We start from the raw sequence: 71,681 nt of genomic DNA, 5'->3' as shown, positions 1-71,681 counted from the left end.
CTCTCAGAGATAACAGGTGCTGCTTTCCTCCCCGAGTGGGTCTATGACCCTTTCCAGCAGAGGGGCCCAGGAGATGTGGCTGGGAACAGCAGCTCTCTTCCATCTTCTAACATCCTGCAGTACATATTTCACCTCCTGCAGCATCCCTTAGGGGCTACTAGGGATGCCACCTGTGCCCAGCTTGGCTGTCCCTTCCCTGAACACGGAGGAAAGCCTAGAAGTTGTGGGGCCAGGTTTCCAAACAATAAATAAAGAGGTCAAGGGATGATAAGGGAGGGGATAAAATACAGCCTAAGCACACTAAAATGAATCCTATAGGAGCCAAAGCTGAACTGGGACTGGCTGTTCTGTGTGCTGGTGTCAGAAAAACCAGTGTGGGGTGTGACTTTCCATGTAGCCCAAAAACTATGCAGAAAGTGGTTCTGTCCCAGCAGAAAATCTGCTGGGGCTTGTAACATGAAGAAAACTCCTTTGGGTAAGCACAGCTTGATCAAAATCTCTGCTTCAGACATGCCAGCTACTCTCTAAACATGGAGTGTAATGTCTTTTGTACTTGTAGATTTCTCCTTCCCAGTTTGGATTGGGATCACATGTTGCAGCACCCAAAATTAGAGCTGGAATGGGGAGCCTTACATATTCATTTCTTGCTGAAATCAGTTTCCATTGAGGCTCCTTAGCATTTTACTGATAACTCTCCTTTGCCAGCAGAACTAGGCATGGAGCCTAATCATGCCCTTACTAAACTCACTGGAAGTTTTGATGTGGATTTCAATGGCACCAGCACTTTCTCCCAAAGGGACATTGAATTTTTTTCTTTCTTTTTTTTTTTTTTTCCCCCCTCTATGACTCAGTCCTGCAACTGGTTTCTGATGGGTTTTGCTGTTTTCCTTCACAGGACCAGTAGCCCTAGCAATGGGCAAATAAACAGAAATGGTTCCCAGAAATGGACCCAGACAAAGGGTCATTTCACTTAGAAATTAGAAATTTAGCTAAAAATTTACTTAGAAATTCCCACATCTGGAATTCCTTTTACAGTAAAATGACTCAGATCAGGAAGTGTTAGATCCCACAAATTCCAGTTTGATTGCTAGCAGGTGCAAATGCAAATGAGGAAAGCATCATACCTGCACTTTGGCTCTGGATTTTGCCTTCCCAAGTCTTCCAACAAAAACTCTTCATTAGAATTTTTTATCCCATAGAAGAAAACTAGAAAATTACTGACTTTCAAGTTGGTTTCCTTGCTTCCTTTCACAATGAAAGCATCACTTGGAAACATGTGTGCCTGCAAGTCTGCTTGGAAGCAGGGCTGCCCCCTCTAACCCAGCTCATTTTTTTAATTCCTTGAAGGTGCCGAAAGACCCCCCAAGAGCTTTTGATCTTTGAAGCTGTTTTATTACTACCCAAAAAATTATAAGCACAAGAAAAAAATATTTATTTAAAGACAGGAAAACAGTGAACTCCTGGGTGAGACAGATAAATTAAAAGCTGGAAAATTAATCTCCAACTTGGCCTGTGAGTTCTGGCAAGCTGAATGTCCTCATCCTGCTGGTCACTGTGTGCATCCAGACAAACCCACCCTGTCCCAAAATGTCTTTTTTACCCAAACTTCCCTAGGTTTGGAGCTGGGCAAGCAAGGAGGCTCTGAATGCTTTTGGTGGATCCAGTCTGGCTGATTAAAAGGGTAAGATCTGTCAGAAATTGGCACTGAAACTGGGAAATCTTGGGAATGGGGTGTGATGGAGATCTGAAGCAGGGTGTGGAGTACAGCTCTGCAACAACCTCCTTAAAGCCCATCAGTGTCCAGGAGGATGTTAGGAGGGTGCAAAACCTCAAGGAAGTATTTCAAAAGGATCAAAAAGGAATCTTGCTGCATCCTGTAACTGTACAGGCCAAAGGCTTTTAAAGGGTTTGAAGCAGATAGACACATTTATGGGAAGTAGATAGACACATCTGTGGGTGACAGACCACCTGTGGCCATCAGGTACAAACAGGGATTTGGGAGATGGCCACCTGCTCAGCAGCAGACTGATCTACAGTGCTACACCCTGGGAAAGGGCCTTTGTCCATCCCTCATTTCTTACATGCTTCCCCAACACGTTCTCACTTCCCGTGGGATCCCTTATCCTCCCTCCACGGGGACAAATAAGCATCTCTGTGAGTTTGTCCTCCTGCCCTAATTCGATGTCACTCTTTGAAGCATCGCCAGTGACAGAACTCCTCCTGAACCCTCTCTATGTCATTGCACAAAAAAGCCCCCTCTTTGCCAAGGGAGGCCCATGGTATTTCATCTCGCTCGAGGCAACAGATGAGAGAGTTTCCTCTTTTATGGGTTAGCTCAGATGTAGAGCCCACAGTGCTCCCTGGCAGATTATTAAAGCATTAACCATGCTCATTTAATGGCATTGAGATGCAGATAAGATGTAATGTATCATGTATTGTATTCCCCTCTCAGTGTGGCTGAGCGTGCTTTTTAATGTCAAGGGCAGGTGTTTTTGTGTGATACCTACTTAGTGGTATTTATGGTGATACTTGTTCCAGGGCTGCAGTTAATACCGTGTCCTCTGTTTCGTTACACTCTGAGGTTAAACTGCACGTCTGGCACATCGTTTATTCAATTATTAAAACATCTTAATGAAGGTTAACAGCACAGTGCAGCATGGCAGCGCAGAGCCGACACGCATAAATCTGCCAGGCGTGGTGTTGGAAAAGGCAGCTGAACGGCATCTCCCCAAGTGCAGATGGGGCAGATTAAAAGTGCATGTAGAGCACTGCCACAAACAGCTCTGAACACAGTCCTTCTGGGAACCAGAGCTGGGGACATGAAAAAAGAGCTATAATGGGTCTCCCTGCCTTCAGCTGCCAGGAGTGCTGAGAGGTAAATGTGACATTTTGGCTTTCTCTCTCTCTTGCTGATCTTGGGTGAACCCTTCTGAGCTTTTAAAGACCAGTTCCAGTGCAGTATTTCTCTGAACATGCCTGGTTAGGGTTCTCCAGGGCTTTAGGGGGATGCTGGGGCTCTGCTTTGCCACGGGGAACCCTTTTAGTGACCATGCAGATGGAGAAGTTTCTGCTGTGGAGCCTCCGAGGTGGAGAGCTGGCATGGGCTGACCCCAGCATGGACCATGTCATGGCACTGGGCTAGTGCTAACCACCAGCACAGGTATCCTGCATGGCCCATGGAGGATCTCAGAGCTACAGAAATGGTGTCCTAGTATCTTATTCACCCTGGGAAAAGGCTCCCTAAAATCCAGGAAAGCCTTGGGCTGCAGCCTTGCACCAGCAGCTGCTGGGATAGTGTTCAGATTTTTTTGTTCCTTTAGCAAACATGAGTTGAAGCCTAGGAAAATGCTAGAGGGCTTTGTTGTCATTTTACACAGTATTATTAAGGAATAAGTTAAATTTCCAAATAAGTCTGGAGTCAGGAAAATTCTGTAGCTGTCTCTGAATTATCTACAGCTGATCTGCCACCTAAACCTAATCTCAGGCTAAAGGGCTTGATGGATCAGCTCTACTTCATCAAAAAAAGGATGGTACTTGTGTTTCACACCAAATATCCATGGGCATCCCAAAATGCTTAAATGACACTTTATTCCCCTCATCCTTGGATGAGAGACATTGGATTCACGTGTTGTGCAGGAAGCAAAGGGATGTGCATTTTGCTCAGCAATTTGTTGATATGTTCACCAATTGCAGCTACATTTGTTGCCCAGTGGTACAAGGCTTAATTGAATTGTTGCCTTGTTAATTTTTTAATCAACTCATTATAATCTTTTAATGACTTTGGAGCAGTAGAGGTTTTCCAGATCAGGATATGCTGATAACCTGGGGCTTGGGAGCCAGTTTGAACGATCTTCAGTAAATCAAGTCATTCTACTGTACACTGTAGTTCGCACAGGGATGGTTGTTTTACAGATTTTACAGATGTCTTAGACATGGAAGCCAAAATCAGCAGCAAAGGTATTTCCTGTCTTCTTCTAGAGTTGTTCCTGTGCCCTTTGCTCATTCCATCATGTTTAATTATTTCATTCATTTCTCTTGAGATGAAATTATTTGTCCCAGAGTTCAAGTGCTCATAATGCGCTCCTGCAGTTCAATAGCCATTCACTGATACACTTCATGACCCTGCAAGCATTACCTGCCAGTCCACTGGTGGCCCTGCTGACATCACCACCCCCCTCCCCAGAGGTAATTAATCACTCACTGCCTCATTCTCCCCACTTCATTCACACCCTGCAGTGGCTGAGCCCAAAAAATGGTCACGTGAAAACACTCCCGAGCATGATGCTGGTATGGTTGGAGGACACTGTTGTGTTTCTTCCTTCACTGCACATCTGCAGGTCAGTGGCTTTCCAATGAATATGTCACAGCTCAGACTGAGGGAGAGGAAGACTGAGTCCTTCACCAGAATTCACTCATCTTTCACTCTGCTCAGTCAGGTTTGGGAAACCATAAAATAGACCTTTCAAGCCTATAAAGATCACCAGGGTAGAACATTTACCCGGATTTAATGGGGAAGTAACATGAGTGTCATTGATGCAAAGGAAAGCTCTCCATCACTCCAGTTTAAGTCCCAAATGTGATACTCTGTGACACTTCAAACATATAAACAGTGTAGTGAGAATAAATATAATATATGGGCTTTGCCAATGCAAATGAAAAGCAATTATCCCAAATCGCAGTCTTAATTTATAAGCAGTCAGTATAATTTGAGAAACTGAAATCTGATGTTGCTAAATCAAATTCCTGTAATTCCACTGGGCATTAAGCACATAATAAGATTACACTGTGCACTGAGCATGTCCTTGTTAAATCTGCTGGCTACTACATTTTTATTGCTCTCCTGGGGGTTTATTGAGTTTACACTTCAAGTAAAAGGTAATGTTTTCACTGTGTCTTTGGTGTGTTGGCCACACAAGTCTGTCTGCAGCAGGCAGAATTGTTAAGCCATATAATTTGCTTACATCCCTTAGCGGTTCAGTTGGAAAAAGAAAAGGCAATTAAAAGACACCATGCAGTTGTATATAACCAAATTTAAAATAATAATGAATCTGCTGTACTGTAATCAGTAAGGAAAGGAAGCCATGCATAATGGTGAAGGTCTAGCCGTGAGACAGCTGAATTGATGAGCTCTCCTGTTTAGACTTGGTTCTGAATGCCTGAAGAGTGGTGCTAATACAATATCTGCAATTTATATACAAAAGTGACCTTGAGGCTAGCTGCTCTCCAAGCAATCAGGAAGAATAGGATTTCCTTGCAACAGGCTGTCTGTAGTCTTGGGAAATGGAGGAGAAGGCAGGGGATGAAGGGAGGACACCAGGTAACTTGGCTGCTGGCCAGTGAGAGTCCCTGTGAGCCGCATGATATTTCCTGAGAGGCACAGAGATGAAATGTGCCGTTTTAGAAGGAGGCAAAAAGCTAAGAAGAAACAAATCCCCTCCCAACAAACTGGTGCAAGACAAAATGAATGCAACAGAGACACCGAAGGGAATCACACCTGTGAACTGTTAGCATGGACAGCCTTGCAGGACCATCTCAGTGTCCACCTGCAGATGCATTCTCCTGGTGCTCGATTCCCTCCTGCTCTCTTATAAGAGTTGGTTAAAACTTTCAGGTGTAAAAGTCTTCTTGAACATGCTGATCGTTAATCAGGATAATGCTGGATAAGCTTGATAGATGCATTAATCTACATTTTAAATCTTTGCTGTTGTGTCTGGGACAATTCCAGTGTAAAACTGTGGGCTCAGATCTCTCCTAAGAAGTGACACTTTAATTCACTCGGAGCTTACAGGGTTGTGTAATTATCCTGTAATATTTAAATCTCAGTGCTTTTGTAGGGTCATCCTTTGTTCCCCTAGTTAGCTCACTTTCCAGAACACTTTTACAGTCAAGGTTCCAAGAACACCTTGCTTCTACAGCTGAATTTTGTCAGAAAAGAACAGACCAAGTGTGCATTCCTCTCTGGGAATAAAGATAATTCTGCTCAGCAGGATTTGTGATGGCAGCATGAGAACAGTGCACCCCGTGACCACTTAGAGAGCCTCAAACTTCTACTTAGGACCAGGTCTGAATTAGAAAGACAGACCATAGGATCACAGAATCATGGAATGGTTTGGTTTGGAAGGGATTTTCAGGACTATCTCTTTCCAACCCTCCTACCCTGGGCAGGGACAACTTCCACTAGATCAGGTTGCTCCAAGCTCCATCCAACCTGGCCTGGAACACTTCCATGTCAGACATTTCTCTGGCATGCTCTTGCAGTTTCCAGCAGCTGACCCTTGGGAAAAAAAAGAGCTAATTATTTATATATGGTTCCTGATGTGTATAGAAAGCTTCCTGGACTGACTTTTTCCTTCATCACTCCTTGTTTTCTGCAGATACAGCATTACAGAGCCAAGCACATGTGAGGTCAGAGTCTCACTTCTGGGGTGTCCTGCTGCTCACGCCAGCTTGTGTGGAAAAAGTGATGGAGGGTCACTCATCATGCAGGGAGTGCTGCAACTCTCTGCAGGGACTCATTTTGCTCTGGGTTTAATGATTTGCAGCCTGGAGGGATTTCATGTGTCTAAAACCTCATGTCCTCTAGCCAGTCACCAGCTATTCCTGAAATTTTACTGTCAAGGCCAAGGTTTGTGTCAAACCTGCCCGGGCAACTCTGGAGGTTTCTGTTTGAAATGCTTTCTCAGGGGTAGATACACCAAGACTTTGACTGAATTCTTCCATTATTTGAGATTTATTGCTGGCAATGGACAAGTTCCTTTGGGAAAGCCTTAACATGAGCTGACAGTAATTCACCAGAAGTTTGGCATGGTTTTACCCAAGGGAACTCTAAGCCAGCAAGCCTTCCCATGACATAAATATCACAGAGGTCACAGAGCAATTAGGATTAGGGTTACAAATGTGTTTATCAGTGTCAGGACAATTATGTCTTCTAGCTTTGTTAGATGAGCATCTTGAGACACCTACTTTGGAAAACTTACTGGGAAAAGGAAGAGATTGAATCATAAACCTCATGAGTGCTGTGTGTGCCATGCAGGCTGCCCCTTAAGTGTCAAAAACATATTGGCGGTGTCAGAAAGGGCTGGAACTGGATTTTCACCCATTTTTTTTCCACCAGAAAGACCAGGAGGAAGTGAGTAAAAACTCAGCACACACAAAAGGAGTGCACCTTCCCATGTAAGGCTGGTGCTTGTGGGACAACCACAGTTCCTTGATCCGCTGTGGGTACAGGTGTTAAAAAATTTAAGAGGGCTCCAGCAAACACTAAAGAAGTTCATGCAAGAGAGATGCACAAAAGCCACATCTGTCTTGGGAAAACCTTGTGCTGAAAGGGGCTGGAAGATGGAGAAATAACAGTAACTGCTTCCCTGAGCTTAGATTCTTCCACAGTCATCTTCTCCTGAGTTAGGCTGATTTGTGTTCCGAAGGCTGTGGCTGTGTTGGTGTGTTGTGCTACAACCTTCCACATTTGGACTTTGGGGGCATAAAATAGCCCTTGTTGTGCCCTCCCTTCCTCACCTTCCCCCTGACATGCTGCATCTGATGTGTGGGATTAGACCCACGCAATCCTGTGGCCTTGTGCATGGCACATCTCACATCAGAAAAGTAGGAACAAGGTGTGTGCTCAGAGGCCACTGCCAGAAAATTATCCTAGAGGGAAGGCAGTTTTTATTTATGACCTCAGTTCATCACATTAGCAATAACTCAGCTTATTCCTGCTCAGGGGTGGTGCTTTTCCTCTGAAAGGATGAGATGCAGCTTTTCATGAGGACCACACTCATGTCTCTTTTCCAGAGAGGAAATATGAGGATTTTGTATGTTTTCCATGCTGTAATCAATTTATTGCTTTATGGGATTCAGAGCTCCCCAGGAAAGTGTCATGGATTGTGTCATGGTGCACACTACTTGCATGGAGACCTTTGATTCAGCTGGCAGACATTAAAAGAAGACAAAATAAGTTTAGCCAAAATGCTCAGTAATGACTGCATGTGTGCAGCTGCAAGAAGAGCAGTGGTAATTGAGACAAGAGTGGGAATTATTGGCAGCAGGGTCAGCATTCATGCGTGATTTATATATTTTTTCCTGATTTATGATTTCTTTACCAGCTGTGCAAGGTCCCTGCTATGTCCCCACCTAACTGTTGTCCACCCTGCTGCCTTCCCAGGGCTCTTCTGATCCATGGCTGAGCATGACCTGCTCTTGACATTGGCTTCCACTGCCTGAGAGTCAGGGAGGTGCTCTTGAGTTTGCTCCAGGCATAAACATTTGGGGTGATGTAGTGGAGTAAGAACTTCCCCTGTATACCTTACCCCAGGTCTGGAGGAGCTGGAAACAGACTGGGAGCTCAGGAACTGGGGCTGAAGCCAGAAAAACCAAAGCCATCAAGGGAAAGCTGTTTCAAGCTTCAATCCAGCTTGTACAACCCAGACAGTAAATCTCCACCTCAAGGCTTGACAAAATTGTCCTAACAAGACAGATTTTGTCCTCAGTGTATGTTTTCTTCCTCCTCTCATCATCAGTGGGGCTGAGAGCCTATTGATAGCACTAGTGCCCATCGCATGCTGGTTTAACACCTCCCTCACCTTCTCCTGCTGGATGCAGGGTGCAGGCTGCTGTTTGTGCTCAGGGCAGCTGGCAAGGAAAAGGTTAAAGCTGTTGAGGAAACGGTCCTTTGCAGCTTAAGTCATTTTTACAAAACCCTCAAGAGCCAACTGGTGGGCAGAGACAAAGAAACATTCATAAATACGTCCCTGGGTTAAGGGGTGCTGCAGTATCCTCTCTACTTGCTGTGGGTACCTTGATGTAATTCCAGGAGCAAACTGAGCTGAAGAAGCAGATTCTTGAGGATTCCTAGTCTTAAAGTGGGTTTTTCCTGTGTTTCTATAAGCAACTTAATGACCAAGGTAATGTTCAGCTCCAGCCAGGACTGACAGCCCATGCTTGGACCCATATTTTGGATGTCCAGTGGGTACACCAATCAGGAATATTGCCATAGGATGGAGACAGACCAAGAGTCCCAGCAGTGCTGGTAGCTGCTCCCATGGGCTTGCAGAGTCTCCATTTGTAGGATAAAAGGGAGAAAAAGAAGGATGCTTTCTCTGGCTTGTTAAAACACAGGGTTTCTGCTGGGCAAAGAAGATGTCAAAACTCCTGGCCTTACAGCAGTGAGGAGGCCAACAGAGCACAGCAAACTGGAAGTTTGAGACAAAGTACCTGCTTGTAATGGGCTGTTTTTCCAAAGAGTTGTTCTGCAGACTGGCTGGAGTCTGCACACAAACCTCCCCCCATCCCAGCACAGGCCACAAATCTCTGCTGGGGCTGCTTTAGCTCAGAGTTCAGAAGTTAAACAGAGTTATGTCCTTGGAGAGATGAAATCCTGGTCCTGTTGGCCCTGAAGCCAAAGCTCCTTTTTCACATTTCATGGAATTATAGTATCATTGAGGTAGGAAAAGACCTTTAAAATCATAGAATCCAACCATTAACCCAGCTCTGCCAGGTACACCACTAAACCATGTCCCCAGGTACCACATCTACATGTCTTTTAAGCACCTCCAGGGATGACGATTCCACCACTTTCCTGGGTAACCTGTTTCAATGCCTGACCACCATTTCCATTAAGAAAATCTTCCCAATATCCAATCTAAACTTCCCCTGACACAGCTTGAAGCTCTTTCCTCTTGTCCTGTCTCTTGTTACTTGGGAGAAGAGACCGACCCCCACCTGGCTACCACCTCCTTTCAGGGAGTTGTAGACCTCTGGTCCATGCTCACAGGGACAGGGACAAGAGATGGTGCCCAGGATAGTTTAATTTGCTGCTGGGGACTGCTGAGGAGGCAGGACCCCCTCTACAGATGTGTGATTTGGGGAGCTTGGGAACATCAAGGCCTCAGTCAGGTGCTGCCACTGGAAAGGATGGCTTTTCCTTCAGAGGCAAAACCTCAGCAGGGACTTACAGGGCTCCTAAAAAGCCCTGGGGTAATTCCTGAGCTTTGCTGGCCTGGCAGCTCTGAGTGCAGCCGGCTTTGCGTTGCAGTGACCCATCCCACTGCGGGGCTGGGGCAGCGAGATGCCCATCAATCCCAGCCCATGCCCTGGATCGAGTTTCCCGAAGAGGCAGAGGGTGGGTTGAGGGGCGGCTCAGAAGCCTAAGCCGCACCCCCTGGGCAGTGCCCGGGTCCAAGCCACCTTCCCTTGTTCAGGAAAATTCCCGGTTCCTCGGTTGTTCACTGGTTCTCTGTTATAGCTCCCGCCTCTCGGTTCCCCCAGTGGTTCTTGTTGAATTGTATCCTCCCCCTGGCTTGTAACTCATTGGTTGTTTTCCCCTTTCACCGGGGTTTTCAAACTCCCTATAAAACTGAGGACAAGCCTCGGGGGACCATCCCATCACTTCCCGTCACAATCCCATCGCATTCCATCCCTTCCGAGCTTGTTCAGGTTGCGAAACTTCTAACAATAAAACCTGTTAGGAGTCGGACCAGGACAGCCTCTCTCTTCCTTTGTCTCCGAGCTAACGTGAGCCGATTCCATCGTCTCCTGCCGTGTTTCCTCTGCAAAGCAGCCAGCCAGCCAGCCCAGCCAGCAGCTCTTTTCCTGATGCTGAAGTCGCTCCAGCGACGCACAGAAGAACCCAGCTGGACTCTCTCTGACCTGGGGCACGGCAGAGCTCGTGCCTCGAGCAAGAACTGCGTTAGTCTTGGGCTGGGCTTTGCTGGGAGATGGCACAGCAGAAGCCACACCATCTTTTCAGAGTTTTCCGCTTCCGTCTCTGCTCCTGCAAACAGCAGAACTGCCTCTCACACCAAGCTCTGGTGTTTAGGAAGGTGTGATTACTGTGGAAGTTGTGAATTTTTGTTTTAAGAATTCCCTTTCTTCTCTCTCTTGTGATTGCGGAGAGATTCTTGCAAATATAGCACAGGTTTATTTTAAAGGTTGGAACAGCAAAGTGCAAGAGTGTGTTGTACAAAAAAATGAGAAACAGATCCCAGCTGTACTATTCATTTGTAAAAAGACATGAGGCTTTTTACACTATTTTGAAAAATTCTTGTGGGTCTGCTTTTGCCTTACAAGTTATAAAATCAGGAGCCTGCTGTTGCTAGATTAGGTCTGAGTTAGAGGCAGAGAGGGGATGCTGCTTTTACAGTCATCCCAGGAGTCCTGTGCACCCCCGCTTCAGTACCAGGAACACATGGGGTGAAATCTCCCACAGAGGGATGTATCTCCTGAAAACCTCATGCATAGTTCTTTCTGGATACTTTCCTTATCCTCTTCAGAGGTGTCGGGTTTTTTTCCTCCCCCTGGGGAAGTTCTACCCCAGCAGGAATACAGCCTTTGGAGCCATTGCCTTTAAACCCTGGCAGACGGTTTTCAGGCAAACGCATCCTGTTTGCATTTGAGGTTTTGTCCAGGCTCTCCTGTGTTCCACAGCCAGAAAGTGTGAGTAGAAGGAGGATAAGGTCTGGTATACCAATTACCAGTGCTCTAAATCCCTGCTAGGGGAAGGATGTGCCCTCAGCATCAGGTGTCTCTTGCTTGGGCCCAGCTGTATCCCAGTGCTTCTCTTTGAGGCAGTTTTTCAAAACATGGGGGAAGTTTCTCCCTTTGTTTGCAGGGCTCTTGAATTTGCACAGGAATGCTCCTGAGCCCAACACCTGCCATTTTGGTTCCTGGCCTGGAGATAGGACCTGGCAGAGAATCCGGAAGCTGCCCCACTTCTTTCCAGCCCTAAAACTCAGAGTGAGATGTGTAAAGAGCTCCATACACAGGAAGCAGGGTGCATAGAATCAACAAGGCTGGAAAAGACTTCTAAGATCATCAATTCAAATCATTAACACAGTGCATGTGCAACATCCTTCAGAGGGAAGGATGCACCTTAGGAGCCATGGGCTACCTCGAATATTAATAATCCTTTCTGTTGTAGAGGAATTACTTGGATTCTGGTATGATTTCATTCAATCTCAGGTCTTCTGTTCCTTCCATTTCCCATTTTGCCCTTCATTTCTCTATGGCAGGCTTGTGGCAGGGCCTGTGCATTGTCCCAGGGAGCTCCAGGTGCCTCCAGGCTGGTGTAAAGGCTTGTGGGGAGCAGAACAGCTGGGGATGGGGCACTTCCAGTCACTCACACTCCCCCTCCTTCCACCTCTATGTCTCTTTCACTGGTGCCTGCCCAGGTTTGGTGCCCTCCAGTCCATTTGCACCATCAAAGAGAGCAAGCTGCCATCTCCTGGGGGCAAGGTCTCAAGGTGAGAACATGGGGAAAACCTGGCAGCCATCAGAAGTCACATTACTTCCACGGTGTTCCCAAAGCAACCTGACGTGCTTAGCAATAATTGCTACTGATACAGGAGGTGCCAGGTTTCAGCAAGCTGCTCTCTGTCTGAGCTGTGCTCTTTCCTGATGAAAATAAGGCTGGTGCCACAGGGAACGAGGCAAAAGAGCACACAGAGAGATGAAACTGGTGGGAAAGGGAAAAGTGTAGCTTAAAAGAGAACCTGTTGTGGTGTAGATTTCTTTAGTGGTTCCATGGCCTCATTTGTGTTTTGCTGTGATTAATGTGATTAATGGGATTAACGTATCCTCCTGCTTGGCACTGACTGTGGTTCCTGAGTAATTTGGGGTCTCTTGGGACTGATCATAGAATCCTACAACATTTTGGGCTGGAAGGGATCTTAAAGACCATCTAGATCCCATCCCCCTTTCCACTAAACCAGGTTGTTCAGAGCCCCTTCCAACCTGGCCTTGAATACTTCCAGGAACTCACATCCACAGCTTCTCTGGATGACTTGTGCCTCACCATCCTTCCAGTAAAAAAACCTTCTTCCTTATATCTAATCTAAATTGACCCTCTCTTAGTTTAAAACCATTACCCCTTGTTGTACTGCAACAGGATGTTGCTGACTGAGTTGGATACTGCACTGGGGACACCAGAGGTACCAAATACTTTCTCCAGTTTCTCTGCTAGGAATAGCGGCCAAATTTATCCTCTGCTCTTTCTCACTCTTTGCAAGACGTACACCTCCAGTTGCCATTGCTTTCAAAGACTTGGGATCGCTCATTCCAGGTGGGATATACTTCTTTTTTTTTTTTGAACCACATGAGGGCATAAGTACTTCTGCAAAGTTGAACTGGAATTTCATGCAGGCTTGGCCATGTACCCTCAAGACCCAGCCTCCCCGTGCCATAGGGGACTGATCCATAGGATCCAACATGGGTTGAATCAAAGTGCTAGAGCTGAGGAAGAACTTGTAAGGGGGACAGTGAGACACCTGTATGTTGCATGTAGAAATCCCTGTAGATGGCAGTTTGGAAGAACAGGTCTCTGCTGGGAAGGGATGAACCAGAGGTGCATCACGGATAAGGGACAGTGAGGACCGGCGAGATATGATGCTCCTTGCAGTCTCCCAGGTGTGTGACCAGCTCCCCATATCCCTAAAGACCAATTGCTTCCCACTTGCCATGCATCAACCCCCCAGAATGTCATGGTCTGCAGAGGAATTAACCACCACACGTGTACAAAACGCTCCTCTTTTCTCAGCAGGATGATCCACTGGTTCCTGGCTGGGATCTAACACCAGAGCTGCTGCTGTGCTCTTCGACCAGCTGCTATTGATTTTTATTTCATGCACATTGATAGAGATGGTGCAGGTGGGAAATTGTGAAAGGAGACGTAAATAACAAACCAAGAAAAGCTGTAGCGGTGGGGTGAGCAAAAAGCAGTCTGGCATTTACTGGAAAGCAGCGTTTAGCAGGTAATTTTTCTGCACAAAGACAGTTTTGCTACAGAAAATGTTGGGCCTGCTTTAGCTGTTAGTTATGCAAGGGGAATTTGGAATCAGTCCTGGGCCAGTGCAGAGAGTGGGGACAGAGTCAGCACCACTGCTTTCCCTGTGTCTTTTCCCATGTGGCAGTGACAGCAGGAGTCAGGAATGGTCTGCTGCCACTGCCAAGTACCTGGGCTAACAGTGGCTCTGCTGATCAATTAGCAACTCCAATCAACTTGGCAAGTAGAGTTTTTTAATCAAGATTTTTCTTTTGGGGAATGAACTAAATTGTCTTTCCTGCTCACCGTTCAGGTAGATTTACTGAGTGTGGGATACTTTGAAGGGAAAGGAGGCCCAAGTGAGGGCTTGCTAAACCCAGTATGAGTTTTTAATATAAGGTGAAAGACTTGCCAGCTGTCCTGGACCAAAATTATAAGCTCCTTCTCTCCTGTTAAGCAGCTTTTATTCAGGAGATACTGCACAATGCTGTGTAAGAATTAAGTAATGACCCAGAACATAGGCAGGAAAAAGGGATAGGTCATTTCTGAGACGGGTGAATCCAGCATGTCCCTCGGTGCACAGTCTGGGTCTTGTTTCTGGTGTTCACCAGAGCTGCAAGTCCTGTCCTGGGACCCAGAAGAAGAGCCACAAGCTGTAGGTGAGACTCTTGATTTCCTCAAGAGAAACAGAGCATGCCCCAGGTGTGCTTACAGCTGTGTCATGCTGGTAACAAATAACCCACAATTTCCAGTTATCTGCTGATAACCTTCACTTTGGTGAGGAACGGAAAAGGACGAGTTATGTCTAGAGCTAAGCAAGCTGTGGACAGTGAGGAAAGGACCTGCAAACCACTTGGAGAAGAGCAGTAGAAAACCCAGAGTGAACAGGAGGAGGACTGGGACAGAAAAACCCAGATCCTCTCCCTTCTGGTGTCTTTGGAGCAGGTTGTTTTACCCACCAGCTCGGTTTCACCCAGCGCCCTGTGCACACCCGATGGCCTCTCCCCACTGGCACAGAGGGTGCAGCTCTGGGACAGGCTGCCTGCATTTCCTGCCCTCACAAAGCTGCCCACAGCACGAGGAACCTCCCATCGCTCCCGAATTGTTTCTCCAGCAAGGAGCATTTATCAGTCAATTTGCCCATGGTGCAGATGTCTGTCTGGAACTGTAATGACATTTGCTAAAGGGGAGTAGAAATTATCACTGGGGGACTACAAATAATGAAGCCAATGCCTTTTATTGACACACGTGGAAGCTGTTTAATTTGGGATGTTGGCTGTCAGAAAATAGAGCTCTTTTGTGGCAGCAAGGCAATATTGTGCTTAATTTCAAGGTTCGTGCTCACATTTAGGAGGGAGCTATTTTCAGCTTTTAGGTTTGGAGTTTCTTCACAGCAATAACCTATCAATTCAACACACATCTAAGTGTCTGATCTGCCTCTGCCTGAAAACTTTGATGATTTCTGCCAAGGATTTCTTGCTAAGAAATTTTTTTGATTTTTCCCCTTCCAAACGCAGCTGCAATCCAAGCCCTCAAACCTGGGCCCTTGGGTGCCTTTCAGCCCCCAGCTTCTGATTTAGATATTCTGCTTCCCATTTATGATAGGAAACTTGGATTTCTTGGTATTTTTTATGTGTTTAAAAGAGGCATGCTCTTTGCCACCTTGTTGTAGAGTCAGCCAAGAGGACCAAGACCTCTCAAAGTGGTACCTAAAGCTGAGCATCGTAGGTTTAAAGACCAGGAAAACAGCTCCTGTTAGGAGAGGATCCAGGTGCAGACCTCCTAAAGTAATCTGGCTCTGTTCATCTCACACAAGAGACTGTGGGGTGCCCAGCACCTCAAAAACTGGGTGATGAACTTGGATGGTGCAACAGCAAAGGCTTGCACAGCTCAGCTTTGCTCCCAGCTGCAGCTCCCGCCAGGGCTGAGGTGCTACATGCACACATATCTTCCCATTGAAAAATAACTGGAAAAAAACCCAGGTTATTCTTGCACATGTAATATAGAGGGGAGGGAGGACAGGAGTATACTGATTTTTTTGGAAGGGGGATCTTTGCTGTATGGGCTGCTCACAGCCCCGGCAGAGTCACCTCTGGGATTAAAGCCCTCGCAAGAGGCTCCAATAGCAATCTCCTCTCCCAAAGGTATGTATGCATTAGGGCTTATCTCACTGCTTCATTAAGGAATAGGACCAGGGCAACCTCAGGGGTCACCAAATCCTGTCTCCTGCCATTGCAGGTAGGCATGCTGTTAATCCCTTTATTATTGTACAAGGGCAGAGGCAAACATCAGCAGGGACCTGAGTCCGTGCAGCCTGGAAATGGCACTGGGAAAGGCCCATGGTCCTTGTGCATGACATCTGCCAGGGTTACATCCATCTCAAGACACATCTGGGACAGTGGAGCCCAGGAGGAGGCAGCCTGGCTTATTAATTTTGAGTGTGCTTGAGATGTTGTAGTTTGCAAAGCTATCATGATGAAAGGGCACAGAAGCATGTAATCTGTGCTCAGCCTTACAAAGAGACCTCTGTTATGCTCAGTCTTCTCCAAAGACCAGTTATAATCTACATTATTTATGTGGAAAAGTATTATTAGCCGAGTTTCCTTTATTTTCTTTCTTTTTATTTTTTTTTTCATGGAAGGATTTTAAGGGAGTTCTTTGTAAGGAGTCCCAGAAGCTCTGGGACTTTCTCTCTGTTTCCTGGTGGGACAAGATTTTTTATTTATTTACTTTTTTTTTTACTGAATATTTGAAATACCAGGAAGGGATATAATGTTAGAGCCAAGCCAGTCAATGTGTAATTGTGGCACCAGTCTAGCCGGTGTGAAAAACGGTATTTTCTGTGTTATTACCAGAGCCTGGGAAATTTAAGAGTTTACCTTTTAACAGCCTCCATAAGAACATGGGCACACACTAATGATTGAAATAGGCAATTAAATGCAAAAATGGCTGACACCCTACCCGGCACAGGGTGGGGTTTGTAATGAATTAGACCTAGAAATAGATATTGGCAAAAAGCACCTCCGGAATCATTTAAAAAAAAAAAAAATTAAAAGGAAGAGCTTGCAGTTTGATAATGCACTGCAGAAATCTCAATCACTGTGACAGCTCTGCCTCTGCCTTGAGTTTGTGGAGCAGAGAGGTTTCAGTGAGTGTCCCCTGCTCATGTTGCCTGGGCAGAAGTCCTCCTGCCTGGTGGCCATTTGTCCAGGAAGCTGTTGCAGAAAAAAGATGGAAAATGGGACAAACTGTTGGGTTTGGGGATAATCCAGAGCAGATCCAGGGCTGATCTGCCTGGACTCAGCAACCCCTTCAAGCATGTTTTTGCACTGACACTGAATTATTGGCAAATGGTGTTCTATGGAAGCAGGACCTCAAGGAGCCAGGGTGTTCCATGGTTCAGAAAGAAACCTGCAGAAACAGAGAGAAAGTACCTATTTAGAGTTGCTCTGGACAGCACTGCACTCAATGCATAAGTGCATTAACTCATCAGTGCCTTGTTTCATCAGGCATTTGGAATAAATGCTGGTGAACAATTGGGCATTGGATTTACCAGGGGTCTAATGCAGCCCTGCAGGATGTGGTGCTTTGCATCTTGAGGTGCAACCCAGCCCTGAAATGGGCCCTGCACTGGATCCAGGCTGGCTCTGGTCAGGACTTGGACTGGAATATCCTCGTGGGTCCCTTCCAATTCAGGATATTCCGTGACTCTATGAACCAGGATGTCTCTGGGCCATTCTTTCCCATCTTGGCATATAGCACGATTTCTTTCTGCTGTGATTTTTATCCTTCATCCCCTGCAAATATTTACAGCATTGGTTCCAAATTAGCCTTTCTGCCTTTTGTAATGCATAAGAACGAGCCGCTCACTGAATATTCAGAATATTAAGCAAAAAAAAAAAAAAAAAAAAGCCGTGTCCAGTATTTGCTGCAAATATGTATAAACGCTTATTGGATCTTACCCAGTAGCACCTGTTTCTTCTGATGAGGCCTGAGATAGGGAAGAAAAATGCAAACAGGAGCCTTCTAAATGAAATGGCAAATTTAGCTGGCGTGGTGCGGGGAATACTAATGAGCACCCTCCGGAGCCGCCGCGATCGGGCACCGCCGGCACCGCGCAATGACCTTGCTCAGCCGCGCCGGGGAAAGGAGCCCTCTCACTCGGGGACGAATAGATGGCTCTGATTAAACTACAGCCACCGCACCTCTCCGGGGACCTTCAGATTAAAGAGCTGACGCTCCCGGCGAGCGCCTGAATTCAGCTCACGCTCCGCAGTGAACCTTCCCTCTGCCCGCAGCCCCCTTCCAGCCCCGCCGTCATTGTTACGGGGCGCTGGGTGATGTCTCCTATTAATAAAAATACCAGATCGGCACTCTGTTCCCTCCTGCAGCCTCAAGCCGGTCAATTATCCTGCTGTAATTACCCCCTTGAACATGTTTTTTATAGGCGTGGGCTTTGCTGTGTTTATGCCTAACGAAGTAATGAAGTGATGCAGTGATAAATTCACTCTCCTGCTTGAGGTGGGGATGGGGCATGACAAGTGAAGGGCTGTGCAGGTGGGGATTCAGAGAAGTTTAGTGCGTTGGTGCACTTCAGGGACACAGCTTTTTTTTCTTTCCCGGCGGAATGTCTTTGTCTCTCCTTTGGTTTTGCAGCAATTTTGATGTTTTAGCATAAGTTTGTCTTTTATTATGCGACTGAATATGAAAACGCTGAAAGCGTCTTTGTTCAGCAGGTTAATTTTCTCGCTGATGATTAAAAGGAGACAATCATTTAAGACAGCAGAATAAAAAATCACACTTGGGATTTTCACTAGACCAAGAAATAGAGTGGAAGGATTTTAATAAGGGGCTGTCTAATTTGGATTTCTTTCTTTCTAACCAGAACATGGAAACTGCTTTCCATAATGTAAAATCAATAATACCATTTTAAAATCCCATTTTCATATTTAATCCTTTGCTTCAGCTTGATGTTGGATCTTTCTGCCATTCCAGCACTGACCTCAAAATCCACTGCAGGGGTGTTTTCTTCAGTGGCTTTCTCTGTAAAACCAGCTATTATGTCTTCCTGCAATGATCACTCTTGCTCTGTACTGGGGAGAACAAAAAGTTGAAGAGCGGAGGAGATGTTGGCATGATGGAGGTGGGGTGTGAGTGGGCTCTGAGTCTTGTGTGGACTTTGAGCTTCTGCAAAATGACTGGTCCAGGGAGGGGATTCCCCCCCATGTGCCATCAGCAGATCCCTCTATGCAACCTCCCCAGCCCAGGAGTCACCACTGGAGCTGACACAGCTTGAGGGACTCCTGCTCGTACCCTGAGGTCCCCCTACATTGTTGCTGGTCACTTTTTAATTCTAGCCAATATTCAGGCTAGGAATATTGGTGGATATATAGAATAACTTCCAAAACCTGATTTGCTGGGGCCAAAAGATCAAATGCGTAGTGTAATTTTTTTTTTTTTTTTTTTTTCCCTCTGGCCACCTTCTCTACACTCTTGAGTGCAGCTGAATCCTGTTTCTATTGTAGTGAGTTTGTAGTTTTGTTGTTTTTTCCTCCAGAGTGTAGAGGGCCAGAAAGATTTCTCCCCTGGAAAAAGGAGACATTCACTATGATTCAAGTGGCTGAGACTTCTGCTCATGCTCATGAACAACTGTAAGAACTGACATGAAACAGGTATGGAGCATCCTGGATGGTCTTATGAGTCAGACAAAGGAAATTTTGGGGCAGGATACTGTGGAGGCCTTTCTTCTCCAGGAGCACTCATAGTTCCACAGTCCCTACTTTTCCTGGTGATGTCCTCAGCTACTGGTGGCAGCCTGGAGCCCTCCAGCTCTGATCAGCCCTGCAGCTCCTTCCATGCACAGCTGGAAACCCTCTTAGAAAACTTGTTAAATTAAGTGAAAGCCAGGCTACCCCGGAGCAAAGAGAGCTCCCTCAGAAACAACATTTGATTTGCAACCCCTCCCTCCTGTGAGCGCTGCTCAAAGCAGCCCTGTGTTACATAGGTAAGGATGTGGCTGAGCAGCTATTGAAAATATGTAAAGCTGCAGAAAATAGATGGGCTGGACCTGCAATAACTCTCAGTGCTGCCTGTGGCCTCTTGAAACAGCCATTTCATCACCGCCCGCTGCCGTGTGTCTCCTCACATTTACAGACAGAGCGCGGCTCCTCGTGGCACGCGGGGAGAGGCTGGGGAGAAAAGGGAGCCCTGGGCAGGCAGGATGTGAGATGCAGACGTCCTGGGGTGAAAGTCAAAGGCGTGGAATGGGAGGAAAAATTGTTTCTCAAACAAACTTTGCCTTACAGGCATGGGCAGGGTGTTCAAGCAAGTTATGGTAGCAGGGAGAGATGGTCCCATGCCCACTGCAGCTCTGTCCCATCCTACGTGGGGATCCTTTTGGTCCTGGTGATTTTCTCTACCTGGCTTCACAATATCACCGTCTTAAACCTCTTGCTTTCCCCACTAGGTGTTAGGAAGTTCAGATTTTTCCTTCCTGCTTTCCTCCTCCCCTCCCTTTGGCACTCTGCAGCATTTCCATACATTCATCTCCATGATCTCAGCTCAGCTTGGCCCACAGGCACAAGAGTTTCCCATCATGCGAGCTGCAGACATGCATGGTGACTCTCAAACAATGATGTTTGGAGGAAACAATCCTCCAGCCTCCGTCCTCCCTGCTCAGGGGGCTCTGGAAGGAGCAGAGGCTGAACAGGCACCAGGCTTCTGGCCAGCCTGCACTTGACCGTGTCAAGCATTGCAAGGCAAACGTCATGATAGATCATGATTCTGGCTGTGGGAAGGCACCAGTTTTTGCAGAATAATGCTGTCCCCTGCTAGAGAGTGGAAAATAATCTTGTCTGACAGAACATGTCATCCAGGTCCACCCCATTGTGGCCCATGGTGGTTATTGTTCCTACTGAGCAAGGGAAGTCAGGGCAGGCTGCAGAGCAGAAGAGACATTGCCTGGAAAACTGGAGAAGCCCACATGGCAGGACCTGAGTGGGGAACTGTGGAATAGCCATTTGTCTCCACTCTTCCACAGACACTCTAGCAATGTCCTAAACTCCTGGAGGATGTGTAGAGACAGTAGTATGAGGTGGGAAGATTTGCCTTGCTGGCTCTGTCTGGCTTAGGACAAAAGGTCCAGCTCTGGACACCTCAGTGGCCTTTCCCTGGAGGAGGAACGCTCTTACCCAAGGCCACACATAGCTGCTCATGACTTCAGAAGGATGTCTGGCATCTCCTGAAGTGGCAATACAAAGCCCATCACCTGTCCCCGCTGCTGTGCTGTCATGTACATCACAGTCTCTGTTCAGTCCCCCAGCACACCCTCTCCTCCCAGTGACACACCACCAGCCTTGCCTGCACACATCTGCATCAATTCAAACACTCACATCCTGTCAGTCATGCCTAAATCATCTGAGATCTCTCCCTGCCTGTCTTAAACATCACAAACGTGCCAGTGGTAAAACCACCTCCAATTTCCCGTGCTGCTTCCTTGCAGAAAATCCCTGCACAGGCAACAAGGCAAACCTCTGTGGCAAAAGTCTTTCCAGCTCAATGGTGATCTTCTGCAGGACAGGAAAAACTCCTTCATCAGCCGAAAAAATAAAAGTTATGGATCACATTGGGTGCAGAAAGGATCTCTTACCTGGGGAGGTGCAGGTTCCAGCTGCAGGTGTAGCAGCTGTACTGTGCTGGGTGAAAAGCACACAGAGCTGTAAAAAAGTACACTTTGATTTACCTTCAACCATAGCCAGCAGCAGATGCCTGGGGAAAAGCAGCAGGACAAAACTTGCCTAAAGTGAAAATTCTCCGATAGACTCCTCCGCTGTGCTGCAATGCAGAGAGTTCACAGGTCAAAGTTGGTATCTTTGTCAATGACCCTGAAGGTTTTTTCCTTATAAATATGGCTTAAAATTGCTTAAGCAAAGGAAACTTCCAGCCATCACTGTGCCCCAGGGTCAGGAGCACCACACTTAAACCCACAAAGTGTGATGGAGCAACTATTCTTTTTTTAAACTGGTGGCCATTTGTTGCTGCTGCTTTTATCTGCCACTGATAATTTCACAGGCTGACCCTCAGGTTTTGCAATATGTGGGCTACTGAGTAAAATCTCCTCATTCACCTCTTTTGGGTCATTTGTCATCTTCAGTTTCTCCCTTTTCTCCTTTTCTGGGGTGTCTCAGTCTCCTGGTGCTGAGCAGCTCTGTACCCCTGCAAATGGGTCGCCCTCTTCTGTGCCATATCTGGTTCATCTTGCTGAGAGGGTGAAAGGCAAAGAAACACAGTATTCAAGGTGGAGGCCAATCATAGTCTTATACATCTGTTCAGCAAGGATTTCTGGCTAATTCTCTATTCCTGATCAAATATTTCACAGTTCTTGTCAAGGGTTACCAACCTCAATGCTGATGTGTCACAGAACCATAGAATCAGAGAAAGGTTTGGGTTGCAAGGGACCTTTAAGACCATCTCATTCCAACCCCTGCCACGGGCAGGGACACCTTTCACTAGACCAGGTTGCTCCAAGCCCCATCCAACCTGTCCTTGGACACTTGCAGGCATGGGGCAGCCACAGTTTCTGTGGGAAAAGTGTCACTGTGAAGTCCCTGGAGCACTGGGTTAACTGTCTGGAAAGTCGACTGAGTGCGTTGTCCAAAGGCCTTGCAGAAAATTGGTTGAAGATGTAGACAAATGGACAATATTGTAGCTAATAGGAGGTTATGTTGGCTCCTGTAGAACTAACTGAAAATGCTGCCAGCTGGATACAAGAAAGGAAAAGTAATACTGAATAATTTATTTTTAAATAAAACACACATATGTTGCAAAGTGACTGGATTAAAGCTTCTGGGACTTGGGGAATTTTGTGGAATGCGTGTGAAATTCAAAATGTGTACTGTGCTGAGTTGAAGATTAGGCTGTTTCCAACTTTGATATTTCCTAGCTTTGCCTCACCTGCCTTCCAATGGCCCTGGGCAGTTTAAGCTGTGTTATCAGATGTGTGCTGGACATGTCTGATGAATGCCAAGATCTCACAGTTTGAGCAGACAGCTACTGCTCTGATCTGAATCGCTGCAGACTTTGAACAGGCTGTGTTTAAGCTGAAAGTGGGTGGTCTGAGTTGTCTGCAGACAGTCTAACTTGAGAGGGATCTTATTCCTGGAGCATATCTAATGCCATATATCAAAAGTTACTTTGATTCTTATCAATATTCTGGAGGCAAAACTTCAAAATATGCCATTAAAACAAAGAGGCATGGCTGATCTTTTTAAGAACTCTTGTGAATTTATTGTTCTCCTAAAGTCAAATAACCTAGGAACAGAAAATGTATTTTCTGAGCAGATATATAGGTTAAAGAAACTTCCTCTGGAAAAAAAAAGTAAAAAAACCTTTGGAAAACTATTTTTTCAGACCTTCCTGACATTACTCTGGTTGCACTAAAGAGTCTCCTTAAAGCCATTCTCACAGCACAGCTGAAAATGACCTCCAGCAAGAGACAATTCCTTCAGCAAACAGCCAGCAAACACCCTATTAAAGAAAGTATCCTCATTCCTCACATGACACACAACCTAAATAATGGGCTTGTGCCGTCCCTGTGTCTTGATGATGAACATTCTGAGCCCAAGGGGATTTTCCAGAAGGACAAGGGCATGGATGGTGAGAGGGTAGATATGCAGCTATGTAAATACACAAAGATTGCTGTTATTTTATGCTCTTTTATATTTTATGCTCATTTATATTAGCTGAAGATAATATAACTTCCTGCCCCACCTACATCAGAGATACAGGCTGTGTTTGTACTGCTCTGTTACTTGAAAATGTCTGTGATTAAGAGTGGTTTTATTATACAAGAAAGGGCAAAGAAAGGGAAAACTATTCTGAGAGTTCTGCACTCTCCTTAACTTTTTCTTTGCTCGGGTCAAACGAATGCATTATTTAAACTTGGAAATCTCTTGATGAAAATTCAAGAGTCATTAGGTTAAAGACACTATTATCTAAACTTTTTGTTTGTTTAATCTTTTTTTGGAAGGAGCAATATAATTGATGATGGTAGAGAAAATCCCTACAACCTCTTCCAGAACTCTCCACTTGTGTTTCAAAAACCCTGGGCACAGACAAGACATCCACATTCTCTTTCTGATTCAATCTTAAAATATTGGTGGGCCAAAGTCTCCCCAACTGCTTTGGAAAGCAACCAGCAGCTTCCTCGTTTCAGCTGTGTCATTTGGTGTTTCCATGTGCGTGGCAGAGGGCAAAATGTGATTTAATTCACTTTTCAACCCTGTGTGTGCTTTTAAGACACAATGTTTAAATGATTTTAGGCAGTCTTGTGTTGGAGACAGGCTTCTTATAAAAAAACTCCCAACTCTTATTGTGTAATTACTCATAACAAAGCATAATGTAATTTTACAAACAGCAAGGGCTTTGTTTTTTTCCAATTTCACATTAATTTTATTGGCCCCAAATCCAGGGCTGTGTTTTTGTATTTGGGCTTTTACCAGGAGTAGAGTATTTCCTGTCAAAGTGCTGTTAACTCGCTGGCACTGTGTTTCCTCCTCCATAGTTTTGCAGTGAAGGAGCTGGTAGATTTATATAAGCTGAACACACTTTCCTAGTGACATTTTTTTCTGGTGATCATGTTTCCTAGAGGGTGCAGGCTTGTCTCTTTGGTTTACACTGTTTTCTGCCAGTGGGGAAAGCATATACATCTGTGTCAGTCCACTTATACAAAGAACAGCTGTTTTAGCCCCTGTAGAGGTATTTTCCCCTTGAAGAGGATTGTTTGGTCTTGTCTTTACTGCTAAATTTTTTTAATTTTTTTTTTTTTTTTCTTTCCCAACCCCAGGGGAACAAGTGCTCATCCAATATCCCGAGGTAAAAGCACAAACAAGGCAGTAAAACTGAAGCACCCTGTGAGATAAATTTGCAGAGGTCAACTTCAAGTGAGATCACAGCATTGACCTTGGTGAGTTTACCCACAGTAAAACCCAAGCCCTCTGTCTTGGCTGTGTTGTTTACCTCAAGAGAGCTGCTGGCCATTAGTTATCTTCCATTAAAAAGAAATAGAACTCTTTTTCACTAGTGAAGACAAGTCTTTGGAGAGCTGACAGAAAGTTTGGTTGTATTGTCAGAATTTAAAACAAAGCGGAGATCCTGCTGCCTTTAACTCCTGAGAGCAGCTCCAGCAGGAAGGCACCTGGGACATGCTGGCTGAGCAAGCCCTCCCTGGCCAAATTTGCTGTTTTCCTGCTCACCTTCACCACACTGCCTCATGCAAATTTCTCAGGTGGACCTGGACCTGGATCTCACAGAATAACAGAACATCCTGAGTTGAAAGGGACCCACAAAGATCACTGAGTCCAACTCCTGGATGTGCACCTGACAGCTCCAAGAATCACACCATGTGCCTGAGAGTGTTGTCCAAATTCTTCTTGAACTCAGGCAGTTCAAGAGGCTGTGACCACTCAAGCTCAAGGACTTTAAGTCCACTGTCCTGCTTTTGAACTTTCCTGCATCCAGAAACATTTATCTGATAATCACAGAATCACAGAATGATTTAGGTTGAAGGTGCCTTAAAGCCCATCCAATTCCAATCCCCAGACACGGGCAGGGACACTTTCCACTAGACCAGCTTGCTCAGGGCCCCATCCAGTCAGGCCTGAAACACTTCCAGGGATAATCCTATCAAAATGAGTCAGTCTGGAGGGTGCAGTTTTGGTAGCAGGGTGAAGGTTATAGAGGAGCTAGGATAAGACATTTGGAGACCCAAAGGTGATGGTCCTTTGAGCTTTGGAAAGAGCTGTGAGACTTGGCTAGGCTTCACCTTCAAACTTACACAGCCATCTCCACAAACAAAGTGGAGAACAGACACATTCATTCTTTTTCCTGGCCTTGGAGTTGATAAAGTGGCACTGCCAGTAGTTAGCATTATTCTAAGCGGTGTCATTTTAAATCACGTGTGCACGCCGCCCCACTGCTGTCCTTTGAATCCCGTGGGATTGGACTGGGTTGGGGGACCATCACTGAGATGCTGAGGGGGCTGTTGGCACATCTGCAAGTGCTGGATGTGGTGCTTGGAGAGAGGATGGAAAGCAAGTGCCAAAGGACAGCACTTTAAACTAAAAAGCAGAGCAGAGGCAGGCCAGAAACCACACTGCAAAGGTCCTTAGAAACTGGTAATATTTCCTCTCACTGGCCAAAGAGGGCTTCCTGCTGGTCTGTGCAAACAACCCCACTGCATTAATGGGTTCCTCAGGCATCTGGGGACAGATGGGGTCTAGAAAGGAGACCTGTCCTCTGCAAATGGGGTTAAACAAGCCCCAACTGCATTTTCACATATCCCCAGTGGGGCTGCAGCCTCGGCACCACCCAGGAATTAGAAACTGGGCTGAACCCCAAGAAAACTGTCTCTGAGAAAAGGGAGACAAGCTCTTAGCCTCTCTCCTTCCTGGCTCATCACCCTGCCAGTATAAAAATCAAGAACTGCTTAGCTGTTGTGGTTTGGAAGGATAATATTTCAAGCCTGAGGAAGTGCTTGTTCCTAAAAAAAACAAAACAACATTTTCAGAAATGTACTTTTGAAATAATGAGCTTTTTCAAATTATATCATTTGCTTCCTATAAACCTGGCCTGGAAAGATTAAGTGTTTCCCAAGGGAGCAGAGTATTTGAGATGGTCCTGACCTCTCTCCATGTGTAATGTGTGTTGTCAGAAGGGCTTTCACCAGGTGTTGTTTGTTTAAACAGACTTCTGGTGACAGCCTGGCTACATATGACCTTTAGGGACCAGGTTGATAAGGATGGAGTAATTAAAACAAACCCCTGAAAGCAGATACAGAGAAAGGAAGCCAGGGATGCAGATGAAAGTACATTGGCCCCACAGCTCTGGAAAAAAAAAAAAAAACAGGGAAGAGTCCTGTGGGTTTTAGGATGGCTGGAAGAGGATAATATTTCTGGACAAAGAGATTATGAGTCAGTCTTGGGGTTACAAATGCATGTTTTCAATAAAAGTACAACTGTATCAATGTACCTGCCTGCACTGACAGGGTTGCTGTCTTAACAGAAACAAACCAAAAGACCTCAAATATGATGAGATCAGAAAGGGTTGCAGCGATTTATTCATGGTTTTGGCGTGGGGAGGCTCAACAGGTGGGAAGTTGGCAGAGGGCAGGCAACATGCATGAGGCCACTTAGGAAATCCATGTCAGAGAGACTGTTCTTGGATGTCTTAAACTCCAAACGAACATCCTAATCACCAGAACATCCTTTTGCTCTGCAAGAGGTCTCAAGTCCCCGTTCCTTCTGTACTAGGGCTGCTGCAGGAGCCAAATAGTTCAGCTTCATCCGTTCCTTATTCCATTTTATTTATTTGTTTCACATGGTTTGCTATTTCAGTATGGGGTGAATCATCCTAGAGATCCAAGTGCTTGACTCAGAACTTTCCCCTCCCAGGCACCATTCCTCACCCAGTCACAAGCTTAGGGTATTAACCCCCCCTTAGCCCTAGCCCTCCTGTGAATTTAGTATGTTTTGAGCCTGTGAAAAGATTTTGCATTAAAGCCTAGGGCATCAACTGATGAAAAATGACTCAGAAACCACTTTAGGTCATAATTCTTTTCCTCTCTGTGTCCTGGCTGGGTGGGAGATTACGGCGAGGTGATCTGCCAGCCATCCAGGTGCTAATGGGAACAGATAGACATTCCTCCTCTTTCAGGGGTGCTCGGTTGGGTTTCCCTCCTTTTTGTGCAGGTGATGAGTTTCTCTTTGTCTGTTAACGGAGAAACAAATCAGTGGGAGCGTTATCTGGGAGGCATCTACCCGTCTTTCAAATGTGGTTAAAATTGGCAAGCTGGTTCAAAAGTTCGAGGGTGGAGAGGAACCAGCAGGCTGTATCCTCATATAAACCTTGTTTCCTGAGGTAAAAATGGCTCCTACTCCTTCTGCACAAACTTCACCTTCTCTTGCTGTGTATCAGGCAGCTAATTGCTTGCGGTTAATAATGAACTCATCTGTTCTCAGCTTGCCCTGACTATGTCAAAGGGAATCCTCCTTCACTTTCCAGCTCTTCTTGCCACCACCCAAACCTGCTCTGCCTTCCAGGGTCTTGGAGGTTTGAGATCTACTTTGATCCCAAGCTCAGCTCTGTGAAGAGTAACTCTCTCCACCTGGGATGTGTCCAGCCATTGTTATCTCTGGGCCTTTGAAGCTGTCTATCTGCAGTGCACTTCCCTGCACCGCTGTTTTTACTTCTCTGAGTCCTTTTAACAGCCCCTTCACAGCTGCCCTTGCCTCCACCGCAGGCATCTGGCAGTGCAAAACCAAACAGGGAAGTGGAATCACCCATATTGTTAATTAAATATTCCCCCTCCATCCCATGGGCTGGAGACCCTGGCTCTGGGACGAGGACTTGCTGGCTGTGGTGAGGGATGCTTTCCTTTGCCCAGTGTCCCACTGGCTCTTTCCCACGAGGAGAACTGCAGGAGTCTGCCATGGCTCCAGGGCTAAGAGCAGCACAGTGGGACAAAACCAGTACAGCTGTCATGCTGATTGGAAATGAGCCCAGGGGAAAATCCCTGCTTCAAACAGCTCTGAGCTTTGCAAAGAAGTTTTAGCCCAGGACCAAGAACTGATTAGTAAGTGGGGTTTTTTCCTGAATGCATTTATCCTCTGCTCATCGCCAAAATCCCTGGGCCTCTGGCAGTGGTAAAACAAGCCAGATGTTGAGATATTCAGAATCTAGTCAGGATCCCATCCTGATCAGCTTTTGCTCCATCCAGCCTGCCCTCGAACCCCTCCAGAGATGAGACATCATAGCTTCTCTGGAAAACCTGTGCCAGTGCCTTGCCACCCTCATGGTCAAGAATTTCTTCCTAATATCCAATCTAAATCTACTCTTTCAGTAGAAGGACAATCATTATAGAGGATTACAGTTCATTTTGAGGGTTAGGTGAAATCTCAAAGTGTGTGTTGGTTAACTGGGAATAAATAAATGAATTCTTCATGCAATTTAACCTTTGCTCAGGACAAGTGGTTGAGTCTCTTCCCCCGATCTCACTTATCTTTGAAGGTGCAGGGAGTTCATTAGAGCTGTCTGTCTCTGAGCAACTAAAGATTAAGGTGTGCACACATTAGCCCAAGGAAAACACATCAGGCCAAGGAGAGAAAATAACCTGGGCTCTATGCACTACAGTTGTGTGCAGCCACACACCAGCACATACAGCCCTGGATCTCTCAAGTCTGATTCTGCACAGGAATAATTCAGGAATGAATATGGGATCTATTTGTACGTCAGCCTGTCGAACTCTGAGCGTGACTCCCGGCAGAGGTTACTTGGAACAGAGCCCACGAAGTCCCACTGAGATTCCCATTGAGATACATATAGACCATTGTGTATTGCACATTAATGCAGAGTAATTATGTCGTGCTGGAAACCTTTCAAGTCAGTATTCATCATTCAGAAGTCGTCTTAAACCAGTTTGTGCTGTTCTTGTGCTTGAAAGTGAATTGTGCGAAGTTGGCAGCCATAACCAGCACTGCAGCAGAATGTATAAAAGCCTTTTCATTGTGGAGTTGGTGCTTTTACTGTAACTTCCCTGTCTTATCAAGGAGTGCCATAATTCACTGCAAAAATCTGTAACTCCTGCAGCATCCAGAGCCTCTGGCTTGCTGAGCGTAAGTGACCCCAGCCTGATCTGTGGTGGGATCATTGCTCCCTGTCCAAGTGTGCCATCAGGAGAGAGGTTGAGCAGACACACCCATGGAAGTTGGTCCAGATTGCCCTTCCCAGGTGGTAGGGCTGTGCTGGCTGGATGGGAATAGGGCAGGAGGAGGAACGTCATCTCAGCAGCCGTTCTCAAGCTGAGCTAATAAAGAGGTAAGCAGGCATTTGCAAATATCACGCTGGGCAAATTCTCCAGGGCCTCTGTCGCAGCTGCAACATGAAAGAGATGATAATGAATATCTCGTCTGTTCCGTGGCCTTTCAGGCTCTTCCTGAGTTTGCAGCAGGAGTGTGGTATGCAAAGAGCAAGCCTCCAGCCTTGTGCACCAAATTAGGTGGTAAAAATAATTGTGAAGCAATTTGCGGCTCAGTTTCATTATGTTGTTTTTTCCTTTCCTTTAGGAGCTGCAGACACATAGGAATAGCCTCAAGACTCCTTTGGTGAAGATCTTCCAGCTCAATTATGTTTTCTGCATCATTTCAATGTCCAGCATGTAAATGAAGAACGATGCACCCAGGTTGCTGGTGGTGGGAAGGAGTGAAACTGAGTTAAAAACCCCTTTGAAGAGTACATATAAGACACTGTTCCCACTAACTTCAATGTTAAAATATCCATAGATCTCATTACAGACAGATTTTCACCAGGCTCCAATTTAAGTGGAGCTGCTCACATCCTTACAACAAGAATCTTAATAAGCTTTTGCAAACTTGAAGCCTTAACTCATGGTCCCAGCTGCTGGATGTGGGGAAGATATATTAGTCCCTCTTTTTTGCCATGTGGAAGACTGCTCTCTACATGACATTAATTGCTCTCTGCCTCGCTTAATAAGAGTCTGCTTTCAGCAGCCGAATATAACCATGTAATCAGAAGAATTTCTGTTTATTGTTAAAATGTTTTCATGCCTAGAAAATGAAGACTTCTGGAATGTGTCTGATGGCAACACGACATGGGCGTCACGAGTGAGCGCGAGCGTCTGGAGTGCTGAGCTGCGATTTGCTCCGCAGCCGCCCCACGCCCTGCTCGCCAGTGAGCTGCAGCTCAGCTGGAATTTAATTTCAGATTAAGGAGCCTAAGGCAGAAAGGGTATTTCATCATAAGAGAGGGAATAGAGCGCCAGTTTATGCTGCCCGTGTGCGTGTGCTTTGGGGGTGTGAGCACACGGGCGTCACCAGCGATCCACCGCAATCCGAAAGGATGAGCAGCTGGGACGTGTCCTGAGCACACGCACCATTCCTGGGGTGAGGGTGAGCTGTCAGATGTGTTACAGCTTCCCCACAGCAGGGATGGCATGGACACATCATTGGCAATGCCCTTCTTCCCAGGATAATCCCACGCCAGCTGTCCACACCACCCGCCACAGATAACACCACAGGAGGGAGAGGACAGTCCATCCTTTGGGGTGCCAGCTTGCACTTTAGGATGCTGTCACCTTGGGCCGTGTCCCTGGCAGTCAGCATCCCCTCTGGTTCTCCCCATCCTGGGAGGTTGTCCCATGTGTTTTCAAAGGAAGGAGAGGGCTCCAGGGTAGGGGTATGTCATTCTAGAGAGGAACTTTCTCCAGGGAACTTTTCCCGGGTGCTCTCATTTCTTGCAGGAACTGTGCTGGAGAAAATCTGGGTCAACAAAAGACATCTTCCCTCCAAAACAAAATCTCATACTGGTGCTCATGATTTTTAATCGGGCAGCACCCTCTCAGCTAAGTTAACTGGTGCTCATCTGGTTCCTCCTGCTGCACACTTCCCTACCCAAATCCCAGACTAGCATCCACCTGGATCTAATTAGAGCTGGAAGAAAATGAAGATTTTGAGAAGCTGTGTCTGAAACAGGCATTTTTCAGAGGTTCTTTTGGCTATCGGGTGTACATTGAATGGAGTCAGGGCACGCTTCCCCAGTGTCCCCTCTCTAAGCATCACAGAGAGGGGTTCCTACAGCACTCAGCTGCTGTGGCAGCAGCAACACACATGCCCCAGGCATCCCCTGCACTGACTGGCCTTGGCTTTACCTATTTATTTCTTAGTAAGTGCATCCAAGCCAGAAAAATTACTGTTTTGGCTGCTTCTCCCTTCACCCGTGAGTGATTTTTTCATCTCCAGGCAGCCACCTGTGTGCTGGGCACAAGGGACTCAGTAAGGACTGAAAAGCCCAGATTTTTTTTTTTTTTTTTTCCATTGCATCCTGCACGTTTCCAAGGGGAGCCCTTTCCCCTCTGCCAAGGTTCAATGCAGCTCTTATGCACTGGATCCACAAAAAAAAAGCAGTAAATACAGCACAGAAGCATGCTTTGTGTGCTCTCCTGCCCGAGAAAAGTGGTGTAGAGCAACTAGGGTTTCAAAGCTTCCTTCGATAGGACATTTCATTCCCTGTGGGATTTTGGGCACCATGAAGCCGAGCTAACTCAGCAAATGTGTTTACTTTTGTGAGCTGGAGAGCCACAAGGCAGGAATTCACAGCAACCCCAACTTCTTAGCACAGAACCAATAACATTATGAGCACCTCAGGGCAGCTATGAACAAGGGCTTCTTTTATAGGCAGGAAAGTGTAATACAAAGTGATTCTCAGCCACAGGAAAAGGGAAAATCGCCCAGGTAAATGTGCAGTGGGAGCTGCAAACTGGATTCTTTCTGAAAAGTTTAATAATTCTGTGTTATTCCATGAAAGCTTTCCGGTATTATGAGCCATAACCCCCTCCTCCATCCCTACATGTTAAAGTAATTAGATTGCAAAATGCAATGGCTATATAATGTATCTATGGCTTTTGTTATTTAGCAGGGATTTTTTGGTTTGTTTCTCTGCCCCCACGATGAGTTTAATTGAAGTCCAAATGAAATCAGAGGCTAAAATAAAAAGCTGGGTGCTCCCTCTGGGTCTGCGACCTCACTGACATACACATTTCTTCAAAAATGTCTAGGAAATGTAAAGCCAAATTAGAAAAGTCTCAATATGCCAAGATGTTGCAAGAGACGTTTGGCTGTTCCTCAGGAACTGGTTCTCTGGATCAGTTCTTTAAGTGTGAGGATTTTCCCATCCAGGCAGCCTAGCACAGTGGTGTTGCTAAATGAAATTACACACGGATCGCTAGGGCAAGGAAAAGAAAAATAAAATGTGTCATTCCTCAAATAAAGGGCTGCAGTGTATCACCTTGTCAGGCTGGAAGGAAACTCCAGCTTATGAGGGAAATAGCAGCGTTGGCTCTTTTCTGAAGATTAAGCAGCACTAGTGCTGCCTGGAATTTAATTAAAGATACATGTATTTGCTTTATATTCTTGCTTGCTGTTTGACCAGAGAGGAGTTTGGCTGTAAAGTCAGGTGCTTCCTAGAGAGCTAAGAGACACCAGGAAAAGTCCTGGCTTTGCTTCCATCCCTGCAGAGAGGGTAAAAGCCGAGGTCACATCCCGAAGGGACCGTGCTGGCCTGTCAGGAGAGGGAGCTCTGGCCACACCACCAGCTGGGAGCCCTCTCTGCTTGCTCCCAGATTTCTTGGCAAATCTTCGGTTCCCTCTGCTCTGTACCGGCTCGTGCATCAGCATCCAAGCTCGTCTCCCTCTGCTCTGGGTAGCTGTAGCAGAGATCTCTGCATCGCAGTGTTCCAGTCAGGCAAACGAGATCCTCCCCACGGCACTTTTGGGGCTCCCCAGGAGACAGCTGGAGGGTGGCTTTGGTGCCTGGCAGGGGCCCCTTTCCCTGTCACAGCCCAGACCAGCAGTCCCCGTGGTCCTCTCCGTGTTTATGGTGTGCTGGGGAAGCTTTCCATAAGCAGTTGTTCTTGACGGGGGCTTTTAACACTTGCAGCTGTAACGCTGAGCAAGACGTGTCATGCAGAATGCTTTCAACTAAATAAATGAACTCCAGTTATTTAAATTTATGCAAAAAGGCTGCAATAAATGGAAGAGTATTTTTTAAAATGCATGTCACACAACAATTCTACAGAAAATGCAGATACTGAGGACTAGTTATCAGCTGCTGGGATCCAGCTGATCAATATGTATCAATCCAGAGGACAGCAGAAAATGATGAATAGGGATTTCTATCATCATATTAATTCCAGTAGTACCTGTTGGCTTCCCAGTCCCCTAATTAATTTAGCCTCATGACCTCTGGAGGTACCAGGTGCTCTCTGAAGGGGAAGAAAAGCACAGACCAACACACAACTTTAGTTCCAGGCCTCAGCTCTTGGCTTAGATCATGGAATCACTGAAGGGTTTGGGTTGGAAGGGAGGGTGCCAAGAGAGGATGGATCCAGCCCTGTCCCATACCATCCCAGTCCTATGGAGACCACCATGCCCAGATGTCCCTCATTTCTTCTGCAAGATGAGATGAGGTGGATTCATCTCATTTTGAGCTTTGAATGAGCTTTGAAATGAAGTCCAACAGAGGTGGTTGTGAAAAGGCACAAAAACATGTTGCCTCTCCCTGCTCTAAAATACACTTTCAGCTGTAAAGTGTTTTGTTTCCTCAATCCCCTTCTAGACCACAACCTGGCTAGTGTTTCCCTGTGCTGGGATTTACCTTTCCAAGTGATTTGGTCATTGTTTCCACTCCAGAAACTTCCCAGATGGGGAGAGCTTTCCCTTTCTCAAGCATTCTTTCTCTCTGTGTGTAAAGTGCAGCCTCAGCCCCTTGTAAATCAGAGCTCTCACCTTGAACAACGAACAGTTCTAACCACGATTTAATAAAAACCAAAGGAGGTCACAGTGGGAGCCAAAGCAGCTGGGACCAGGAGGCTTCCTTGCATCTCCAAATGCTCTCCTAATGCTGAGGAGTGTTACAAAAGACAAATGTTCTTTTCTGGAAATCAACACCAGCATTTCTTTACTGGCTGCTGCCAAGAATGTCCCCCTCAGCACAGGATGAGGCCAGTTCCAGCCCTTTTGTGCTGCTGGAAGTGCTGGGCTTGGTGTAACAGCCTGTGACCAATGCTGGGGCTTACCTGGCTGTCCAGTAGCAGTTCACAGGGTTGCAACTTCTCCCTGGAAGATTTTTAAAATCCAGTGTAAAATATCATGAAAATACGAAGAGCCTTGTTTGGCACATAGCATCGACTTCTCTCCCCAGCTGGCTTCATGTGATAGTCTGAAATATTACTTGTAATATTATGAGATCCAGAGTGATATTCAAATTGATGATGTCCCTTTAAAATGACTTTCAAAAAATCCTTTTAAAGTAGATGACAGATTTTTAAATACCACCCGCGGAGTTCAGCATGTATCAGTGTCACTGCTCTTGCACAGCTGTAGCAAACCCTCTCCATCTGGACTTTAAAAGATTTGACTTTAAAAAGGCAAAACAGCAACCCCCCGATCATTAACCAGGACCCATTTGCCAGAGATTGATGAAATTAAAGAGCACTCGTGTTAAATTACTTCCATCCAGCATGTATGACACATTGAATTTGTTACTCTTGGGAAATCGTGATATTCCTTCTGCTATTACGAGGCAAAAATACAAAAATTCCTAATAAAAGAACACACATACACATGAAAAATCAGCTTCTTATGGCATTTCTCTTTGAAGCTGCTGTGGCTCAGTGCCAGTGAGAAGTCACAGACTCATCTGCAGCTGTGTTGCTGGACCCTGTGTGCTAACACAGACACAGAATTTAATGCCAAAATATGAATCAGTGCCCTCCTTTCTCTCATACTACTATGACCAGCACGGTGTTTTGCAGGCCCAAAAGGGATCTTCCATTTATTTTTTTTAAAAGTTCTATTTCTTGATTTTCAGAAAATGCAAACTGTTGCTGTCTTAAGTGCAACAGGTGACTGCAGGGAGAGATCTGCAGTTAGCACCAAGGGACATTGTCTGCAAGGGGAAGTCACCTTCAGGTGTCTTCTACAGCAGCATCTTATCCTCAGTGTCTGCCCTCTTTAGCTGACAGTTTGTCCTGGTTTTGATGGCCATCTGTCTTTTATCTTTTGCAGGTTATCCAAGGACACGGAGCCGGAGGACTCATCCAAAGTGCTGGTGGCATCCAAGATGCTTGGGTTATCTGAGGAGTGAGTTGTGAGCATCAGCAATGAACCATTTAAATACAACGTGCTAAACTGTTGAGAAAAAGGGCAAGCCCCTGTGAAGCCTTGCCTCCTCCTCATCCTCCCACATCCCAGCATGGGCAGACCCTGCTTCCACTGGGAAATGTACAAATAGCCAGGAACCCAGATGGTGTGAGGGAGGGGAGAGGGTGAGTCTGCGAGAACATGAAGAACAAAATGAGGAGGAGGAGTGGATTTTTCTTGATGCTTTCCACAGGCTGACCTTTGTCCTCTATGGAGAGATGGTCTTCCTTATCAGCTCCTTGCAAATTCCTTGTGAGGTGTGCACAGAGAGGATGCCCAAGACTCTGATGGATAGAGGGATGGAGATGGATGGATGTAAGGACCCATGCAGAAACACAACTTCTCCTCTCTTCTCCTGCTTCTCCAATTTTCCTACACAAATATGCATGTCCCATCACTTATCACTTCCTTCAATCCTGACAACTGATGAGAAAGTGTTTAGGACTCAAGGTCTTTATTTAGTTTTCTAATCAAGTAATTTAAATGTATGAGTTGACACAATAGGCAAAGAGCCATAAGTCCCACTGCTTGCTATTATGTGTGATTCTCCTTTGAGCAAATATATAATCACAGCCCTAAGTTATAATAATTATGTAATATTTCTTGATAGAAGCAATTGGAATCCATTGTGTAGGGAAGTAATTACAGCCTACTTTGGTTCCTTTGTTTCTGAGTGGGTGGCATTTATGGGCAAAAAAATTATGCATGCTCAAAAATCTTTATAAAATGCTGGGTTCTCAGAAAATCTTGGACCTCCTCAGACATACAGGATTTTTAAGGGATAATAAAATCTCTTTTTTTTCTGCAGTGCAAAAAAGCGTATTCAGTTAACCAAGAAACATTCTTGTTCTGAGGATGATAGAACATCAAGGCAAATGTTTTTCTTACAAAAAAAAGAGGAGAGTTTGTAAATTTACACATTCAAATAAGCTTGATGGGTGTGTGCACATGTTCCCTCTCTCACACACAGAAGGTATGAGCTGCTTTTAAGATGACACCTTAAACAGGGATTTTTATCCTGTAGCAGTTTCACGTTGGAGGGTTCTTATTTGTAATTAAATTCCTGAGAAAGCCTTCACAGTAGTGACAGAGCAAAAATTGGCTTAAAGGAATAAATTAACAGTAATAGCACAAAAGAAGAAATGTCAGGCAGACTGCTACAACACTGTCTAATTTGCTTTCCTGATCACATCAGTGAAGGTCTGGAAATAACCAGATGCATTAACATTTATCTAGGAATGATAGAAGTTGCCATCCTGCCAGATACTCAGTTGGTTTATTAATTACCAGCAGAAACCCAAGATGAGATGTGTGTTGGTTCAACTTCTTAACTGCTCACTGGAGAATGTTTTTAAAGGGATTTCCTGTAGAGAAATAAGAGATGTTTGGGAAATATTTTTGAAGCTTGAAAACAAAAATGTTAAGTTTCAGTTCCTGCCATGATCTTGGTAAATCTTTCATCAAGTGTATGGGGAACTGGTAAAGGATGCAGGAAGTGAGCTGAAGAGGAGGTAAGATCATAGGAACACAAATATTTATCCTGGAGGTATGGGGTGGCTTTTTTTTACATAGCAAGTGAAGGGGCTCTTCTAAAAACATGGTGTTCTCAATCAACCCTGCTCCCATTACTGTCATGCTGGGTGCCAAAACTGGTGTTGGAAAAGCTGTAACTGGTGTTTTCCATGCAGACTTGAGCCATCTTCAGTCCTGCCAGTGCCTTTTCTCACTAAAACTCATTGCTGGCTCTGGACATTAGATGAGACATCTCCCAGTCAGGGGCATGTCTGGTGCACTAAGCATTTCTTCACTTAATCTGCCTATTTTATCTGCCTGCTTCCCATGGAAAGTTTTGCAAGTGGCTTCCTAAGATGAAAAGAAAATGTGTTATTTTCTTCACACTGCACATAAGCCCAGATATTTTTGTTCCTTTTCACTGCTTCCCGATCAATAGGCCAATTTTAGCTAGTGACCCTTTTCAGAATGTTCTCCTGGCCACAAGAGATTCTCTAATTTTCTTAACAATTGCCCTGGCGAGAGCAGAAATGGGCAGTGTGGCCCCAGCCCTGTGCAGTGCAGATGCATGGGTTATATATATAATTCCCTGGGGTTTTGGGGTATAGACCTACATGCAGGCTCCCATTGGAAGCCTTTTCTCTGTGGCTGAGTAGCACTTAGGATGAATTTTTTTTTCATGTGTATTTTTAAGATACACTTTTTCATGCGTCAATTTTATTCTGGATGCCTGCTGCCTAAAAAAGTGATGGCATGATAGCAAAGCCCACCCTCTTCCACATATTTTGACTAATTGCCTCAAAACATCCTGTGTTAGATTCAGGCTGTTTTACACCCACATCACCACCATTTTCTCATTCATTTTTTTTTCACTGGCTTTCTGAAGCAAGGCTGCCAAAGCTGCCAAAATCCTCGGAGATAAATTAGAGGTCAGAGTTGGCTGCTCCTGAGTGGAACGGGCAAGGAGAAAGCCACAACTGTTCCCTATCCTACAGGGCAGCTCCTGTGTAGCTGTAGAAAACTTCATTTGCCAAGAGGATGAAGGAACTTCATATTGAATTTGATGGGAAACATAATTGATGGGTTTGGACAGGGTTTGGGGAGGCGGATCACTGCGGGCTGCTGCTTTTTGCATCCCTGGCTGTGGAGCCCAGTTTTCCTCCAGACCTGAGTCTCACCTGAAGGGAGACTTTCAGGAACAGCCACTTCAGGGATGTGCCAACTCCATAGCTGCTGCTTACCTTATTGATGCTTCGTATTGAGATTCAAATTCTTTCTTGAAAGATTGCAATTTACACATCAGTGTTATTGTAGCTGTGGAGATTTCTTAATGACTTCCTGTCAAGTACAAAATGCAAGCTAATTTCTGATCCTAAAGAAGTGCCGTGACAAAGACATTTTTAATGACAATGTTTGGTACAACCAAGCCACTCTGCTTCTCCAGGTCAGTATGTGCAGCTCATCCTCCTGTGACTCCTGCCCTCATGTCCTTCACCCCCTAAAAGCAGCACAGCTTGATTGGGAAAAGTCAAGACAAATTAAAAAATAATTTGTTTTCACAGGAGTCTTAGAGTGACTAATTTGTCCTACTGGTTTCAGAACATGAAAATGTGATCCCACCTCGGGTGACAGCTTTTAGGAATATGACTGGTAACTCCAGAGTGTGACTTCCCTCAGCACCCAATATTAATAAATAGCACCTCTTATTAATAAATACAACAAGAGAAAAAGACATCCCAGAAGCAAAACATCTCTTATAATTCATGAAAGAGTTAACAGGCAATCCTACACCTCACAGGGAGACCTTTGCTACACATTTTTAATGGCCTGGGCTCTTGGTAGGTGAAAGGAAAGTTCCAAGCAATAATTCAGTTTTAAAATACTGTCTCAGTGCCAAGTAATCAAACTAGTTTTAAGTGAAGCAATTATCAAGCATTAGAAAGGCAGCTATTTCCTGCTTGAAGGTGGTAAACTCTGTGTCTCTTATTATGATTTCTCTGGGGATGTGAGTAATGGGCTACAGAGTTTTTGGGGGGGTTTTGCTTGCGTGTGTCAAAATACTGACAATGTCCTAAATCCTTGCCAATTTACTAGATACAAATGACGATGAGGGTGGAACAAAGTCCTTACTCTGTTCTGGTGGTTTGAGCAATATGTGTGCCAAAATCAGTAAGGTGGTTTTCTCATTAGTTCCTTAAAAACAGGTTTTTCCTTCCTGGTTCTGCCTTACCAGATCCCCATTTCTGGGACCAGCCTGGTGCTGGAATGAGCAGATGAGGCAAAAACTGGTCATTCTGCTGCTTTTGCTAGATTTTGTTTCAGGGGTTGATGAAACACAGGTGGGGACCACAACTCCCTGAAGGAGAGCTTTCTCTTTGAAACTACTTGATTTTTTGCCAAAGGGAGCTCTCAGAGCCGCATTTCCAAGGTGAGGTGGCTCCTGATGGGTGCAGCTGCATCAACAGTCTGTTTTAATCTAAATGGGTGCTTTTGGAGCCAATCTGTCACTTGTTCTTATTTCCTACCCTTTACTTTGTGAGTAGAATTTACCTAAACTTAACCCTGCAGCACCAGAGCAGGTCTCTCCCCCACCTCCCTCAGTGCCTCTCTCCTCCACCACGGCTTTATAAACTGGCATCCACACCTAAGGCTGCTTGGATTAATGAGAAACCCCCCTGCTGGGCTTTGAAAAAGGCTGTGGGGGCTCAAAGTGAATGGACAAGCAGCCAAATAAAGGTGAGAAGCAAGGCTGACACCCTGCCAAAATGCTTGAGGGGCAGGAACGTGTCCCTGAAGTCTCAGCACCAGACAGGGCAAACCCCTGCCCAAAGGGAAACCTCTACATGAGGTCCAGAACCAGAAATTCCATGAATTTTTCATTGTAATTTATTATTTTTGTTCTCACATTGGGGAAAAACCCCCACCTTTTCCAAATGAAAATGTGAATCTTAGGGAATATTAAAACTAATTTGCTTTCTGTCATTTTTATTCCTTCCCCAGCAAACTCAGAAACAGGTTGGAAAGCCTGAAAACCAAATTCTATAACAGCATTTCAGTTTTTGGCCAGCACATGCCCTTATCTAGTACTGCTCCTGATGAAACTAGTTTTATTTTACCAAACCTGGATCATAAATGTGATCAGGTGGAATTTTTTGTAAGCACCAGCTGAAACCTGTGCTGGTAGAGTTATTGCTGAGTATAAGCAAAAAAGGAAAGCACACAAAACCCCCATGGAATCTTACCTCAGGTTAAAGAAACAATGGGAAGTTTGGCAAAAAATGGGGAATTACATACTTTTATTCAAAGACCTGAATTTGTGTAACCACAGAAAGCAGAGGGAGAAGGTCCCCCTCCCAACCCCTGGATTTTCAATCCATTTGTTCTTAACTTTTTCTCTGAACATGTAGGACAATTTGGGTTTTTCTGACAGGGTGTCTAAGTATTGAATATAACCACAACAGTGCTTAAATTATCAGATTTTGTGGCTGTGCTGGGAAAAAGAGCAGAGAAGAGGAAGAAGCAGCATCCCAAACACAGTGGACCTCAACCCAGATAGGTATTGGCAAAAGAACCTCCTGTTTTGGAAAAAGGGGAATGCCTCTTTCCCAGCTGACAAGTTGGCTGATGAGTCTATCAGCTCACTGAAAAGTCTCTTGCCTGCTCTTTATTTCTTATTATAGTGGCATCTGTGCAAAACTCGGTGATTCTCACAGCTTTGATTTTCACACTCAGGTTTTTCTGGTGGGGGCATGAATGCCTTTACAGCAATCTAAGCACCTTCCTAGCAGGCTTGAATTCACAGAGAAACAAGCCACAAGCTGGAAACTATTCACCCACAGCTGAGAGATGTGATATTTTCCATCAGAAAACGCAGCATTTGTTTTTCAAGAGCTTTGCCAGCCCAGCCTGCTTCAGATGGAAATTTTGCTGTGTGTCTTTGTTCGGGTCAGACCCCTCAGAGATGGGCACTAATTACATGCTGCTGGTGGCTTTGGTCCCCAGCTTGTGACCCCCTTCTGCCAGACACCAGGGTGAAGCTCTCATGATTTCAGACACAGCCAAAGGGCACCTGTATTGTGACCAAGTAAAGTGCTGTGGAAAAAAGCACTCTGAAAAATCCAGCTTTGTGCTTTCTCAAATTAGCAGATGCTTTTAACGGTGCTGACCTTCCTATCTCTGCAACTCCACTCCCCGTCTCCAAAAACGGGGATAATGGTATCATTTTGTGGCACAGGGCTCTGCTGAAGATACACCCATTAGTGCTGGTGAGGTTTTCAGTCTCAAAGAGAGAGCACTTCACAGGAATGCTGAACCCAGGGTTAGAAAGATGTGCAAAGGGAAGGAGGACGAGAGGCTGTGTGATGAACAGGGAGAGAAATACCCAACAACAACCCTGTCTGGGGATCTGGATCATTATGGATGGAGCAAAGCAGGGTCTGATGGAGGGCAGACAAATGGGTCTGTGATCACATCTTTCAAAACTGTGCTATAACATATGCAGAGGAGACTAAACCAAAGTGGATGGCACTGTGTGTGTGTGTGCATATATAGGCACAGGATCTAATTTTAAATTAACAGCTTGGGTAAAGCAGTCATTTTGAATGATGAGATTCACAGGCATGATGTGAAGTTGAGGGTGGCTGTGAAATGTGTATTTATCAAAATAAAATAAAATAAAATAAAATAAAATAAAATAAAATAAAATAAAACCAGAGGATTTTCTAATCCTGCTATGGAAAGATCCTCTGCTGACATCAAAATCAACAGAACAGTAAAAAAATAACCTGTGGTAGCAAAGAAATCTCAGGGCATCACATTCTGGCACAGGGCAGATACCCAGGCATTCAGGATGACAATAAGCAGGGCTGCTAAGGCTGACCTCAAAGGTTCAGGATTTCACCAGAAACCAGGATCCTTCCAGGATGTCCACCCACCTGTCTGGGCCAGGAGACCCTCCTGCACTGCTCTGTGCCTGTGTCTGGGGTCTCCACTGCTTCCTGCCTCATCTGCCCCTGCCTGATCCATCTCCTCCTGGCTGCCTTTAGCCAAGACCTCAGTGTTAAGGTGATAGTTGTTGTTCCTGAAGCTGCATTTCTTGAGAGCTGGGATTGGAAAGGCAGACAAATGGCTGTGCTGCACAGCTGGTGGGGTGGTAACCTCTGGTTAGCTGGATGGGGCAGCTGGGGCTGCGAGAGGGTTACAAACCTTTGATCTGGGGGAGTGGTCACTGCAGGAGTTGGGATGTGTAATGTGCCCCCCCCCTGAAATATCTAATTGCTTCTGCATCAGACTTTGGAAGCAGAACAGCAAGATTTGCATCTTACAGCTTACGCTTGCTAGCAACATTCTTCAAACTCTCCTCACTACCTCTCCCCCACCCCAAATACAAATGTCTTTTTATATGTATTATATTTCCAATCTGAGTGTTTAACTTCATTGCTATGCTGCTCAAGTTTCAAGATTAAATCCTCTCTATCCTCTATTCGCTCCATTTTCTTTCAGGCAGGCCTGATCACTGCTTGAAATATTCCCATTCCATCCAGCTGATGGAGATTTTTCACAATGGAGCGCAGAGCATCTCCACCTGAGCGCAGCAGTGCTGCATTATTAGCTTGGGAAGCTATGACCTTGAAGGCTTTATATTTAATTTATTTCAGCATTCCAGCCATAGAGATGTTTGCTCTGATTAGACCCAGTAAATTACCCTCCACAGATGAATTATCAGGGGATTTTCTTCTATTTTTTTCCTGACCATTCTCAAACAACTCAGAATGAGCCTGGGTGCTTAGCTCTGTGTGGCTGGAAATCTTAAACGACTTCTTTTCCACACCACAGGTCTCCAAGCAGTTTACAGTGAGTTTTTCTGAACAACTGCCCATCATTTATAGTGTCACCCACTGGCTAATGAGACTATCAAAACTTTTCAACAACTAAATAAATCACAAATTATTTGCAGTTTTGACCAATGATTAGCAAATAGGTAGCAGATCCATGGGGATATCCATATATGCACCCTTAATAAGGCTTCATCCCTGGAAGTGTTCAAAGACAGCTTGGATGGGGCTTGGAGTAACCTGGTCTAGGGAAAGGTGTCCCTGCCCATGGCAGGGGGTTGGAATGAGAAGATCTTAAAGGTTCCTTTCAACCCAAACCATTCTGTGTTTCTGTGACTCCATGATAAGTCATTCTCTTGGCATTCTGGAAAGGAGGTGATATTTCTTATCAATTTGGATAGGAGACAGAAACAATGAAAAAAAACCCAGAAGGTCTTAATGAACGTCAACAAACTGTGGCTTTCTAGAATTAAGCACCTTGATTCATATAACCTGCTATGGCAGTGACCATGCCTTCTCTAGATGAATAACATTGCTAGCAGAAATATTTGTTATTCTGGTAATAGAAAAGTGTGAATTTCTTCTTGGTGTGTGAACTTCAGACACACCGAGCAGCCAGGAGGAGAGCTGAACCAAATCCTTAACACTTTCTGCTTCCACACGAGCAAGAGGTGTGCAACATTTTCCCACCAGAGATATAGCAAGTACCTGCAAGCAGTTGAGTAATAGAAGCTTAAATCTTTATCACTTTTGCCCCAGCAAGAAGCCTTGTGGAGCCTGAGCCAAATGCAAATGTAAAGCAAAGCGCATTAACTCCAGTCACCCTGCAGGGACATTTTGTTTTGCATGTGCAGGAGCTCTAAAAGTCTGCACATGGGTAGCCCCTGTGCCTTACTTTGTTTGCAGGAACTTTTTCTGAGCTTCCCTAATTCAGTCACCTGCAGCTACATGAATATTTCCCTAGGGAAGAGAGGGTTACATCAGCATTTAGAACAGGGCTTTTCCCAGAATGACTCAGAGAGTGAAAACAAGGATAGATGCACACTTCTGGAGGTGTTTTTCTCCTCGGGGGACAGGTTTTCTCTGAGCAGGAGCTGTAGCATGTGTGGAGGCCAGGTTTAAACCAGTGTGCTCGTGATTCCCAGCAGAGCACCCAAAAAGCCTGTCAGGACAAGAGTTCACCCTGCAAGACCCAGGGCCGTGCTACCTCCCCTATCACCTGCTGAGCTTCCTGCAGGCCCCTCAGCTTCACCTCACTTGTGGAGCAGTGATGAATATTGCCTGCTCCCCAGCACCTCTCTCCTGGCATGCTTCCAGCCCTGGCCTTGGGGACTCCATCAGGAATTTATCATGTATGCAGAAACAAGCTATCATTCCAAAAAGCGTTATTTGCTAATATCTCTGCAGCTCCATGAGAACGTTTTCCCCCACAAACTCATCTTCTAGCTTAGATGAGGATGGAAATGATGGAAGGTGGTGGCTCCAGGTACCCTGACGTTTGTTTCCTAACAGTGATTTGGACAATGCTTCCCAACTCTGGGGGGAAGGAAGGCTGGATTTTTGTTTGTTTGTTTATTTGTTCTTATACCAAAGGCTAGAAATTGTGATTTAATCCTTGAACTGTGTAAATTAAATCCTAAATGCAGAGTAACTGGAAAAGGCACAGGGGTCACTTCAGCCAGGAAGTAGCCACATCAAAACTCAAAGTGTATTTTGCACTTTTCAGATCCAAAGAGAAAGTGTTGCAATAAATGAGGATACATAGTGATTCGAGGTCTAGCATAAAATACTGACATAACATTCTCTTGCACATGAGCTCTTTGGGGTTTCTTTGGGGTCTGCATAGCTACAGGCAAGCCAGAGCTTTGGCAAGTGAGGATAACATGTTTAAGCCCGGGCTCCAGTGACCTCACTAACCAAACAGATGAAGCTAAAAATAAATGTGAGATGTTGTAGACATACAGGAGCCCCTGTTCCCTGAACTGTTTGCAAAAGGAAGAGACTGATTCTCCTGCTTTCAGTTTGTTGTTGGAGATAAGAGCTCACATCAGACAAGTTTGGGTGGGGGGGAGTCCTTTGGTCTCATTTTCCCAGACAGCAAATACTGCACAGAGATCCTCCAGAAATCCCTCCTGCTCTCTGCCATTCCTATTCCCTAAATACTTCAGGCCTTTGCATTTTTATGGCTAGATAATGAGGCCAGACCAAATCTGTCATCTGATCTCTCTGCTAATGTAGCAGACACAACTTTCCAATCCCAGCTTAAGCCGATTTTACTTAACTGTGACCTCTGTAGCTGATGGAAGCTGAAACAAAACTCCTTCAGTTCAGGTCCTGGGGTTTTGACAATGTGTGATTAAAGCTCTCTACCAGTCCATTTGAAAAACCATAAAACTACCAAGTCAAGATGCTGAGTTTAGAGTAACTATAAATTATCTTAAGCAAATAATTAGCCTCAATTGCAGAAGTGGAATATTTACCAACAATTTGAGAATCAAATGGAGCTGGCACAGAAAGATTACAATAGACAACAGAGCATTTTCAGTTTTCCCATGTAACATGGACTCAAAATGATTTCAGCAAAGGTTTGATGTGCTGGACTACAGGACATGAAGGTGGACCCCCATGGGTCTTGATGAATCTGATTTTTCTGAGGCTACAAAAGCAGAATTGAGTGATGGTAGATGGTCATGAAGGTGAGAAACCTCTGTGTTGACACGGCTCTGATTGCCAGAGTAGACTTCATGTGTCTTTATCCCAAGATGAGAGTGGAAAGGACATTCCTGTGGATTAGTGGAGCACTGGGAGACTTTACATTGGCTGGGACAGGCAGAGCCAGGCCAGTGACAGCACCAGAGGTGTAACTGGGACAACCAAAGAGGCTGAATTTCCCCTAAGAAAGTCTCACACCAAACGGCCACACTGAGCCAGCTGACGCTGGCAGGGTCTCCACAGACGTGGCAATCTCTGCCCTGTAGAGGGAATAGGATGTTCCCATTGTCCCTTCCCCTCTTAATTAGGCACGGTCTTTTAATAACAAGGCTGTCAGGTGCAAAGGGACCTGGGTCCCATGGGCTGCACAGGGAGATTGGCCACCCCCCCCCCCCAGCGCCGCTCCCCACATTGAGGCAATTTCCTCCTTTTTGTATTTGGAAGGGAGTACAGGGGAACAAGGTTCTTTAGGGGATATTTGAAATTATATTTCCTGCTGGCAGAAGGGGAGAAAAGGCTTCTAGAATGAGACCTGACCTTTTGGTGTGCCGCAGCACTGATTCCCAGAGAGGCCTGTTGAATTCCTCCCTAATGAGAAAGGACTTTGTTTCTGCGCCACATCGGAGTTCACTGAGAATAGCCCCATTTTCCTGCCAATCAGCTGGAAAACTTCCTCTCTTGGGGCTGGACTGATGGCTCCTCCTGCCCCCTCCTGCATGGGGAGCCCACCACATACCCCTCAGTGGAACCTTCTGCCCAGGAGCAATATGGTGTCTTCAGCACTTCTTCCCCAGCTGATCTCAAGGTGCTCCACAGATGATCTTCAGTTTGGGGAGGTTCAGGAGCTCTGACTAAACCCCAAATGCCTGATCTGCCTCTGATCTTAAAAGAGCCGCACAGTCCCAGCTAGTCCCAATGGAGGGAGAATTTGGGATGCACAGACAGGAACGGCAGAGACACCCCCTCCAATGCTTGCTACTGCCCTGTGCCCCAATCTGTCCTTTGTGCTGTCCATTCCCTTTGCTCTCCACTGTAACAAACCTCACCTCATCCCTCCATCCCTCCTTCCTTGCCCTGGAGCATGCTACAGTGGAAGGCATAAACATAGTTTCCCTTCCTTGCTCCAGGCTGTAATGCAACTTTCCTTATTTTCCCTCTCTGGTCTCCTAGGATCATCTCTAATGGACTTTACAGGTTAACCCCAGTGTCAGCTCAGCTCTGTGCAAATTGTAATACAGGTATGTAAAGAAAACCCCAGAACATGTCCTCTTTTTTTTTTTTTTTTTTGTAAGAATAAAGAAGGAATGTGGTAGGAATGTGTCAGCTGTAGCAGCTGCAGCATGGCAAGGGGAAGCAGTTGGACCTGGGGTGAGAGTTGAGAAGAGTCTCCACCAGGGGTACCCTGGAATGCAGGAGGTGAAAAGGGAGAGAAAAGGGCTGAAAATACTTGACAAAAGGGAGATGAAAGAGGGGGTTCAGTCTTCCTTTCCTCCGTGCTGGTGGGGCTCAGCAAGGACGTGCTTGTTTGAGATTTGCACTTCGAACTCTGCTTCTTTGGCCTTGAATCCCGTTTCTGCTTTTGGCCAAATCACTGGGTCTTGCTGCATCTCATCTGCAAGGGATATTCTCTGTGTGGATTGTACACAAACTTCTGCATTCACAGCCCTGAAGGGCTTGAGCAGAACAGCACCAGTGACTGTGCACAGCCAAGGTACACCATACATCCTTTTCCTTGCGAATAGCAAGGGTTGAAGCGTGTTTCCTGTGTCACAGCACCTCTGAAGGGGCTGACACGTCTCACCAAGCAGGTACAAATAATTGCTTTACACTGCACAAAGGCAGTCGAGGGCTAGGGACTGGCTGTTAAAATGTTTGTGGTGACACTGTGCCAGGCTCTGTGATGGGAATTCACCTTCGTGTAATTAATTCTGAGGCTCTGTCACTGAATCTAGTTCTCAGATAAAGCCGGTGTTAAATAGGCTCAAAAACTTGCCGTGTCAGTCCACTTTGTACTTGAGAGGAGACATGTACCTCAGGGTAGGGGGAAGGGAGTGGAGGCAAATATGCTGATGACTGAGAGACACTGAGATATGCTGGTAATGGGGCCAGCCAAGAGGCAGAGAGAGAATAAATAAACATAATTTGGAAGTGACAGTCTGTCTGGCATTGTACTGCGGTCTGCTAAGATTTCTGTTTTTAAAGGATGCAGTAATTTAGTGAAAGCAATATGGTAAAAGGGCTCTGGTATTATCGATTAGCTTTGATCCATAAATTTCTGCTGAGCTCCTTGAAAATGCATGAGATAAGGATGCAGGATAGATGGAGGCCAGATCCAGACTGATGGTGCAGGTCTCAATGGTGCTGGCACCACAAAATGTGACCTTAAAGACAACTAAAGTGGGAATGAAGGGGCTTTTACTAGTCTGTGGCAGGTTTTGATTGGGTATAAAACTAGTGAAATCATAGTAATCATAGAAAGCACTGAATAATTTGGGTTGGAAGGGACTTTACAGATCACCCAGTTCCATCCTCCGCCAGTTCCATGGGCAGGGACACCTTCCATGACACCAGGCTGCTCCAAGCCCCATCCAGCTCTCCCAGGGATGGGGCAGCCACAGCTTCTCTGGATAATCAATGAAACTGATCTTACTGAAGCCCTTCACATCCTCCTATACTTTAGGGAGACTGTGTTGGGCTGCAGTGACAGGGAAGACTGTTTAAAGGTGTCTCAGGATACGTGTGGATCCCTGCAGAGATGGCCTGCTGAGCTGGCAGATGGAGGGGAAGCAGAAACAACCCAGACCAGTGGCTGGCAGAGCTGATGGGTCCCATCATGAACCATCATGAGTGTGGGCTATTCCAGTATCCCAATGCATCCTTTCCGTCACATGTTTGCTCTTGGTTTTAGGTGAGTGGGGTGCAACCCCTTGGGGCATTGGAAACCTCATTCCTTGTGATGCTCTCTCTACTTGAGCTTTCTTTGCAAGCTTAAGCAGGGCAGTGTTATCAGAAATGCTTATCCCCACTGGCAGACTCGAGCATCTGAGTCCTGTTTGAAGGAAATTCGACAGGTCAGGTTTCCACGGAGCCTGGAACTGGCAAGTGCATTGCAAGCTGCCAGCAAGCCTTTGCTGATTTTTCTTGGTGACCCTCCAGACAAGCACATTCTCAGATTCTGGTGATTCAACATTTTATTGCATCAGGGACCAGCTGTGGTCAGATTTGGCAAAGCCAATGGCTTCTTGCCAGCTGTCAGATCTGTGCTCAAGGCTGGAGTTTCTTCAGAGAGGTTGTGTGAGGAACAGACTATCCCCTTCTCATGGTTCAGATGTAGAAGGGGAGCAGCTTATTTCAAGTGCCTGGTCTTGCAATGATCTCCAGAGTGCTCCAAGGACAACCAGGGAAATTGTGGGCTTTTCTTTGGACCATCACTGCTTCCTCATAGGTTTTTACACTAGCTAAGCTCTCTCCCACAGTATCAGGTCCTTTTGCAGATGATGTCAGAGCTCTCTTGACTCATCCTCCCATGGAAGTCTGTACCCACCTGGCTCCAACCCAGTGACGTTTCTCATCCAAACAATGACTGTTTTTTCAGGATTAGGCCCTGCATGCTGGTCTTCCGTGGCTTGGATCCAAACCCTAGAAATGTCCATGAGGAAATTTCTGTTTGTTTCAGCTTTGGACCTAGTGCCAAGTTCTCAGCACTGTGCTGAGTACGAGCCAGGATCCTGCTGGAGGCAGTATCTGATGCAGTACTATGTCACCCCTTTGGATTCCCTGTCTTCAGCTTTTAAACCCCAGAAAACGTGTTTTACTCAGCTCCCTAATGGTTATTCAAGAACACAAGATCGGAAGATGATTCCTTGAATCATCAAGGCTAATCTCCTGTTCCCTCTGGCAACCATGCCACTCAAATCCTTGCATAAATCTCAGTTTTGACTGTAATTAATCTGTTTGACCCTTGAAACCATAGCTAGGCTCTCATGCATGTTGCATGCTTTTTCTGCCCAACATGCAAGTGTGTTGTAGAGTCTTTTCTAGCAGAACTTGGCTGCTCTCATTATCAGCTCACACCTTCTACTCCCACCCCATCTGTGCCTGGCACTATTTTCATGCATAATACATCGATCATCTGCAGCCTGGTAGGGGGGAAATCATCACTTCAAGTCACTTGTCTGAATTCAAGCCCCATATGAGCTATATCCTTTGCTGAATTCCATATCCATGGTTTGATATAAGGGAGGGAAACCAGTGAGAAGATTTCAGGCTCCTCCTGTCTGCAAGGACACCAAAGCAAATATTGTATTTAAAAGCTTTTGAGAGCCCTATGGGCCACATTTAAAGCTGGTGGAAATCCATGCAAGCCTGAAGCACTCTTGCAGCAACGCCAGCTGATACCAGGCAAAGGATAAGGGCTCTGTTGTGTTCGCTTGTCTTGGTTTTCTGCAGTGCAAAGCCTCTCCTATTTACAGGTTGTCTTGTGAATATTTACTGATTTTCAACCATGCTGCTCTTCATTGACACCAGCATGGCTGGGAAGAGCACCAGTGTTTCATTCTGGAAGACAGATCTTCAAAGAGTAACGTACACTTAACAAACTTGATTTTGAAGTCTCTCAGGATGGCTTTGAAAACAAAGGCTCACATTCCAAAGTAGAAAGACCTTGGTTCCTAGTGGTGAAAGCTTCCTACCAGAATTATTCCCAGAGGCAGTACAGACTTTACATTTTGCCTCATCTAAATGCATTAGGAGGAGTATTAAATTTCACATGTGCTGCATGTTGATGTAATTCTCCTGACATGTCTGTTTGCACCATTATGAAATAAGGGATTTCCTTTTCCTTTCTTTCCACGTTTGCCTTGCTCCCTAGGGATCTTAAGGATATGATCCATTGGCATGCAGGGATTATGCCTTTTACACAGAGGACTTAAAAAAAGCTTAGTCATTGTGCTAACAAAGGTCTCAGGACAACATCCTGCATTAGCAGTGCTTGATTCAGCTGACAACCTATGGCTGGGAGAGATCCATTAATTGTCCGTGTCATGATCCCTCCAGGCCCTGCTCAAACTTTGTGAGGATGAACACTTTTGGTGCAGGAGAACCCTGAGGGTCTCTTCATGTAAAAACAACACCTCTGTGCCCAATCTGGTGTTTCCTTCAGTAATATTTTTTTATGTGGTGTTCAGGGGGAAGGATGTGTTTAAATAAAGAGCCCCCGAATATCGCCCCAGTTATCTGCAGGTACAAAGTTATCTCGTAGGGTGCTCTGCCACACTGCACACCCCTCTGCAGACCTGGAAGGGTGACAAGCAGACAAGGTGACCCTTGGGTCCCATACGTCTGCTGTCTCAATGCTTGGCTCTGCTTGTGACTTTATTTGGCGTCACAGCTCCACACTGTGACAGGGACGATGTAAATGCCAGCTTTGAGCAGAGCTAGGGGCCTTTTCTTTCCCAATAAATTCTGAATGCACTTTGAAATCCTGTGGGCAGTAGGGAGAGGGCAGAGTTCAAGGGAAGAAGAGGGAGAGTTGGGATTTTGTAAGCCTTTTTTTTTCCTAACAGGCAAATTTAGATTGCTGAAAATCTAAAGTGCCATAAAATGAACTTAACAAGCCAAGAGAAATAGAGGAGACAACCAATTCCTTGATAAATCAACACTGACCTTACTACACAGACTTGAAGGCATGCTGCCTTCCATCTCTGGGGGATCCCACCTGTGCCTGTGCTCTCAGATCCTTTATACAGGGCTGATCACTCTGTTTCTCAGCTCATCAGCTGGATGGGACACAGGAATGTGTGCTGGAAGAGATCAATATGCATACGGTTAGAAAAGGCACTGGAGAACACACCTTGCTTTTACCTTCAGGTAAAGTTGTTGGCAAAGAGCCTGTTATTCTTAAGACCTAAAGTTATATAGATAAAGTTATATATATATATAACTTTGTGTATATATATACATATGTAAAAGTAATGAGCACCTACACACAGGGAAGCACACATGTGGTCTACATCAGCATAATGTGCATACAAAATGCTTCCATGCACAGCTATAAACTACATTCCTTGATTTTGTCTATGATTCGAGCACTTTATCCAGGTGGATTGGAAACCCTCCTGCCTGTCTGTCCCAGACAGGGGAACAGGGACTGAAGGAGAAGTCCTTCAAGTGGGGTTTTTCTGCATGGTTTGTGCTGTGCCTCTTTCTTGCTTGGATTGATGGTGACATCTGGAGGCTCTGTCGTGTGTGTGCACAGTTACTTCATAGAATCCTAGAAACGTGTACTGGTTTGGATTGGAAGGGACCTAAAAGATCATCTTGTTCCAATCCCTTGCCATGTGCAGGGACGTTCTCTAGACCAGGTTGCTCCAAGTCCTGTCCAGTTTGGCCTGGAAAAGGGCTGGGATGAGGTAGCCACAGCTCCTTTGGGCAACCTGTACCAGGGCTCACCATCCTCACAGGAAAGAATTTCTAATATCTAACCTAACCCTGCCCTCTGTCAGTTTGAAGCCCAATCCCCCTTGTCCTGTCACTCCATGTCCTTATAAAAAGTCCCTCTACAGCCACAATGCACTTATTGTCTCAGCTGATGGACACATGTCCCTCAAGGGGGTTTACCTATTGCATAGGCTGATCCCAAAAATCAGCCACTATCCCTAATCCCACAGGGGAGAGTGCTCTGCCTATCCTTCTTTATGCCCCTTCTCCTCACCTTGCTGTCACCACGTATGACAGATGGCCTTGATGGGGGAGTGACAACATTTCTCATTTCTGCAACTCACTGCTCCACTTTTTTTGCCATTTGTGAAGTAAGTGTGGGCTTTGGGGGTTTTAGCATGAGTTTGCCATTCTCTGTTTTTGTCCTTGAACCATATTCACTGAGAAAACCATGTGCCAAAGCAGGGCTCTATATGGAAATTTCCAGTCATGCTTTTAACTTCCCAGAAGAGTGGCTAGAAGGCACCCTGGCTGCCACACCAAAGCCCTTCCCACTCCGGTATGGTTTAATCCTGTTCATTACTACAAATGCCAGTATGCAAATTTCACGCACCAAAAATTGTGCTTCTCCCTTGACATTCCTAGAGGATGTTTTCCACCTTCACTGCTTGGTTTGCCAAGGCAGGCTGAGCTCCTGTAGACATCTGTGAGATGATGACTGGGAAGTGTTGTTACCAAACCCCAGCCCTAAAAATTACCTGTCTTCAAGCAAAAAGTGTGGGCAGCTTGTATTCAGGCTTTTGCCCAGAGACCTGTTGCAAGCAAGGAGTAGCCTTTTACAACCACTGCTGGAAATTCCTCTTTTTGGCTTCCTCCTGGCAATTTTTGGCCATTTGGCATCACCCAGTTGTGCTACCACTGTTGTCACTATACTCAGCCTTTAAGCACTTTGTAGACCTTGTTGCTGGGCCATGTTCTCTAGGAGCTGCCCATGCATTTCTGGTACTGTAGTGAGCTCTGCTGCATCCATTCTTCATCCCATCACCAACCTGAAGGCTGTAAGGAAGAAAGAAATAATGGAAGGAAAGGAAGAAAGGAAAAATATATTTAAAAAAAAACCATTTCAGTGGGGTCACAATTTATGTGTTGGAATTTTATACTGGCAATTGGGAGACTGGCTGAAGTTCTGCAGATATTGGCATTAAACTCTAAATTATTTATATCTACTTTGGGGCAATGTACAGGCCCTGACCCCAGCACTGATTTGCAACAGACTTGCACAACAGAGATGCTGAATAGATCCTGCATGCTTTGTGAAGACTGCTTGGATAGGGAGAATTGGCGTCCAGCAACTGGAAGGTGCCTATACTGGGCTTCTTGCATCTTTCTAATTGTCAGGCAGTGTGTATTTTATTTTGAGATTAATGCCTGGGCTTCTGAAGTTGATAATAGACTGATATCTGCTTAGGTTTCATCCTTGGTTTCCAGTAAATCTCCAAAGCCATTTTAAATTTAAGACCTTTTCTCCATGCCAAAAGATGAACAGTGATCTTTTACTTTTGAAAAGTTTCACCTCAAACCACATTTGTTCTTTAAGAACATCAGCATCTTTCTGGCTAATCCCTCTCAAGTTAGCCATGAAGTTAAACTGTAAATTGCACCTCCCTTCATTTTTCAATGACTCATGCTTGTTATTATTATTGTTCTGCTTATCAGGGTATCTCTCTTTCTGGGGATGTATTATTTCATGTTTCAGCATCTCACCACAAAGTACATATGTAGTTTCCAACCACAAATGTACGAGTAATTGAAAGAGAACTTTGGAAAGTGTTTATTCAGGAGACATGTCTCCTAAATCATGTTGAACTGGTAATCAAATGGATTCAATAATTGCCCTAATTTTAACTCAGCATAATGAGTGTTTCCAAACCCATGGTGGAGAACTACCCTAATTGAGTCCAGAACCCCTTGTGATAGTAAATGCTGATTTTCTAAACAGATTTGAGTTCACGTTCTGTGTTGAAGGTGAGACTGTCTGCAGGAATGCAAGAGCATGGACAAGGCTCTGGAGGCAGAATTTTTGCTCCCCCCAGCTTTTTAGCCTCAGAATGGCTAAATATTGACTTTACTAGTAATGTAGTGAAGTCAGTGTTGCCCCAGTGTTGCCCAGACATCCATGTGAGGGATCGCAAAGGATCCCCCTTCCTCACAGTGTGAGACCTGGTGTATAACCTATGTTCAAGATCACTTTGAATCCTGCTAGAATGGTACAAGGGACTTGGCTGGCACCAAAACCTGAGGGTTTTATTTCTTTGGATGTGATCATGAGGGATGGATTACAAACAAGCCTTTGCAGAGTGATTAGTTACGTTTGTTAAACCAGTTCTGAGCTGGATCCAGCCTTTTGGTCACGAGTCGGGTGAGAAAGCACAAGTCCAAGTGTGACAGAGTGGAAAACAGCATGTGTGTGGCCCATGCTTAGCAATGGCTGTAAAAAACATATCCCACTGGCTGTGTGATATTGTATTAGCCAAGGAAGGTGTTCCACTGCTTTGAGTCGTGTCTCTGCTTCCAGAAAAAAATAATCTCTCCAAAAGAACTGGCTATTAATTGAGGGAGACCTCAAACGATCCCTTACAGCCCTCATACTAATTAAAGACAGATCAAAGTGTAGTTTCTCCTGTTCTCTCTGGAGGCAATTAAATTTCTGAGGAGAAAAATAATTCCTCATGTCTTTTGCTTGGTTTCAAGTGCAGAAATGCACACTGTTTCCTAGCTGGCAGCAAAGATGTGGGTGATGTATGAGGAGCAGCACAGACTGAATGCAGGAACATGTTGCTGCCATTTAATCCTAGATAATATATTTCACAATCCTACTCCTGGAGTTTTTCAGCAACTGGTTTAATGTATTGGAAAGTACTTGGCTTGCCTTGGAAATGTTTCCCCTTTGAAAACAAGCTGCAGTGGGACAGCTGGCAGTTGCACAGGAGGCTGCTCCATGAAAACTGGATTTCCCCGTGTGGCGCAGTGGGAATGGGTCACAGCGAGGGCTTTGAGCAGCTCCCAGAAAAGGCTCCAGGCTGTACAGATCTGCCAGTGGAGAATCCTTCTGCTTGGTCTCCAGAGGATTTCTGTCACTCCGTCACTTGGCAGAACAGGGATTTTGGAACAGATTTATTCCTGGTTTCTGTCCCTTGGGCAAGGAGAACGTGCAGAAGAAGAGCAAAGCCTGGCTTATACTCATGAATTAAAAATCTTGGGATTATTTTATATCTCCAGATGTGGAATAGAATCTCTGCTCTAATTCTGCTTTCAATTCAAGTCTATTTTTTTTTTAACCTCAGCAACTACAGAATGAATGCCTGGGTCTAGTTTATCAGTAAGCGATACCAGGACACCCGGTCCTGGCTGAGAGAGCCAGAGGTCTGATGCATGAGTTCGGGTGATACACTGAATTTTCTCTGGGGCCCTGTTACCTGCACAGGAATCAACAGTTCCTCCTTCCAAGGGTGATGTGAGGACAAGTTCTTCTGCTGTTGTGTGATGCTCTGAGGATGATAATGCTGGAAAAGGCTGCTTGCTCCAGCCCTGGAGAGATTTGTTACTGTGCCTAAGCCCTTCTGGAGACAGATTTATCATTTAGCTTAAGAACGAGGAACAATATCACATCCAAAAAATCGTTCTCCCACCCTGGCTCACAGCTTTCCCAGGCTTTCCCCTTGCCTTTCCCAGCACAGAGGACCACACACCCTTTGGTGCTGGTTCTTCATTCCACATATCTGCACCTCTTATCTCCACTCCTCGTGCTGCATGAGGCACTGCCTGCCCTCCAGGCTGCTGCAGAGTGGGCCAGCCCCACCAGGCCCCAAAGCCTGCACCCAAACCTGCCTTTTTGCACATTTTTTCCAGACCAATCCCTTTCCCTGTGGGAGAGGGGGTGGGAATGTGTGCCTTGACCCTGCAGCAGATATTATGAATAGGAAGCTTCTGCACAGAGCACATGATGGGAGGGCACCCCACCATTGGCACCTTGCGTGCTGCCAGTGAGGATCCTTCACATGATGGTTTGCTGGCAGAAAGGCATCACATCCCCAGGTGACCTCCACAAAGCTGCCTCAGTGTGGGTATAAGGCAGGGACCTTGGCTGGACCAGTCTGAGGTGCCCATCCCCATCTCTTTCTGGAGAATGAGGCATTTTTTAGCCTTTTGCAAGCTCGTGAGAATGGGATAAAAATACAGGGAGGTGTCCTCTGGTTCCCACTGATGCCTAGGTTTTAACTTTTATATTTTTCAAATTCTGTACTCCCTAGTGTGTAACTCTGAAGTTTCTTGTAGCCTGTTAATTTCTGCCCTCTCATGCTAGGTAGATATAACAAAGCCTCTCCAGGCCTGCTCTTCAAGGACACCCAGACTGTCCTAGGGCCAAAATGTGTAAACCAACATCTTAAGAGGGGGGTGAGCTTGGGGAAATTACATCATTAGCTGAAGTTTTAATTGGAGAATTAACCCTGATATGCAAATGAACCAAACCTATAAAAGGGTGAAGAACTCATGACCTGGGGTCCACCTTGGGGTCCATCTTGGCAGTAGCCTCTGGCTCCCCAGGGGTACCTTTGAAGGCCTTTCAGATAAATCCCTGCCTTATTCCCTTACTCCTGTCCAGTCTCTGTTTCTAGGAGGCCTCTTCAGGCATCATCCCTAACAAAACTGAGCTGCACAATGGGAGGTGGAGTAAAGCTACCCAAACCTGGCAGGGAGGTGAAGGGAAAGGGTCTGCAGCACACAGCCACTGGAGGGCACAAGCAGCAAAGCTAAGACCCTTCTCCAAAAGGCCTCTGCAGGAATAAGGATTTGTGAATGGACAGCCTACTATCTCAGAGCAGTTGAGCTTCTCCCAAGACGTTTTATCTTTTTTTTTCTTCTTTTTATCCTTGTGGATGTGTTTTCTGTGTTCCCAGGCTGGCACCTACAGTTGAAAGGACTGTAGGAACCTCAGTTCCTGGTGCCTGAAGGAGGACAGCCCCACGATGGCCATTCCTGCCTAATGTTTCCTGGATCCCCTGGCCTTGGATGACTTTTTCATTCCCTCTGTGCCACATCCTTACCCAGAAGCATGGCAGGAGGAATGAGTTAAAAAGTGAATTACCTGGAAATAGCTACACAGGACAGATCGACTCCTGGAAGTGGGAAGTGCTTGGTTTTCAAGGCTCATTGCTAAACATCCACCACAGCAAAGGAAAGAGAATTTGTCTTATTTTGCTCCAAGAGCCACTGCCTGGCTCTGTGCTTGTTGTTTACAGAGTCCACAGGATATCTGTCTTGCCCTTCCTGAAATGTCTAAAAAAAGCATCCTCAGTTGCTCTGTGTTGCAATGGGACATCAGCAGCTTGTTCCAGGGCTGGGTTGTGTTATTTGGCACAACAGGGAGCAAGTGGGACAGTGAGAAGAAGTTGAAGAAACCCTCCATTAGGTCTGGGTGACATCAGACACCAGGAACTGGCATGGAAAGAATTATGAGAGGCTGTGCAAAAAGACTATTGCTCCCCAAGGCAGGACCATCCCCCCTAAATCAGCCCTGACAGTCCCTACATTAGACTGGGAGTGGGGTTAATGATCCTTCTAGGAAGGGCTGGGAAAAAAAGAGAACAGAATGATGCCTGGAAAATAATAATGTGGGTTAATGCTTGGTGAGAGGGGAAAACAGAGAGGTGAAGAGATCCCTGCCTGGGAGCATCCAGCTGCTTTCTCTGCCTGGCTCTGGTGTTGTCATGTGACAGCAACAGGATTCTGGCTTGTACAGGGACCGCTGTACCCTATGGTACCCCTGCTACCCTTCCTTGATTTCAGTCAGGTTTTGTTCCTGTTCTCATAAAGGTTTACTGACAGTGAGACATATGAGGTGAGAAGACAGCCTTGAGGGTAACACTGGAAAATAATTTGTGGAGGGAAAGAAAGTACATATTTGGTTAGGTCTACATGCCAGGTCTTGAACCAGCAGAATTGCATTGGCAAGAAGCATGGCTCTGACTGAAATAGTAATGAATCCAACTTCAAGGCTGATTGCATCTTTATGACCTGAAATTGCTTTACAGCTGTAATTTATTCTCACTTTCATGCAGGAATAACTCTGGCATGGGCTGGTCATGCTGTAACTAACACCGGGAGGGTGAGCAAAGAAGAATTATTCAGTCTGAAAAAACAGGAGCTTGAGAGGCTCACAAAAACCTGTCAAGTGACAGGTTCAGCACTGTCAGAGCGAGGGACTTGTGTACTAAAGCTATGGACTGCCATGTGGGGGTCCTGTGGGCACTGATGCAAGTTCAGCATTTGGGCAAGTTCATGGACTTTGATGTACAGAGACCCCACGTCCTCTTTGGGCAGCCTTGTGCCACCAGCTGCTGGAAGAGGGGTTGGCCCCCTGTGCTGGGGCATGGCAGAGCTGCCTGATCCTTGCACTGCTGGGGGACACATTAGGCATCGTCAGAGATGGTGTTGGATTGGACTGATTTTCGCTGTGATCACAGACACACACGGGATGTTTCACCTCTATGACTTGTCTGCCCCAGCTGCTTTGCCAGCTCTTCAGGGTTGGGTTTTCATGCACTTCTGGCACACAGAAGGCCCGTGACACAGAGATCAACTCTTTGAAGGTCAGCATCTTCACCCAGAGATGGCCTGCAAGCCAGACAGCACGTCTGAAAAACCACACCCAGATCTGACATCCTTTTTTTTAACCTTATTGAAGGTTTAGACACCACTCACACTTGGAAAGCCACAGCACCACAGAATCATTGCTAAATGGCTTTATAGTTCCTGTAGAATCCAAACACAGCAGCAAGGACATCTCCCTTCAACCTGGTCTCTGTCCTTATAAAAAGCTTATAGAATTAAATGACTATAAAAACTGAACTAAAGATATGGGTTTATGTGTTCTTTATAAACACCATCAGACAGGTTTTTCAGAGCCACAGGGATAAAAGCTGAAACTGCCTTTATTCATCTCAGTATAAAACAGGAAGTGGTAGAATCAATCATTTCTAACATGCTAACCTTTTCATAACCCTGTCCATTAGATGATTCTGGTGTCTCTGAACTGAGCTCAGGCCATGTCATTTAAACGTGTCTTTCAGACCATAACACCTTATCCAATATGATGGCTCAAGTCAGGCATCTATTAAGTTATACACCCTTATTTATTCTTCCAAAGGTGCTATGCAATGCCTCAAAAAAGCTTGTGCATGTCAGTTCCTGGAAGAGACATGGTTTCTTGCAAGCTGCAAAATCCAAATACAACCAGCAAGCTCCTCCATGCCCCTCCTCTGCATTTTTGTGAAAGCACCTTAAAAACACCTTGCAAAGCAGGTGCACTTCTCAGGCTGTTAGCACAACTGAGCTGCAAACTGAGGAGCAAATTTCTTACCATTAATATTCAGGCTTAGTGTAACTGTAAGTCTTGAGTTCTAAAAGGTCATATCTCAGCAAAAGGTAGGAGAAATTTTATTTCTATGGGGATTTCTTTAGAATAATTAACTAGCAATTCTCCAATGAAGAATTCAATTCTCACATGTTATGGCAATAGTTTTGTTATTATAAAACACTTTTTTTTCATTTTTTGTGTGTTCAGAATCTGCTGTTAACGACTCCACTTTCTGTGCATCCCCTCCAGCATGTGGTGGTAGCAGTTCTTCTTCTGGAATAAATTGAACAGGCCAGCATCTTCTTTGCTGGCTTCCTACATTGTCCTTACTCACCTTTCCAATTTGCTGGAGATCCTTGACAATTATTTTTTCAGTGTCTTCTAGTACTGTTGTCAATAAATTAAACAGCAGAGCAATCCAGGCAAGGCCAAAAAGAATCCAAATGGCCACGAGCACTCGATAGTAGGAAAAGTATTTCCTGTCAGACTGTTTACCTGAAGATAAGGGGAGAGAAAGAAGGAGAAAAATTAAAAAGTTAAAATTGCCTTGCCAGTGTAAAGTGGAACAGTCTAATGAATTCATCAATATGTTTTATAGTGAGTACTTTAAGATGACTTTTTCCATTGTAGAGGAGACTGTCAGCTCCATAGCATTAGGTTAAGGTTGGGCAACTCTCCTCCTGTCGCAATAAACTGATATATGCAATAAACATGGTACAAATATGCTGGCCTGTCAAATGACACACAGGGATTGAAGCAAATAATTCCGTGATTGAGGTGAATTATCATCAGAGAAGGATATTTTTTCCCCCTTACTGCATATCAATCCCAGGTCAACTGCTGCATGCACAGGTAAATGAAATAATGTGGGAAATAATGTTCAATTGTATTGTATTGTATTGGAATTACTCCCAAAGCAGAAAAGCAGAGCACAGTGGGCCACTGTAACCACACAACCATTAAATTATTATCTGGGTTATTGTAATTCCCTGTATTTCTATAGAGTGTGATTATAACCTAATAAATATTTCCTTTAAATTACAGGTACCTGCGATCATACAAAGAGAGTACTTGCAATTCCTACCTCGCTTTTGAATGGCTTCAGGAGCTTCCTTCATTAAAAAAACTAGTGACTGATGAGAATTCACTGACACATGCCAAGAAGAGAACTTTCTGTGCTGGAAACCAGTGGACCAAAGCTTATTTCATGCAGTCTGATCCTCTTAGCATCAGCCAGGATCTCACACCCGCTGTTCTGCATGGGTCATTTCGTTTGATCCCTCACATGTCAGGAACCCACCCCAAATGTACAGAGAGCATTTGCTCCCACTGAACTTGGCCCCACACAATGTTTTCATCATGGCACAGATGACGTGGCCCTGGCACCTGCAGGAACACTTGGTGATAATGCTTATGGATTGCTCTAAGTCACTTCCAAGGGTGACTTCACGTAATTGGTAACACAGCAAAGTGCGTGGACAGGGAGATCACCACAAACCTCGTGGTGAACCTGCCCAGAAGGAGCCCAGGTGCTGGCAACTCTTTTCAAGTCCTTCAGTGCCTTGTACTGCATAGATCAATGTGCAAGATTTTTGCTCTTTATTATCCCAGAGCTCTGGAAATGAGACAGCAGTGGGCAAGTTTGTCCTCACGGATAGGTATCCAACAGCTGCTTCTTTTTATTCTGCTGGACTTGATTGGCAAAGGGATTCTCAGCCTCAAAGCATCTCCTTGTTGTGCTCTTATCTGGAGTTCATGATGTGGGGTTAACAAAGTCACAAGTCATATCTTTGTAATGTTAACCCAAAATTGGACTTCAGCAGTTTACAATGCACAGGGGGTTTCACCCTAGAGGTATCTCCTATAGATACATGTATTCCCAGCAGTTAAACCCAGTCTGAGCCATCTTCCTAGCATGTCTCCCTATCCCAAACAGGTTCAGCTGCAAACCAGTTTTGAATTACTAAAATGCAAATCAGCTCAAACCTGTTCTGTTCCACTTGGCCAGTGCAAAACCATTTGTCATCTGTAAGCAATTCTCAGTGCATAATTCTCAGACCAGTCATTGATTCGGCTCGCTTCACTGTGAAGATGTGAAGTATTAAACTTATCCATATTTTATTACTGTTGTTAAGGCCCATTAAGCTAAATACTGGCACGGAAAAATATTTTAGCTCCAGTTAAGTCATCCTAACAAAGATGAAATCATAGAGCCATGAGGCCTATCTAATTGTTATTTTAAAATAACAATTAAAAAGTTAAAATACAATTAATTATATTTATAAAGCAATACTGCTGAAGAGGAGGAAAGTGCTATGGAAGTCATGGTTTTCAGGATGTGACTTGCTATCATTATTGTAAAACCCCTGTGATTTGGACAAGGAAAGACAATGCCACATTTTGATGCTCAGTTTTTCTCCTGCATGGCACCAGCCCCTCTCCACCTTTCTGTATTGCAGACTATTTTGAGGAATAGATTTTGAGAAATTATGGTCAGCAGTGACACATCAGTGTCTAGAAAAGTCTGAGGGCTTCCTCTGTCAAAGTCTTCAGCCTTATGTAAGAAATCCTTCCAATGCTCCAAGGCCTGTCTAGCACCTCTGCAAAGCTTGAGAGCCTGGGGTTTGTTGTGTGGTGGATGTCTGTCCCCCACAAAGGCGTGTGAGGCTTCCAGATCCTCTGTGGGGACAGCACTAGTGCTCAAATATTAGCTACAGCTTCCTTCACATATCCCCACTGAGAAGTTCAGGCTGGCAAGATGCTGGCAGGACAGGTTCTTGTAGAAAAATCTTGGATGCTCCATGGAGTCCAGGTGCTTTACTGCTTCTTGTGTGGATGCTGATTTGTCTCCTGGTGATTATTCTGCAGTTCCTCTGGAAACTTATTTCATGGAGTGTATTTTGTCCAGTGGATCCACAGAAATGTTTTGAGAAGCATTCCAGCATGCTTGAGTTCAGCTTAAAGAGTTTTTCTTTAGGGGAAATCCTAAGCTCTGGCACATGAGGATAGAAAACCTCCAGAGATACTCAGGAGACTAAAGAAGGCCACTTTTGCAGTGATGTATATATTTAAGCTCTACTTCTAATAGTGTGAGTAGATTTACCCACACATTCCCAGGATTGGGATTTCCACCTCTCAGTCTGTTGTGTAAAGTCATATATTCTGAAACGTGATCATTTATTTCTTCACTCTACACTGTGAAACATAACTCTTAGATGGCTAAAGCAGTGATATAAGCCTTGTTTTGTATGACTGTCATCAACTGTTCCCTCTTGGTAACAAAAATTCCCAGGCTCATTGAATTCTCCCCTTGCACTTTCCCTCTCCTCACCAAAATACTTGTCTTCTTTGTACCCCAAAGCACCTCATTTCCTTATATTTACATTATTTAGTGCTTTTATCAGCACATACAATCCCAGAGAAATGAGTACTTCCCCCAGAATTATACAAGGCAAAGACTAGTCAAAGACTCTGACAGATTTTTTCCTACAGTCAACCCATGGGAATTAGTCATTATCCTGGTGTTTTGACGTGCTTCCTCTCTGGAATCAACCTTACCTACTACATAATCTCCAAAGCCAATGGTGCTGAGGGTGATAAATGCAAAGTAAATTCCTTCGCTATAGGACCAGCCCTCTGTTATCTGGAAGAAGACTGATGGCAAGCACAGAAAAACCAGGATCCCCGTGGCCAGGAAGAACAAAAGGGTCAGAAATTTGATCTTCTTCTGAAAAATAAACCAGTTCAATTAGAATCATGATTTGAAGCACAAATAAGCTATATATAATAGTGGCTATTCAAAGTGGGTGGCTATCTAGGACCACAGGGACTGAAGGATTTCTACTGAGTGCTTTTCCTCTGGATATGCCTTAACCTTGCTTGGAAGCAGGGGGAAGCAGGTGTTATGCATGTTGCATGTCCACAGCAACCCTGGAAGATGTAGTCTTTTATCTGATTGTATCAATGACCATGACTGTAGGAGGAATTCCTATCTAATGACATTTACCAGAGTCAAATCATTTCCACTTATCACAAGGCAACTTCATTTTTAGTTTTCAGGTATTTAGAGTTGGCACCAAAAGAACGTTCAAATTTTCCTGGGAAAGCAGTCTTTTTTTATAAAACATAATTGCACCATTTCTGACAGTTACTGACTTTATTTCTCATTACATCAATGACACAACTTGGCTCCTACCCAGTGGATATCTTACTACAAGAAGAATTTTAACTAATGAGCTCTTGATAAAGAAGAGCCTGGACAGTGACTTTTAAGCCATTCTAATTCCCGGCAGTCATGAAGAAGCTTTGACTAGAGAAAAAGCTTGTTATATGTAAAGATTTATCATCCAGACATGCATAGCTTTTACATATAGAATTTTCTAAATCCAGATAACCTGGAAATTAATGGCAACTGTTGGATAACTTTTCATGCCTTCATACATTGTGTACATGCTTGAGTCTGTATCTGATTGAGCCCTATAGTCTATTTAAGTTTGCCAGATATGACAAGAAATTCAGCAATCTGAACAGGGCTATCTGTCGCAATCATACCTTGTCCTGAAAGAGAATTACAGTGGGAGACACAGAAAAGCTATTCTCACTTCCTCAGCAGTGCTGAGAGAAGGGGAGGAGCTGCAAATAAAATGGGGCATAAATCAGACAAGAGACATCCTGTCTGTAGCTTGTTACAGGTGTCTCCTCATCTTTCAGCAGCCGGGCTCAAATGGACAACTTCAGCCTGATGCTTCCTTTCAGTCAAAGTTAAGGGTGGAGAGGGACTGAAGGACTGGGTAGTTAGGAAGGGTAACACACTATGCATTGAGTCAATATCCATTGAAACCTCTACACCTCACCTAATTTTTACAGCTTTTCACAGCTCACCTGCTTTTTGCTGCCTCAAGGTGAGATGCTTAACCACCCTTACTGGTTTTAAAGGGATCCATGCACTTCCCCAGGGTGTTAGCTCCTAAGTGTCTCACCAAGTGGGGTGGGATGCTCACTCTCTCCACTGATTGCTGAAGGGGGCTGGGTGTCTGCCATCTAAATGGGAAGACAAAATGCATCCCTTTCTTTGAATATCTCCTCAATGGCTGACAGGTCTGCTTAGCTGAGCAAGGGAAGAATGTCTCTTTTCTTGTCCTAGCACAATGTCTAACCCAGCATGAGAACAAATGTAATTGAGGATAAGGCAGCATAAAACTTGAGAAAAACACTAGAAATGAGCACATAACTGTGCCCAAGTAAGTAAAACCAGTTACCTTTCTCATTCCTTTCTCGTACAGGAATTTCCCCAGCTTCGTACAGAGCAGTGACAGCATCTTACCGACACGGTGCAGAAAAACAATGTTCAGAGGGATTCCAAAAAGAGCAAAAAACACACAAAAGATCTGTCCCCCAGCAGTTTTAGGATGTAATGTGCCATAGCCTATAAAAAAAATGATGGGTCAGAGGAGATATTCCAAAGAACTGGAGCAATCCACAGTCACATTCTCCCCTATCCCAATCCAGCCTGCCTTTGACCCTAATAGAAGTGTCTAGTGCTTCTCAGCCCAAATGCACTCTTTTTTCCTCTGAAAAAAGCAGCAGGCAGATGAAGTGGTTCACCCTGCATGTTTGGGGGAATGCAGGGAGCACTGTGTGTTCCCAACACAGCCTTAATGGGAACAAAAATACAATCAAGAAGCAGTTATGGGAAACATGCTCTGCCCTGCGATAAATACATGGGAAGTCAGAAAATAGAAGTCTGAAGATCTGGAAGACATCAGGGCTGGAGTCCCAGGCTGCTAGAATCACAGGCAGCCATCTCCAGCTTCTTGTCAATCTGCCTGTGTGTTAGTGACCTCCCTGGCTAAATCCCAGGAAGTTGGTATGTTCAGACACTGACTCCAGTCCCAAGGCAGTGCAGTGTGCATTAGAATAGATGGTGCTAATTAGTCCAGGCCTCGCTGGTGGCTGACTTATTCATGCCAGAGAGATATTTGTCTTAAAGTCCTACTAAGAGAGGATTTATGTAAGTAGTGGGACAACTCCAAACATGTCATTTAGTCTCAAGACTCTTGGACCCCATGAGGAATATCCCTGAGTGCAAGAGTGCTGAACTTTGTGTATGTCTTTACGCTATCAGTGACCCTGGGAAAAGGCATTTCCCAAGCACAGTTCATCTAAAGGCATCCATTACTTGGAAAATGCAATGTTTTCTTTGGGGCAAAAGACAAAACAACTGAGTGATTTTTTTGGCTACTAGATCCCCAAATGCATGAGCTGTCTTGTGCTCCCTGTTGCATAAATATTCCATTTTCATTTAAAAAAAGCTGGTGAAGGGGAGTGGAAGTACTTGATGTACCTTCATAACAGACCTTTGTGATGAAGGAGCAGAGAAACAGGCAGGTTTGGACATTTCCTGGGACAGCCTGTGTTCCTGCACTGGTTTTGGCTGGGAGAGAGTTAATTTTCATCATATTAACTGGTATGGGGCTGTGACCTGAATTTGTTCTGGAAACAGCCTTGCTAATTCAGAGATGTTTCGTTGTTGCTTTGTAACCCTTGCACAGAGTCAAGGCCTTTTTTGCTCCTCACCCCACCTCACCAATGAGGAGGCTGGCACAGGTGGACCCAGCTGATCACAGGGACATTTAAAACATGGGGGAATAAGAAGGAAGTGGGAAATATTCAGAGTGATGGCTGTTCCTCTGCTGCTGCATTGGACAGGCTGAAGCTCCAGTGTGAACTTGAGTCAAAGGGGCTGTGACCTGTGGGTGAATCCATGTGGGAGCAGGGCATCCTGAAGCATCTGTGGGTCTGGATAAGACCAAGCCAGAGCAGGTACATTTCAAAGTGCATGTGGCCATGGTTATGTCTGTGCCACAGCAGGTGCACCTCTGAAGGGATTGTGGCCCAGGGATGAGGCCCTGCTGCAGCAGGTACTCTGATCATAGAACCAGAGAATATGGTGAGTTCAAAGGGACCCATCTGGGTCATCGAGTCCAGCTCCTGGCCCTATGCTGAACACCCCAAGAATCCCACCCTCTGCCTGAGAGCATTGTTCAAATGCTTCTTGAGCTCTGTCAGGCTTGGTGCTGTGACCACTTCCCTGGGGAGCCTGTTCCAGTGCTCATTCACCTTTTGGGTGAAAAACCTTTCTCTTATATCCAACCTAAACCTCCCCTGACATGACTTGAGGCCATTTCCTCGAGTCCTGTCACTGGCCACCACAAAGAAGAAATCAGTGTCTCCCCCTCCACTTCCTCTCATGGAGATGTTAAAGACCGCAGTGAGGCCTCCCCTCAATTTTCTCCAGGCTGAACAGACCATGTGTCCTCATCTGCTCCTCATAAGGCCCCTCCAGACCCTTCTCCATCCTCATGGCCTCCTTTGGACACTCTCTAGTACCTTAATATCTTTCCTATTTTGTGTTGCCCAAAACTGCACACAGCACTCGAGGTGAGGCGGGAAGCATGGGAACCTGTGTGTGAGGCCAGGCTGGAGCAGCTCAAAGCTGCTCAAACCCACAACAGAGCAGGAACACCCTGGAGGGACCATGGCTCACATGTAAGTCCTCATTTGGAGCAGATACAATCGAAGGGACCACAGTCTGTGGAGAAATCCAAGCTGGAGTAGAGCAAAGGGAAGAGTTCATTGCACTGTTAAATGATATAACCTGGCTCAAAGGGGCCAGGGGTGGAGATTGTAATGGAAATACCTTTAAATTGTTGTAACTCATGATTTAAGTTGCATGTTATGGGAATTACTAGAGCAGGAGCCAGGGGAACCAGAGGAGGAGAAGCCTGGCAAGAAGCAGCTGGAGTGCAGCAGTGACCCGACCTGAGCTGGCTTTGGTGCTCATTAATTCCCCCCAACACATCTCCTCTCCTATCCTGAGTGGCCACTTTAGCAGATTGATCCCAAAGTCATGGGCTAAACCAACTCATTGGACATTTGTGGACCTTTATGGACATTCTGCAGACATTTCACAGGGGCAATCTGTAGACTAAGGGAATAGTATCCGTGTATTACATTAAAAGATGGGAAGAGTGGTGTTGAGTAATGAAAATATATTGGACACTGTGAGACCTGAGCATGATCTAAATGCTATGAAATGGGTGGGGGGGTGGGCTGGCTTTGGCTGAAATACAGTTAATTTTCCTTGGGTTTGTGCAGGAAACAGTGATGCTAATTCAGAGGTGTTTTAGTTTCTGGTTTGCAGTGCTTGCACAGAGTCTGCTCCTCACCCCAGCTCACCAGTGGGGAGGTTGGGGGTACACAAGGAGGTGGGAGAGGATACAGCTGGAACAGCATTTGCCTTTCGCCTTTCCATTCAGTTTTCCTCCTGGCATATTACTAATTGAATATGTGAATTAACAGCTCAAAACAGGTTATGGAGACAGTGCCCAGGCCCCAGAAGGATTCACTTCTTTCCTTACGTTTTTTTATGCTTTACAGCACTCTCAGATTTAAAGCCTGGAATAAACACCAGGAAAGTGAAGTTTATCTCTCACCCACAAATGTCAGCAGAGTGAACATTTTAACAGATGGCTTGAAAAGAAGAAACAAGTGGGAAATAATAGGAAAGGCCACTGATTCTTAACAAGCCAAAATAATGCATGAACAGCTGTGCAGTAGTAAGGTCTTAGGACCAAGTCCATGCCTGCTTGCCACCCATGACAATGAAGCACTGGAGTTTTTATCCTGAAAAGCATTATCCATTCATGTCCTAATAACCAGACATAATAAGCACCACTCACACACAAGCACACATAAATGGAAAGCATTAGACCTACCTATTGTGGAGACAACTGTGCCTGCAAAGAAGAAGGAGTTACTGAAATCCCAGTTGCTTTCTTCAAACTGTGATTCATTTCCAACAGGGTATACTCCATTTTGAATGGCTTCAATCAGGTTCTGGGAGAGAAAGCAAAGTTTAGTATTATTATGCCTGATTTTCTCAAGTGCTTGCTGCAAAAATACAGGTTTAGGTCCTTTCCTGTGAGTACCACTCACCTCACTTCAGAGGTAATCTGACACTATTCACACCTTCACCTCCAAGGCTGGGAAGCCATTATCCAGTGGTTTTGAGTATTCAGCTTCTGCCCTGTTTGTGCTGACTGCTCTAGTGGGTGTTTGGAGAGAAATTGTTTCTCTTAGTGTGGCCAAGGACCTTGTTTCTTTCAGGCCAAGTAGCTTGGAAAATCATGATCCTGTGGGTGACTAGGATGTGGTAGAGCACTGGCTTAAGGAACGGGGGGTGGCTGGTTGCTAGATTTGGACTTGCCCTCAAGATGGCAGTGGTGGATCCAAGATCTGTTTGCCCACCTGTATGAGCAGTGACTCGGATCCCTCCTAGGGGTGCATCAGTGTATTGGTAAGTGTCACAGAATTAAATTCAGAGAAAGTCTGTTGATTTGCAAAGCCTGACATACACACTCTTCTCCAAACTGCATGCAGGAATGCACATGCACAAATTTACATATTTATACACACATTCGCAAAGGTGCCTTTGAGAGGAGGTTGGAGGAACATCTGTCAGAGATGGTTTGGGTTTATGGCTTGGGTTGCCCTGCCATGCAAGGCTTGAGTAGATGTTTCTTCCACACTTCTTCAGTGCTACCATTTATCACTTTATGCATTTTCAGACTCTTCCTCGGTTTTAATTCTAAGTCCCGTTATTTTTTATCTCTTTTTTTTTTAAAGTTAAAAGGAAATTTATAAAGCAAACAGTATCCAGTTGTCCCTGTCTTCAGCAAACAGAGAACATTGGATTGGACATCTGGAAGGCAGGCTTTTTTGTACAGAAACAGCTGAGATAAAATCCAGGACAGAGCCCTGCCAGAAGCAGGACATGTGCTGGAATAAATTGCACCAGCAAAGTCTTCCTCCCAGCTTCTTCCCTAACTATGTTTTTTGCTGGTGTCTCAGAAAATCAAGGCTAACAAAAATCATTTCCACAGCCATTGCACAAAGATTTGTCTTAGAAGCTCATCTTTCTTTTTTACCTTCTCTCCTACCCATAAAAAACAACCAAGGTGAAGAGGATGCATTCATGGGTGAAGCAGGGGCTGAAGGGCTGAATTGCTGGTTGTGCTATTAGAAACACCAGTTCTCCCCCGCATTTCCTTATCCTGTGAACTGGCCCATTGCGAGCTCCATTAGTTTTCCACGAGGAAGTGCTTCCAGCAAGGCTTGCACTCCTCATTTTCTCCTGCATTATAGCAGATAGAGCTATGAAATACACAAGTTGAAGAGACAGCCATATTCATCTTCATCTTCCTGTGCCATGATCAGAAACATTTTCCCCTGGCTGGGCTACCTGTTTCACTTCTGCAGCATCCTCAAAAACTAAACTCTGATCATGCCACCCTCCTTGTAGTTATTTGGAGGGTTTTTTGTTGTTTTTTTTTCCATACAGACCTTCCCTTACTGTTCCTTTGTGCTGTGACTGTTGTAAGGGGTAGCCACACCTATTCGTTTCAGACAGCCTCATTTTTCTTGCCATGCTACCCATTGTTTATGAGCACAGCTCCACTGAAAGCAGAATCAATGGGAGGCAAGACCCCAAAAAAACAGGATATTGTGGGATGGGGATTCTTAATAGCTAATACACACAAGGCTTTGTCCAGCTACACAAGCGGTATTTACCATCAGAGTGAGCTGCCTGCTCAGACTAGAGAGGGGTTTGCTGGAAGCATCCAAGTGACCACAAAAAGCAGTGAGAGTTACCTGTGCAGGAAACAACATCTGATGGGGAAACAGGAGGGAGAAAGGATTTCCACAGGGCTCCACTTACCTTCATGAACTGCTCCATCTCTGCCACCGTGAGCTGCGTGAAGTTCTGCAGAAAAGCCTCCTTCATCTGGGCAGCTGCCATTTTCTCCTGCTTCTCGGCGGTCCTCTCCAGTGCCTGGAACACGGCAGCACCCACCAGCAGGTAGACAAAGTAGCTGGCCACCAGCAAAGCTGTCTGCAGCTTGCCACTGCACATGGCCTTCAGGGCGACACAGCAGGGGATGGGGAGCGAAAGGTGACGACTGTAAATCCCTCACACTCCTGGGAAGCCTCCCCCGGGCAGGAAGAGCCCTCCCAGCTCTGGTTTCCGCTGGAATCCTGCACTGGCAGGGACAGCGAGCTGCCAGATGCATTCATTGGGAAGTTGGGGGGAAAAAAAACAACACCACAACAAACCCAAGCTCCCCCTCCCCCCCCCGCAGAGAAAAAACTTTCCACTCTATGGGCTTCAAGCTGTTTAGGGATTTCCTCTTGTCTGTGAAACTCTCCCTCACTGAGTTCTCAGAAAAAGTGGGTCAGGATTTGAGGAGCTGGCAGGTGGCCATCTCCTGCTCAAAAGGCTCTGGGGACAGGTGAGAATAGTCTGTAAGGGGTCCTCAGTGAAGTTTGCTTGAAAAAACATTGTTTGCCCTCCTGTGTCTCCTGCTGAGTCCAAGAACTGGACAAGGCTCTGATACCAGGAGCTCCTTCTTGCCCTGTGTTCAGGGGCAGCCTCAGGGAAATGCAGCTGGACTGTTCTTTTGGACTTTGCTTGCCCACTTGCAGCACAGGGCAGGGTCATGCAGCCCTGCAGAGTCTCAACACTCAGAGTAAAACCTTGGACACACAGGCAGATGGCTGTGGGTTGCAAATGTGACAAATCTGAACAGGTTCTTCTGCCAACAATTCCTGTGCAGTGCATCCAAGAGAATACACTACACTGGTACCGGGTGCACAGTTAGATGGATAAAAAAGTGGCTCTGCCATCAGATCCGTGGAGTCATAAAATCATAGAATTGTTTCGGCTGGAAAAGACCTCTAAGACTATCAGACCTGGTGCTTAGGGACATGGGTTAGTGGTGGGCTTGGCAGTGCTGGGTTAATGGTTGGACTCAATGATCTTAAGGGTCTTTTCCAACCGAAGTGACTGTGATTCTCCATTACCTACAGCAATGTAGCATCTGCTGATTTCAGAAGGATGGTTCTCATGCATCCAGAAGTCACTTATGTAATTGTCAGAGCCTGTTCCCATCAGTTTCAAGGAGAATTTGGGTGCCACTGAGAAGAATTTCTAGGGTGGGGGCAGGAAGCCCTTGAATGAAGACGTTGATTTTGGAACAGACAGCAGACAGGTCTGACAGCTGCACCATGGACATTGTTAATATTCATTAACTTTCTTCACTTTAGATTTTCCAGCATTTTCATTTGCTTTGTGTATAATTTCTTTTGTATTTCAGCAGGTGCCCTACTTTAATAATGAGAAAACA

At 45.3% G+C, this 71,681-nt stretch overlaps 1 protein-coding gene across 1 annotated transcript; it reads right to left on the bottom strand.

Annotated features, from left to right (window-relative positions):
• Positions 1 to 59,540: 59,540 nt before the first annotated feature.
• Positions 59,541 to 70,413, bottom strand: LOC309574566 (potassium channel, subfamily K, member 16-like). Its single transcript, XM_082284349.1, has 5 exons — positions 70,217 to 70,413; positions 68,214 to 68,334; positions 64,695 to 64,861; positions 62,995 to 63,163; positions 59,541 to 59,931 (listed from the first exon to the last, which is right to left on the bottom strand). Exons 1-5 carry the CDS (start codon positions 70,409 to 70,411, stop codon positions 59,573 to 59,575), a joined length of 1,011 nt encoding a protein of 336 aa, XP_082140475.1. The 5' UTR covers positions 70,412 to 70,413; the 3' UTR covers positions 59,541 to 59,572.
• Positions 70,414 to 71,681: the final 1,268 nt, after the last annotated feature.

Source organism: Coloeus monedula (assembly GCF_965178545.1).
Source record: "Coloeus monedula genome assembly, chromosome: 6".
Lineage (NCBI taxonomy): Eukaryota > Metazoa > Chordata > Aves > Passeriformes > Corvidae > Coloeus > Coloeus monedula.
The sequence above is the reverse complement of the archived record's forward strand: the minus strand, read 5'-3'. Positions and strand labels throughout refer to the sequence as shown.

What these genes read in the sequence shown, in the direction of transcription:
- LOC309574566 (XM_082284349.1), bottom strand. Translation starts at nt 70,411, where the DNA reads ATGTGCAGTGGCAAGCTGCAGACAGCTTTGCTGGTGGCCAGCTACTTT. An exon ending in CACAGTTGTCTCCACAATAG is followed by an intron (nt 64,862 to 68,213) that starts GTAGGTCTAATG and finishes TTTTTTTTATAG; the next exon opens with GCTATGGCACATTACATCCT. An exon ending in ACGAGAAAGGAATGAGAAAG is followed by an intron (nt 63,164 to 64,694) that starts GTAACTGGTTTT and finishes TTTATTTTTCAG; the next exon opens with AAGAAGATCAAATTTCTGAC.